Source organism: Carcharhinus amblyrhynchos, unplaced genomic scaffold (genome assembly GCF_965287045.1).
Source record: "Carcharhinus amblyrhynchos unplaced genomic scaffold, sCarAmb.v2.hapA chromosome_185, whole genome shotgun sequence".
In the NCBI taxonomy this organism is placed as follows: Eukaryota; Metazoa; Chordata; class Chondrichthyes; order Carcharhiniformes; family Carcharhinidae; genus Carcharhinus; species Carcharhinus amblyrhynchos.
Window position 1 is genome coordinate 30,939 of NW_027649925.1, and position 72,089 is coordinate 103,027.

Below are 72,089 nucleotides of genomic sequence, written 5' to 3' on the forward strand. Positions count from 1 at the left end.
GAGCTAGAAACAGACACACACAAAAAGAGAGAAACACAGATACACACACACACAGAAAAATACACACATACAAACAGATACACAAGAGAGAAACACACACACACACACAAACACACACACAAAAGAGAAGCACACACACAGAGAAACAAGCACTCAAAGAGAGAAATACACACACACACACAAACACACACAAATAGAGAAACACAGAGACACAAAGAGAAAAAAAAACACACACACAAACAAAGAGAGAAACACACACACACACACACACACAGAAACACACACACACAGAAACACAGACATACACAGAGAAACACACAGAAACACAGAGAGAAACACACACACAAACAATGCGAGAACACACACACAGTGAGAAACACACACGCACACACAGAGAAACACACACACACAAACAGAAACACACACACACAAAGAGAGAAGCACACACACATACACACAAAGAGAGAAACACACACGCACACACACAAAGAGAGAAACACACACACACACAAAGGGAGAAACACACACACACACGAGAAACACACACAAAGAGAGAAACAAACACACACAGAAACACAGATGCACATAGAGAAACACAGAGTGAAACAAACACCCACACAAAGAGAGAAACACTGTGTGTGTGTGTGAAGGGCTAGATGGCCTACTCCTGCTCCTATTTCCTATTTCTCAAAGATAGAAACACCACACACACACACACACACAAAGAGAGAAACACACGCACACACAGATAAACACACACACAGAGAAACACACAAGCACATAAAGAGAAAAAAAAACAGACACACACAAAGAGAGAAACACAAACACACAAACAGATAAACACACACACAGAAACACACAAGCACATAAAGAGAAAAACACACACACACACACACACACAGAAGCACAAACACACAAAGAGAGAAACACACACACACAGAGAAAAAAAACACACAAAGAGAAAAAAAACACACAAACACAGAAACACATACAGAGAAACACACACACACACACACATAAACACAACATAGATAAGGGTCATGGGTGGAGGGGGGATTGGTAATGTTAAAATGGTGGCGTGGGCTCGTTGGTCCGAAGGGACTGTTTCCCGGGCTGTTTTTGTTCTTTGAAACACACATACAAAGAGAGAAACACACACACAAAGAGAGAGAAACACACGCATAAAGAGAGAAACACAGATACACACACACAGAAAGAATTACACACACACATAAAGACGTACAGACTAACATACAGAGAGAGAGGGTGGTGGAGGGTGAGGAGAGAAGGCAGAGAGACCAGGGGGAGGGAGAGGGTAAGTCATAAAGTCACAGAGGTTTACAGCATGGAAACAGGCCCTTCGGCCCCACTTGCCCATGCTGCCCCTTTTTTAACTCCTAAGCTAATCCCAATGGCCCACATTTGGCCCATATCCCTCTGGACCCATCTTACCCATGGAACTGTCTCAATATTTTTTAGAAGACAAGATTGTATCCCTCTCTACTATTACCTCTGGCAGCTTGTTCCAGACACTCACCACCCTCTGTGTGAAAAAATTTGTCCCTCTGGACACTTTTGTATCTCTCCCCTCTCACCTTAAACCTATCCCCTCTAGTTTTAGACTCCCCTACCTTTGGGAAAAGACATTGAATTGTGTGTGTGTGTGTGTGTGTGTGTGCGCGCGTGTGTGTATTTCCCTCTGTGTGTGTGTGTGTTTCTCTCTTTGTGTGTGTGTGTTTCTCTCTTTGTGTGTGTGTGTGTTTCTCTCTTTGTGTGTGTGTGTGTTTCTCTCTTTGTGTGTGTGTGTGTGTGTTTCTGTGTGTGTGTGCGTGTTTCTCTCTTTGTATATGTGTGTGTTTCTCTGTATGTGTGTATGTGTTTCTCTCTTTCTGTGTGTTTTTCTCTCTGTGTGCATGTGTGTTTCTCTTTGTGTGCGTGTGTATTTGTGTGTGTGTGTTTCCCTGTGTGTGTGTTTCTCTGCTAGTGTGTTTCTGTGTATGTGCGTGTTCCTCTCTTTGTGTGTGTGTTTCTCTCTTTGTGTGTGTGTTTCTCTCTTTGTGTGTATGTGTTTGTCTCTTTGTGTGTGTGTGTGTTTCTCTCTTTGTGTGTGTTTCTCTCTTTGTGTGTGTATGTGTTTCTCTCTTTGTATATGTGTGTTTCAGTGTGTCTGTGTGTGTTTCTCTCTTTGTGTGTGTGTTTCTCTGTGTGTGTGTGCGTGTGTTTCTCTTTCTCTCGCTCTCTGTTTCTGTGTGCGTGTGTGTGTTTCTCTGTGTGTGCGTGTGTGTTTCTCTGTGTGTGCGTGTGTGTCTCTCTCTTTGTGTGTGTGTGTGTTTCTCTGTGTGTCTGTTTGTGTGTGTGTATTTCTCTATTTGTGTCTGTTTGTGTGTGTGTTTGTGCTTCTCTCTTTGTGTGCCTGTGTTTCAGTGTGTGCGTGTTTCAGTGTGTGTGTGTTTCTCTGCGTGCGTGTTTCTGTGTGTTTCTCGCTTTGTGTGTGTGTGTGTGTTGCTGTGTGTGTGTGTTTCTCTCTTTGTGTGTCTGTGTTTCTCTCTTTGTGTGTGTGTGTTTCTCTCTGTGTGTGTTTCTCTTTGTGTGTGTGTGTTTCTCTGTGCGTGTGTGTGTGTGTGTGTGTGAGTGTGCGAAGGGCTAGATGGCCTACTCCTGCTCCTATTTCTTATGTTCTTGTGTACACAGCTCCAGGGACCCGGGTTCGATTCCCAGCTTGGGTCACTGTCTGTGCGGAGTCTGTATGTTCTCCCCGTGTCTGGGTGGGTTTCCTCCGGGTGCTCCGGTTTCCTCCCACAATCTGAAAGACGTGTATTGACCCTGCTAAATTCTCCCTCAGTGTAACCCGAACAGGCGCCGGAGTGTGGGGACTAGGGGATTTTCACAGTAACTTTATTCCAGTGTTAATGTGAACCTACTTGTGACACTAATAAATAAAGTTTATAGAAAAGAAACTTTCTATCTTTGATAGAGAGGTTCCGGTGATTCCATTTCATATCTTCCTGCTTTGGGGAAATGGGAGTTCTCTTTACATTTACAAGGATATGGGGAGGGAGATGTTTGAATGGAGATTCAGCTTTTTGGGTGATTGAAGTGTTAATTTGTTTCCAGAAGCTGTGATTGTCCCGAGAGATTGAATTGTTTCAGTAATGTCTACGTCTCCAATACTTCAGACAGAGGAAGGAAGCAATATACAAAAGGAAAGATTGGGGGAATCACTACATTGAAGGTGTGAGGTCTCATCACTCTCTGTCTGCTTTGGTTTTGTAATCTTTACATTTTTAAACACTGAAAGCTCTTGCCCTTGTTGGGAATCTCACTGCGGTTTGAGAAAAGCAAACACTGATCCCACACTAAACCCACCCCAACACAGGACTGAGCAGAGAGTGTGAAATGGAACTGCTGTCAGAGTGGGTTATTTTTATAGATGGATAAGAAACATTCCTCCATTTTCAAACCTTTCTCCTGTTTCTGTAGTGTTTCGGGCTCCCCTGTGTCCCTGTCTCTCCATCTCTGGGGCAATTTAGCATGGCCAATCCCCCCAATCTTCACAACTTGGGACACTTAAGGGGCAATTTCGGAATACAGAGACACACAGATACAGAGAGAGAGACACAGAGAGACACAAAGGTACAGAGAGAGAGACACACAGATACAGAGTGACACACATATACAGACAGAAAGAGAGAAGCACAGGGAGAAATACAGTGACAGACACACAGACGTGGAAACAGAGAGACACAGAGAGAAATACAAAGAGAGACACACAGATACAGAGACACAGCGATACAGAGACAGAGACAAACAGATACAGAGAAAAATACAGTGAGGGACACACATATAAAGAAACACACAGATACAGAGAGACAGAGTGACAAAGAGAGAGAGACACACACACAGAGACAGAGAGAGACACACAACAGAGTGTGAGAGAGACACAGACACTGACAGAGAGACAGACAGACAGATACAGAGAGAGAGAGAGACAATACAGATACAGAGAAAGACAGACAGACAGAGACGGAGAGGGACACACACAGATACAGAGTGAGACACACACACAGATACAGAGGGAGAGAGACACACACAGATACAGAGAGAGACACGCACACAGATACAGGGAGAGAGAGATACACACAGAAAGAGACACACACAGACACAGAGAGAGTCAGACAGAGATGCTGAGTGAGACAGATACAGAGAGACACAGTTACAGACAGAGAGACACAGATAGAGAGAGAGACACAGATAGAGAGACGCAGATACAGAGAGAGAAACAGATAAACAGAGAGAGAGAGAGAGGCACACACACCCAGAGACAGAGAGATACCCACCCAGAGAGAGAGAAAGAGACAGAGTGAGACACAGAGAGTGAAAGAGAGAGATGCAGAGAGAGTGTCACACATAGAGAGACAGAGAGAGAGAGACAGGGAGAGAGAGAGAGAGAGAGAGAGAAAGAGAGAGACACACACAGATACAGAGAGAGACACACACAGATACAGAGAGACACACACACACAGAAAGAGACACACAGACACAGAGAGAGAGAGACAGAGATGCTGAGAGTGAGACAGATACAGAGAGAGAGACACACACACAGATACAGAGTGAAAGGGGGAGACACAGATACAGAGAGACACAGATAGAGAGAGAGGGACAGACAGATAGAGAGACGCAGATACAGAGAGAGAAACAGATAAACAGAGAGGGAGAGAGAGGCACACACACCCAGAGGCAGAGAGATACCCACTCAGAGAGAGAGAAAGAGACAGAGTGAGACACAGAGAGTGAAAGAGAGAGATGCAGAGAGAGAGTGTCACACATAGAGAGACAGAGAGAGGGTGACAGAGAGAGAGAGACAGACAGACAGACAGGGAGAGAGAGAGAGAGAGAGAAAGAGAGAGACAGAGAGAAAGAGAGAGACACACACAGATGCAGAGTGATGGAGACATACAGATAAGAGTGAGAGACACACACATACATAGAGAGAGACAGACACAGATACAGAGAGAGACACACACAGATACGGTGAGACACACACAGAGACGCAGAGAGAGAGACACACACACATAGATACAGAGAGAGAGATACGCACACAGATACAGAGACACAGAGAGAGAGAAGCAGAATGAGAGACAGAGAGAGACACACTCACATACACACACAGACACACACACACAAAGAGAGAATCACACATACACACAAAGAGAGCAACACACACACACACAAAGATAGAAACACACACACACACAGAGAAACACACACACACACACACACACACACACAGAGAAACACACACACACACGTAGACACACACAAACAAAAAAACACACACAAACAAAAACACACACACACACACACACGTAGACACACACACACAAACAAAAAAACACACACAAACAAAAACACACACACACACACACGTAGACACACACAAACAAAAAAACACACACACACAGAAACACACACACACACAAACAGAGAAACACACACACAGAGAAACACAGATGCACAAAGAGAGAAACACACACACACACACAAAGTGGGAAACGCACACACACATTGAGAAACACACGCACACACAGAGAAACATACACACAGAGAGAAACAAATGCACACACACACAGATGAGAAACACACCCACAGACCCACACAGAAACTCATACACACAAAGAGTGAAAAACACACACACACACAGAAACACTCACACACACAAACAGAGAAACACACACACACAGAAACACAGATGCACAAAGAGAGAAACACACACACACACAAAGTGGGAAACGCACACACACAGTGAGAAACACACGCACACACAGAGAAACATACACACACAGAGAAACAAATGCACACACACACAGAGGAGAAACACACCCACAGACCCACACAGAAACTCATACACACAAAGAGAGAAAAACACACACACACACAGAAACACTCACACACAGAAACACACACACACACCAACAGAGAAACACACACACAGAGAAACACAGATGCACAAAGATAGAAACACACACACACAGAGCGAGAAACATACACACGCACAGAGCGAGAAACACACGCACAGAGCGAGAAACACGCACAGAGCAACACACTCACACACAGAAACACACACACACAAAGCGAGAAACTCACACACGCACAGAGCGAGAAACACGCACAGAGCAACACACACACACACACAGAAACACACACACACAAAGAGAGAAACACACACAAACACAGAAACACACACTCACAAAGAGAAACACATGCACACACAAAGAGAGAAACACACACACACACACACAGCAACACACACGCACAGACAAACAGAAACACACGCAGTCACAAAGAGAGAAACACACACACACACACACACACACAAAGAGAAAAACAGACACACACACAAAGAGAAAAACACAAACACACACAAAGCGAGAAACACACACACGCACAGAGCGAGAAACACACACACGCACAGAGCGAGAAACACACACACGCACAGAGCGAGAAACACACACACGCACAGGGCAAGAAACACACACACGCATAGAGCGAGAAACACACACAGAGCGAGAAACACACACGTGCACAGAGCGAGAAACACGCACAGAGCAACACACACACGCACACACACACAGGAACACACAGTCACAAAGAGAGAAACACACACACACAGACAAAACAGAAACACACAAACACAAAAAGAGAAACACACACACACACACACACACACACAAAGCAGGAAACACACACACACACGCACACACAGAAACACACACACGCAGAGGAACACACACACACAAAGAGGGACACACACACACACAGAAAGAATTACATACACACATATAGACGTACAGACTAACATACAGAGAGAGAGGGTGGTGGAGGGTTAGTTATCCACGGCTTATTACCTCTCTTCCTACTATCCTTTTTTGACCATCGGACTAAATTTCCGCTGAGCACCAAGAAAGATCTCCTTAAAGATCCTCCACTGCTCCTCAGCAGACCCTCCCTTCAACCCGCTCCCCCAGTCCACATTCGCCAATTCTTCTCTCATCCTACCTAAGATACTGTAGAAAATACAGATACATGGGATAAGAACATAAGAACATAAGAAATAGGAGCAGGAGTAGGCCATCTAGCCCTTCGAGCCTGCCCTGCCATTCAATAAGATCATGGCTGATCTGTTGTGGCTCAGTTCCACTTTCCCGCCCTCTCCCCATAACCCTTAATCCCCTCTCTTATCAAGAACCCATCAACCCGCTTCTTAAAAATATTTAGCGAGGCAGCCTCCACCACTTCAACGGGCAGAGAATTCCAGAGATTCACCACCCTTTGAGTGAAGAAGTTCCTCCTCAACTCCGTTCTAAACCGCCTCCCCTTTATCTTGAGGCTGTGCCCCCTAGTCCTACTGTCTTTTTTGAGCGGGAAGAGTCTCTCCCAGAGTCTCACCCTGCCGCCATCTGCTGGTGATGCTGTCTCAATGCACCCAGAGCCCACCCTGCCTCCATCTGCTGGTGATGCCGTCTCAATGCACCCAGAGATCACCCTGCCGCCATCTGCTGGTGATGCCGTCTCAATGCACCCAGAGCCCACCCTGCCTCCATCTGCTGGTGATACTGTCTCAATACACCCAGAGATCACCCTGCCGCCATCTGCTGGTGATGCCGTGTCAATGCACCCAGAGCCCACCCTGCCTCCATCTGCTGGTGATGCCGTCTCAATGCACCCAGAGATCACCCTGCCTCCATCTGCTGGTGATGCTGTCTCAATGCACCCAGAGCCCACCCTGCCTCCATCTGCTGGTGATGCTGTCTCAATGCACCCAGAGATCACCCTGCCGCCATCTGCTGGTGATGCTGTCTCAATGCACCCAGAGCCCACCCTGCCGCCATCTGCTGGTGATGCTGTCTCAATGCACCCAGAGATCACCCTGCCTCCATCTGCTGGTGATACTGTCTCAATGCACCCAGAGCCCACCCTGCCGCCATCTGCTGGTGATGCTGTCTCAATGCACCCAGAGATCACCCTGCCGCCATCTGCTGGTGATGCCGTCTCAATGCACCCAGAGATCACCCTGCCGCCATCTGCTGGTGATGCTGTCTCAATGCACCCAGAGCCCACCCTGCCGCCATCTGCTGGTGATGCTGTCTCAATGCACCCAGAGCCCACCCTGCCGCCATCTGCTGGTGATGCTGTCTCAATGCACCCAGAGATCACCCTGCCTCCATCTGCTGGTGATACTGTCTCAATGCACCCAGAGGCCACCCTGCCGCCATCTGCTGGTGATGCTGTCTCAATGCACCCAGAGATCACCCTGCCGCCATCTGCTGGTGATGCTGTCTCAATGCACCCAGAGATCACCCTGCCTCCATCTGCTGGTGATGCTGTCTCAATGCACCCAGAGATCACCCTGCCTCCATCTGCTGGTGATGCTGTCTCAATGCACCCAGAGCCCACCCTGCCTCCATCTGCTGGTGATGCCGTCTCAATGCACCCAGAGATCATTGAAACATCAGATCCCTGTCTTGCAGCAGGAGGTCATTCATCGCAACGAGACTGAATTCCCTCTCCAACAGAACATTTTACTCGGGCTTTATCCCTGAAACTCCACATATTAATCTCGCTAAAACCGAATTCATAAATCGTGGGACGTTACGGAGCAATTAGTAATCGACCTAACATGCCCACCTTTCCATTGTTTTGGAATGGTTCAATTCCTTCGGACAAAGGATCATTCAATGCTTCTCTCTGCTCATTAAATTCTGACCGCGATGTGGAGGTGTCGGGGTTTGACTGGGGCCGGCTCAGCAAGAAACCTCACAATAACAGGTTAAAGTCCAACATGTTTATTTCGTACCTCAAGCATTCGGAGCTCAGCTCGTTCATCACTCATCTGATGAAGGAGCAGCGCTCAGGAAACTCGCGATACCAAATAAACCTGTTGGACTTTAACCTGGAGTTGTCAGACTTCTTGCGATATCCTGCCCATTACAGACCAGACAATTGTGCTACTTTGAACAATGCCAAATACTTAATGATCTCCTACCTGTCATTTCTTCTGTTTAACTAAAATGTGCAATGCTTCCTCTGGAAGTCCTGCAACACTTTTTTCTCTCTTGACGACATATCGAAATATTTTGCGATATCAATCTAACACCATCGAACCCGATGGGATTTCTTTTTTCTTGTCATCAGAAAATCACAGCCAGCGTTCCTTTGAAGGCCACACGATAATGATGTCAACATTTTCACTCAGGTTCAATGTCAAGCTCAATCACAAGACTGGATTTAAAGACCTGACAATGAATAGGTCAAATGAACGCCATACATTCCTAACCCTAACCCCTAACCCGAACACCAACACCAACACCAACCCTACCCTAACCCTAACCCCTAACCCTAACCACTAACCCTAACCCTAACCCTAATGCACCCTAACCCTAACCCTTACCCTAACCCTAACCCTAACTAACCCTAACCCTAACGCTAACCCTAACCCTAACCCTAATGCAGAGTAACCCTAACCCTAACCCTAACCCCTAACCCTAACCCTAATGCTGCCAACCTAACCCTAACCCTAACCCTAATGCACTAACCCTAATGCACTAACCCTAACCCTAACCCTAGCCCTAGCCCTAACCCTAACCCCAGCCCCAGCCCCAACCCCAACCCCAACCCTAACCCTAACCCTAACCCCAACCCCAACCCCTAACCCTAACCCTAATGGCTAACCCTAACCCTAACCCTAATGCAGAGTAACCCTAACCCTAACCCTAACCCTAACTAACTAACTAACCCTAACCCTAACTAACTAACCCTAACTAACTAACTAACTAACCCTAACCTTAACGCTCACCCTAACTAACTAACCCTAACCCTAACCCTAACTAACTAACTAACCCTAACCCTCACCCTCACCCTAACCCTAATGGCTAACCCTAACCCTAACCCCAACCCCAACCCTAACCCTAACCCCAACCCCTAACCCTAACCCTAATGGCTAACCCTAACCCTAACCCTAGCCCTAATACCCTAACCCTAACACTAACTAACCCTAACCCTAACTAACTAACCCTAACCCTAACCTTAACCCTAACTAACTAACCCTAACCCTAACTAACTAACCCTAACCCTCACCCTAACCCTAACCCCTAACCCCAACACTAATCCTAACCCTAACCCCTAACCCTAACCCCTCACCCTAACCCCTAACCCTAACCTTAATGGCTAACCCTAACCCTAACCCTAATGCCACCCTAACCCTAACCCTAATGCAGACCCTAACCCTAACCCTCACCCTCACCCTAACCCCTAACCCTAACCCAAACCCTAACCTAACCCTAACCTAACCCTAACCCCGAAACCCCGACCCTAACCCTAACCCCTAACCCTAACCCCAACCCCAACCCTAACCCTAATCCCTAACCCTAATACCCTAACCCTAACCCCTAACCCTAATGCACCCTAACCCTAACCCTAACCCCTAACCCTAATACCCTAACCCTAATGCAGAGTAACCCTAACCCTAACCCTAACCCCCTAACCCTAACCCTAACTCTAACCCTAATGCAGACCCTAACCCCTAACCCTAACCCTAAACCTAATGTAGCCCTAACCTTAACCCTAACCCCTAACCCTAACCCTAACCGTAAACCTGACCCTGACCCTGACCCTAACCCTAATGCAGAGTAACCCTATCCCTAACCCTAACCCCTTACCCTAACCCTGGCCCTGGCCCTGACCCTGACCCTCACCCTAACCCTCACCCTAACCCTAATGCAGAGTAACCCTAACCCTAATGCAGGGCCTAACCCTAACCCCTAACCCTCACCCTCATCCTAACCCTAGCCGTAACCATCACCCTAACCCTAACGCTAACCCTAACCCTCACCCTAACCCTACCACTAAAACCCTAATCCTTAATCACTAACCCAAGCCCTAAACCCTAAACCCGGACCCTGACCCTGACCCGAATGCAGACCCTAACCCTAACCCCAACCCCAACCCCTAACCCTAACCCTCACCCTAACCCCAACCCTCACCCTCATCCTAACCCTAACCCCTAACCCTAATGCAGAGTGGCTAACCCTAACCCTTAACCCCTAGCCCTAAACCTAACCCCTAACCCTAACCCCTAACCCTTAACCCCTAACCCTAACCCTAGCCCTAACCCTCACCCAAACCCTAATGCTAACCCTAACCCTAACCCCTAACCCTCACCCTAACCTCTAACCCTACCACTAAAACCCTAATCCTTAATCACTAACCCTAACTCCTAACCCTAACTCTCACCCTCACACACGCCCTAACCCTAACCCCCAACCCTACACCCCAACCCTAACCCCTAATCCTAACCCTAACCCCAATCCCTAACCTTAACCCTGACCCTAGCCATGCCTAAACCTCACCCCAAACCCCAAACTGAACCCTAACCCTTACCCTCACACTAATCTAACCACTAACACTAACACTAAAACGCACCCTAACTCTTACACTCACCGTCACCCTATCCCTAACCCTAGCCCTAACCCCCGTAACCCCTAACCCTAACTCTAACCCCTAACCCTAACCCACAGCCTAACCCTAACACCCTAACCCTAACTTAACCCCAGCGACTATACCCATAACCCTAAACCTATCCTTAACCCTAACATCCTCACCCTAATCCTAACTTCTAACCCTAACCCTAACCCCTAATGCCTTACCTCTGAGGCGATTACATCACTGCCCTGTACTCCCTCTTACCTTTGAGACTGTTACAGCACCATTCTGTACTCCCCCATAACCTTAAGGCTGTTACAGCACCATCTTCTACTCGCTTCTACCCCTGAGGCATTTACAGCACTGCCCCCTACTGCCCATTACCCGGAGAGTGTTGCAGCACTGTCCTCTACTGCCCCTTATCCCTGAGGCTATTACAGTCCTGGCCTGCACTGCCCCTTACCTGAGGCTGTTACAGCACCATCCTGTACTGCCCCTTACCCCTGAGGCTGGTACAGCACCGTCCTACACTGCCCCTTATCTCTGAGGCTGTTACACCACCGTCCTGTACTGCCCCTTACCCTTGACACTGTTACAGCACTGTCCTGTACTGCCCCTTACCTCTGAGGCTGTTGCAGCACCGTCCTGCACAGTCCCTTACCCCTGAGACTGTTACAGCACCGTCCTGTACTGCCCCTTACCTCTGAAGCTGTTACAGCACCGTCCTGCACTGCCCCTCACCCCTGAGGCTGTTACAGCACTGTCCTGTACTGCCCCATATCCCTGAGGCTGTTACAGCACCGTCCTGCACTGCCCCTTACCCCTGAAGCTGTTACAGCACCGTCCTGCGCTGCATCTTACCTCTGAAGCTGTTACAGCACCGTCCCGTACTGCCCCTTACCTGAGGCTGTTACAGCACTGTCCTGTACTGCCCCATACCCCTGAGGCTGTTACAGCACCGTCCTGCGCTGCCCCTTACCCCTGAGACTGTTACAGCACCGTCCTGCGCTGCCCCTTACCCCTGAAGCTGTTACAGCACCGTCCTGCACTGCCCCTTACCCCTGAGGCTGTTACAGCACCGTCCTGCGCTGTCCCTTACCTCTGAAGCTGTTACAGCATCGTCCTGCACTGCCCCTTACCCCTGAAGCTGTTACAGCACCGTCCTGCACTGCCCCTTACCCCTGAGGCTGTTACAGCACCGTCCTGCGCTGTCCCTTACCTCTGAGGCTGTTACAGCACCGTCCTGTGCTGCCCCTTACCTCTGAGGCTGTTACAGCACCGTCCTGCACTGCCCCTTACCTCTGAGGCTGTTACAGCACCGTCCTGCACTGCCCCTTACCTCTGAGGCTGTTACAGCACTGTCCTGCACTGCCCCTTACCCCCGTGGCTGTTACAGCACCGTCCCGTACTGCCCCTTACCTCTGAGGCTGTTACAGCACCGTCCTGCGCTGTCCCTTACCTCTGAGGCTGTTACAGCACCGTCCTGTACTGCCCCTTACTTCTGAAGTTGTTACAGCACCGTCCAGTACTGCCCCTTACCTCTGAGGCTGTTACAGCACCGTCCTGCACTGCCCCTTACCCCCGTGGCTGTTACAGCACCGTCCTGTACTGCCCCTTACCTCTGAGGCTGTTACAGCACTGTCCTGTACTGCCCCTTACCTCTGAGGCTGTTACAGCACCGTCCTGTGCTGCCCTTATCTCTGAGGCTGTTACAGCACCGTCCAGTACTGCCCCTTACCTCTGAGGCTGTTACAGCACCGTCCTGTACTGCCCCTTACTTCTGAAGTTGTTACAGCACCGTCCAGTACTGCCCCTTACCTCTGAGGCTGTTACAGCACCGTCCTGCACTGCCCCTTACCCCCGTGGCTGTTACAGCACCGTCCTGTACTGCCCCTTACCTCTGAGGCTGTTACAGCACTGTCCTGTACTGCCCCTTACCTCTGAGGCTGTTACAGCACCGTCCTGTGCTGCCCTTATCTCTGAGGCTGTTACAGCACCGTCCAGTACTGCCCCTTACCTCTGAGGCTGTTACAGCACCGTCCCGTACTGCCCCTTACCTCTGAGGCTGTTACAGCACCGTCCTGTACTGCCCCTTACCTCTGAGGCTGTTACAGCACTGTCCTGTACTGCCCCTTACCTCTGAGGCTGTTACAGCACCGTCCTGTACTGCCCCTTACTTCTGAAGTTGTTACAGCACCGTCCAGTACTGCCCCTTACCTCTGAGGCTGTTACAGCACCGTCCTGCACTGCCCCTTACCTCTGAGGCTGTTACAGCACCGTCCTGTACTGCCCCTTACTTCTGAAGTTGTTACAGCACCGTCCAGTACTGCCCCTTACCTCTGAGGCTGTTACAGCACCGTCCTGCACTGCCCCTTACCTCCGTGGCTGTTACAGCACCGTCCTGTGCTGCCCTTACCTCTGAGGCTGTTACAGCACTGTCCTGTACTGCCCCTTACCTCTGAGGCTGTTACAGCACCGTCCTGTGCTGCCCCTTACCTCTGAGGCTGTTACAGCACCGTCCAGTACTGCCCCTTACCTCTGAGGCTGTTACAGCACCGTCCTGTACTGCCCCTTACTTCTGAGGCTGGTACAGCACCGTCCAGTACTGCCCCTTACTTCTGAAGCTGGTACAGCGTTGTCCCTAACCCTTCTACGTTTTATATACCTCAGTCAGATCTTCCTCCCTCATTCTTCTGCCCAAACTATTCAACTGCTCCTCATACAACAACCCTTTCTTTCCTGGAATCACGGCAAACCTTGTTTGAGCTGCCTCAATGCCACTACATCCTTCCTCAAGTAAATAGACAAAAACTAGACAGTCACCAATGCCTTACATAATTGTAACTAAACTTTTTCACTTTTATACTCCACTCTTTTTGCAATAAGTGCCAAGATTCCATTTGTCTTTCTTATTAACATGCTGCACCTGCATAGCCACTTTCTGTGATTCATGCATAAGGACACCCAGATCTCTTTGTACTGATATCCTTCAGGAAAGAAAATCTGCCGTCCTTACCTAGTATGACTCCAGAGCCCCAGCAACGTGGTTGACTCTGAAATACTCTCTGGTTTGAAATGATCTGACAAGCCACTCAGTTTGCGGGGTATTTAGAGTCATAAAGGTTGACAGCACAGGAACAGGCCCGTCAGCCCTACTTCTCCATGCTGCCCATTTTTACCAATAAACTAATTCCAATTGCCTGCATTTGGCCCATATCCCTCTATACCCATCATACCCATGTAACTGTCTAAACACTTTTCAAAAGACAAAATTGTACCCGCCTCTACTAGTACCTCTGGCAGCTTGTTCCAGACACTCACCACCCTCTGAGTGAAAGAATTGCCCTTTTGGACCCTCTCACCTTAAACCTATGCCCTCTAATCTTAGGCTCCCCTATCTTTGGGAAAAATATTGACTATCTAGCTGATTTGTGCCCCTCATTATTTTATAGACCTCTATAAGATCACCCCTCAGCCAGAGAAATAAGTCCCAGTCTATCCAGCCTCTCCTTATAACTCAAACCATCAAGTCCTGGTAGCATCTTTTCTGCACTCTTTTTAGTTTAATAATATCCTTTCTATAATACGGCGACCAGAACTGTACACAGTATTCCAAGTGTGGCCTTACCAATGTCTTGTACAACTTCAACAAGATGTCCCAACTCCTGTATTCAATGTTCTGACCAATGAAACCAAGCATGCCGAATGCCTTCTTCACCACTCTGTCCACCTGTGACTCCACTTTCAAGGAGCTATGAACCTGAAACCCCAGATCTCTTTGTTCTGTAACTCTCCCCAAAACCCTCCCATTAGCTGAGTAAGTCCTGCCCTGGTTCAATCGACCAAAATGCATCACCTCGCATCTATCTAAATTAAACTGTACACTACTTAAAAATGGGAAAGAAAATCTACAATCCACTCATTAAAAAGTCAGCAGCAACCCAGGATATCCCCAGCTTGCTTCTGCTTCCCAATTTCTATTCTGCTGAGATATCCACACATCAGTTTCACTTTGTGAATCAGTTAGGAAGGTGAAATTTGAAATAAACATGCTGCCTGGAGCAAAGGGCAGCTCATTTCCATAAGAAGTCGCTGTCAAAAATCATTACAGAAAGATGCCATTCGGCCCACCGAGTCTGCACCAAATCTCTGACAGAGCATCCCACCGAGGCCCTCACCTTACCCTATCCCCAAAGCCCTGCACATTTACAACGTGCATGGCCAATCCACCTAACTTACACATCTTTGAACACTAAGAGGCAATTTAGCATGGCCAATCCACCTAACCTGAGCACCTTTGGACACGAAGAGGCAATTTAATGTAGAACATAGAACAATCCAGCACAGTACAGGCCCTTCGGCCCTCGATGTTGTGCCGAGCTATGTCTGAACCCAAGATCAAGCTATCCCACTTCCTATCATTCTGGTATGCTCCAATTACCTATCCAATAATCGCTTGAAAGTTCCTAAAGTGTCCAACTCCACTATCACAGCAGGCAGTGTATTCCACACCCCAACCAATCCCTGAGTAAAGAACCCACCTCAGACATCCCTCCTATATCTCCCACCATGAACCTTACAGTTATACCCCCTAGTAACAGCTACATCCACTCAAGGAAATAGTCATTTAGCATGGCCAATCCACCCAACCTGCACACCTTTGAGAAATTTACCATAAAATTCCTTAATTTGTAGGTTAGATGGATTGGCCATGTTAAACTCCCCCTTAGTGTCCAAAGATGAGCAGGTTAGGTGGATTGGCAATGCTAAATTGTCCCTTAGTGTCCAAAGATGAGCGGGTTAGGTGGATTGGCATTGCTAAATTGTCCCTTAGTGTCCAAAGATGTGCAGGTTAGGGGGATTAGCCATACTAAATTGCCCCTTAGTGTCCAAACATGCGCAGGTTAGGTGGATTGGCATTGCTAAATTGCTCCTTAGTGTCCAAAGATGTTCAGGTTAGGGAGGTTGGCCATGGTAAACTCCCCATTTAGTGTCCAAAGATGAGCAGGTTAGGTGGATTGGCCATGCTAAATTGCCTCTTAGTGTCCAAAGTTGTGCATTTTAGGGGGATTGGCCATGCTAAATTGTCCCTTAGTGTCCAAAGATGTGCAGGTTAGGGGGATTGGCCATGTTATCTGTGTGAGTTTATAGAGATTGGGCGGGTAGTGGGCCTGAGTAAGGTGCTCTTTCAGAGAGTCAGTGCAGACTCAATGGGCCGAACGTCATCCTTCCGCACTGTAGGTTTCTATGAGAGGGAGGGCGAGAGAGAGAGAGAGACAGAGAGAATGAGGGAGAGAAAGAAGGAGAGAATGAGCGAAAAATAGAGAGAGACAGAGAGAACATAAGAACATAAGAAATAGGAGCAGGAGTAGGCCATCTAGCCCCTCGAGCCTGCCCCGCTACTCAATAAGATCATGGCTGATCTGTCGTGTCTCAGTTCCACCTCCCGCCCTCTCCCCATAACCCTTAATCCCCTCGCCGATCAAAAACCTATCAACCCGCGTCTTAAATATATTTAGCGAGGCAGCCTCCACCACTTCAACGGGCAGAGAATTCTAGACATTCACCACCCTTTGAGTGAAGAAGTTCCTCCTCAACTCCGTTCTAAACCGCCCCCCCTTCATCTTGAGGCTGTGCCCGCTAGTCCTACTGTCCTTTCTGAGTGGGAAGAGTCTCTCCACCTCTACCCTATCCATCCCATTCATCATCTTATATGTCTCAATGAGATCTCCCCTCATTCTTCTGAACTCCAACGAGTACAAGCCTAGTTTATTCAGCCTCTCCTCATAGCTCAACCCCCTCAACTCCGGTATCAGCTTAGTAAACCTCCTCTGCACTCCCTCCAAGGCCAAAATATCCTTGCATAAGTACGGCGACCAAAACTGCACACAGTACTCCAGCTGCGGCCTCACCAGTGCCCTGTACAGCTGCAGCAAGACCTCCCTACTTTTATATTCTATCCCCCTCGCTATGAAGGCCAGCATCCCATTCGCCTTCCTGACCGCCTGCTGCACCTGTAGGCTGGGTTTTTGCGACTCATGCACAAGGACCCCGAGGTCCCTCTACACCGTCGCATGCTGCAGTTTTTCGCCATGTAAGTAATAGTCCTTCCTACCATTATTCTTACCAAAGTGGACAAGAGTAAGAGAGAATGAGAATCAGATGTACAAGGCAAGTTTTTTACACAGAGAGTAGTGGAACTCTCTGCCAGGGGAGATAGTGGAAGCAGATATGACAGTGACTTTTAAGGGTGTCTTGACAAATACATGAATAGGATGGGAATAAAGGAATATGGTCCCGGAAAGGTAGGAGGTTTTCGTTCAGTCGGGCAGCATGGTCAATGCAGGCTTGGAGGGCCGAAGGGCCTGTTCCTGTACTGTCATTTTCTTTGTTCTTTGAGAGAGTGAGAGAGAAATAGAGGGAATGAGAGAGAGAATGAGTAAGAGAATGAGTGAGCGAGAGAGAAAATGAGAGAGAGAAATAGAATGAGAGAGAGAGAATGAGAAAGGGTGAGGAGTGAGGGGAGGTGAGGGAGGCAGTGGAGAAGTCATTGACAGAGGGATAAAGGTTAGTTCACTGAGTAATCTCACACATTGACCCTCCCACATAAACAAACGCCTTGCCATCAACTTCCTGTGTAATTTACACAAGACAGACTTCCCTCAGCAGATCACTCCGTGCTGCATCGAGAAGCTGACGGGACGCCATGGCTCTGTGGTTGTCTGTTATCATGCTGCAGAGTTTACAGACGTTAACAGGTAATTCCTGCTCCACCTATTCTAGATTTCTAACCATTTACAGGACTGGCTCACAAACTTCTGAAGCCCTGTGTCCAGTTGTGGTTGCCACAGGATGAGGGGGGATTTACTGGGAGCGATTCTGATCTAGAGCTTTGTAGTTAAAAGGTTGAGATGGAAAAACTGTGAGCAGATTAAATTGAACTGTAAAGTTGACATGAACTAAAGAATTAAAAATTGTCCAATTACTGATGGCACAAGGAATCTAGGGGCGGGATGGGGGGCAGAGAATTAAAGTTCAGGATCAGAGATGGAGGGATTTTGGGAAAACAAACATAAGAAACTAGAAGCAGGAGGAGACCATTTGGCCCTTCGAGCCTGCTCCCGCATTCATTATGATCATGGCTGATCATCAAACTCAATATCCTGTTTCCCCATCCCCCAATATCCCTCGATGCCTTTAGCCCCAAGAGCTAAATCTAATTTCTTCTTGAAATCAAACAATGTTTTGGCTTCAATTACTTTCTGTGGGAGTGAATTCTATACATTCACTACCCTCTGGGTGAAGAAGTTTTTCCTCACCTCAGTTCTAAAAGGTTTACCTTTTAGACCTTGAGGAGGTCCATAGTTTGAGGAAACTCAAACTATGACCCTAGTTCTGGACACCCCCGATCATCAGGAACATTCTTTCTGAATCTATCCTAACTCTGTTAGAATTTTATAAGTTTCTATGAGATCCCCTCTCGCCCTTTTAAAGTACAGTGAATATAGAACATAGAACATTACAGCGCAGCACAGGCCCTTCAGCCCTCGGTGTTGCACCGACCAGTGGAACCAATCTAATGACCCTCTAACCTAAACTATTCCAATGTTATCCGTATGCCTATCCACTGACCATTTGAACGCCCTTAAAGTTGGTGAGTCCACAACTGCTGCGGGCAGGGCATTCCACACCCTTACTACCCTCTGAGTAAAGAACCTAACTCTGACATCTGTCCTATAATTACCACCCCTTAATTTAAAGCTATGTCCCCTTGTGTTAGCCATCACCATCTGAGGAAAAAGGCTCCACTGTCCACCCTATCTAACCCTCTGATCATCTTGTATGCCTCAATTAGGTCACCTCTCAATCTTCTTCTAACGAAAACAACCTCAAGTCCCTCAGCCTTTCCTCGTAAGACCTTCCCACCATACCAGGCAACATCCTGGTAAACCTCCTCTGCACCCTTTCCAATGCTTCCACATCTTTCTTATAATGCAGCGACCAGAACTGTACACAATACTCCAAGTGCGGCCGCACCAGAGTTTTGTACAGTTGCAACATGACCTCACGGCTCCGAAATTCAATCCCTCTACCAATAAAAGCTAACACACCGTACGCCTTCTTAACAACCTTATCAATCTGGGTGCCAACTTTCAGGGACCTATGCACATGTACAGACCTGCCATACCAGGAAACAGCCTGGTAAACCTTTGCTGCGCTCCCTCTGAAGCAAGAATATCCTTCTTCAGATAAGGACACCAAAACGGTACACAATACTCCAGGTGTGGCCTCACTAACACCCTAACAATTGCAGCAAAACATCCCTATGCCTAGAGAGAGGGGAGGCTGGGAGGAAAGCTAGATTTAAACAGCAAGTAGTAATGATCGGGTACGTGCTGACCACCAGTGAAGTACATGCAGAGCTTTTAAAAGGATGAGGAGAGGTTTAGATTACCGTGTTTGAGCAGGACTGGTGGGAATAACTAGAGAGAGAAAGGGTTGATTGGATGGGTTGAATGGCCTCTCCCTGTGCTGTGAATGACTAGATGGTTGATGGGAAAACAGAAGCTGTTTTAGACTGGGGTTCAAGTGCAGCTTCTAATCGCTTTCCCCTTTCTGAGCAGGTAAATGGGCAGAGGCAGTTTGTTTGTGGCTGGGATTGAGGTTAGACAGATTTCATTCTGTCCATATTCAGGAAACAGACTGAAATCCTCACCATTAGAAAATATTCATCACATTGTGGACTGTATTGTATTCATCAGATCTTCCCTCTCCATTTTCTGACCCCTCTCTCGCTCTCTCTATCTCTTTTTCTCTATCCTCTTCCTCCCTTTCTCTCACTCATCTTTTTTCTTTCTCCTTTCTCTCTTTCTCTCCCTCTCTTTTTTTCTCTCTTTCTCTCTGTCTCTCACTTTCTCTCTCTTCTCTTTCTCTCCTCTCTTTCCTCTCCTTCCCTCTCTCTCTCTCCTCTTCCTCTCTTTCTCTCCTCTCTTTCTCTCTCTCACCTCTCTTTTTCTCTCTCTTCTCTCTCTCTCCTCTCTCTTTTTCTCTCATCTCTCTCTCTCTCCTCTCTTTCTCTCTCTCTCTCTCTATCCTCTGTCTCACATTGAAATGATGCTGGTTCTGTCTCTTTCCTGTTTCCTTCTTTTACTTTTTTCTCTCTTTCTTGTTCTTTCCTCTTTCATTCCCAGTGACTTTTTTCAAATTAATTTTCACCTTTTCTTTCATGAAATGCTGATATTTTAAAACAGATCAGCTCAGACTGAAGGAAGGAATTAGCCAATAATATTCATATCAATGCTCATATCTCTACTTTCAGCAGAGTTGGACTTAGGGGGTTTGGGGGACTGGATAGTCAGAGGGATTGGGGGATTGGAGAGGGTGGGGGAGATGCGGAAGGGGTCAGTGAGACAGGAGGGGGGGCAGGGGGATGGGAGGGGATGGGGGAGATGGGAAGGAGTTGGGAAGACAGGAGGGGCTAGGGAGAACGGGATGGGGTCAGAGTAATGGGGGGGGGTTGGGGTCGGGGAGAAAGAAGGGGTTTAAGTAGTTAATCCTAGGCTGAGGAGTCTGGATAAACACTAGCAGGTCGAATGGGTACAATATCCAGTTATTCTACAAGACATGTCTGATCTCTCGGCTGGTAAATATCTTAACCATAGCCTCTCCACAATCTGTACACTTTCACTTGCATTATTTGTCCATGCTGGATGTGGAATTACTAGATGTGCATTTCCTTTCCATACTGGGAGATGTGGCTTGAATAATTTCCCACGGCCAGTTTTTTATTTAAGTTTATTTATTAGTGTCACAAGTAGGTTTACATTAGCACTGCAATGAAGTTACTGTGAAAATCCCCCAGTCGCCACATTCTGGCGCCTGTTCAGGTAATACTGAGACATCAGGTAGATCAGGCTTACTAATTACATTGAAAATTGGGAACCCGCATGCCAGCAACAGAATCACTTTCTGCTTCTTGACCCTTCAATATTGTTGGCTCAATTAAAGTGGTGCAAGCACTCTGCATATTGGGCTTGCATCGTAGGCTTCAGGTTTCCCAGAAAGAGGCTTTTTCTTACTGGAGGGTTACTTATCTCAACAGTAACGAACAAAGAAAATTACAGCACAGGAACAAGCCCTTCGACCCTCCAAGCCTGTATCAACCATGCTTCCCGACTTAACTAAAACCCCTTAGCCTTCCATGTATCACACCTCTCTATTCCCATCCTATTCAGATACTTGTCAAGATGTCCCTCAAAAGTTAGAAAGTAAAAGTAAAGATGGTTTGGAGGGAAGAAGGAAACCCGCGTGAGTCCTTGTCATCAGAGTAATAATCTTCCGAGGTTTCCATAACCCTTTGTTTACAGTGTGCTCATTGGGCCCTCTGACCTGAGTTTTAAACCCTCCACCTCCGGCTGCACCTTCCCTATTGGATCATCCTCCAGTCACCTCATAGGGGAGCTGGTATCCTCCAAGATCCATGGGCAGACCGTCCTGTGACCATCACAACAATTACAGCATTTTCATTTCATTCTTACTCAGAAGTGATCAAGTTTTTCCAATTAAAACCACAACCCAACATCTGACACCAACACCACTGATTTCACAGAAGCTGCAGGATATTTTCTTCTAACCACAATAGCTTAGACATTTGTAGCGTTAGTATATAGACTTAACACTTATTCACTTGGTACTGATATTGACCAAACAAAGCAATCTTTTCCTTCCATTCCAAAGAAACAAATGTCTTAGTCATCTTTTTTTTATGTTTCACAATGTCAAGAACCTTGAGTGAATCAGTTCTCATTCTGAGATGCAGTTCCTTTTCACAAACTCTCCTATATCTCTGTCTATCTTTCCAATACCAGAATCAGCTTCTTGCTGCCCCTGTATCCTTTCTAAACCACAGTGGAATACTCATTCTAAAACCCCCAGGAGGCGGCTTTGATCTACATTCAGCTCATTTCTGAGTGAAATACTCATAGGATCATAAAATCATATTGTGCAGAAGAGGCCTTTCAGCCCATTAAATCTGCACAGACATGCAAGAAACACCTGAACTCAAATCCCATTTGCCAGCACTTGGCCAATAGCCTTGAATGTGTCTCACCCAGGTACTTTTTAAAGAACAAAGAACAAAACAAAGTACAGCACAGGAACAGGCCCTTTGGCCCTCCAAGCCTGTGCCGATCGTGATGCCCTAACAAAATTTTAAAAAACTTTCTGTCCTTACTCGATGCGTATCCCTCTATTCCTTCCCTATTCATGTACCCATCCAAATGCCTCTGAAATGTTGCTAATGTGCCTGCTTCCACCACCTCCTCTGACATCATGTTCCAGGCACCCACCACTCTCTGCATGAAAAACTTCCTCCACACATCTCCCTCAAACTGTCCCCTCTCATTTTTAACCTGTGCCCCCTTGTAATTCACACTTGCACCCTTGGAAAAAGCCTCTGACTATCCACCTGCCTGCACCTCTCATCAGACCTTTATCAGGTCTCCTCTCAGCCTCCATCTTCCCAGTGAAAACAATCCTAGTTTATGAGAGCGGTGGGAGTGTGGAATGAGCTGCTGGATAAAGTGGTAAATGCTTTTAACTTTTAACATTTAAGAAAAACTTGGACGGGTTCATGGATGAGAGGGGTGTGGAGGGATATGGTCCAAGCGCAGGTCAGTGGGACTCGGCAAAAAATGGTTCGGCACAGACAAGAAGGGCCAAAAGGCCTCTTTCTGAGCTGTAATTTTCTATGGTTCTATGGTTCAGAGAGAGACTGTTGGCTCCAAATGTCACCAATGGAGAGTAATAGAATGTTATTTATTTTTCATTCAAAGTTGGCTTTGCACTAGAACACTGTGGTTAGAATAATTAGTCCAATCCTCACAAATTATATAATGGAATGTGATTTAGGGATTCTTATCTTCTCTTTCTGATACAACAGAGAGTAAGTTAAAATTCCCAACTTTCATTTCCACCATGAACCTTGAAATGATATCACCAACTAGTATATTCTCATCTTGCATCCTGCTGCTTTCCTTGCACTCTGCCTGAAGATGACTTTTGTCTAATTTGCACTCGAGAGGATCCAGAGGAGATTCACCAGGATGCTGCCTGGGATGGGACATTTAAGTTATGAAGAGAGGATTGGATAGATTTGAGTTGTTTTCTCTGGAGCAGAGAAGACTGAGGGGTGACTGATCAAGGTGTTCAAGATTATGAGAGGCATGGACTGGATGGATATAAGGATCAACTGTTCCACTTAGTTGAAGGGTCAGCTATGAGGAGACACAGGTTCAAGGTGAGGGGGAGGTGGTTTAGGAGGGATGCGAGGAAAACCTTCTTTATCCAGAGGGTGGTGAGAGTCTGGAATGCACTGCCTGGGAGGATGATGGAGGCGGGACGCCTCACATCCTTTAGAAAGTATCTGGATGAGAACTTGGCACTTCATAACACTCAGGGCTGTGGGCCAGGTGCTGTCAGATGGGATGAGGTAGGAGTTCAGGTGTTTCTCACATGTTTTCCATTTCTATTTTCTGCACATTGAAGAGTTTCTAGACTCATGAACTAAATTAAAATTTACCTCAAGTTCAACTTAGAGATGTAAGTAACTGGAACAATGGACTTTCCCACAGAGCTAGCCTTGATCCAAATGGGAGCCTTTGGGAAGTTGGCTTACACTGGAATGATAACATCAGGGGAATTTCACAGTAACTTCATTGCAGTGTTAATGTAAGCAAGGAACCAAAGAAAATTACAGCACAGGACCAGGCCCTTTCAGTTTATCATCTGAAGCCCTGAACCCGGGACTTTGAACTTGGACATTGTGGTCTAGGTCTCATTGGAATCTGATGGACCTCCCGAGGCAAAGGAAAAATCATCAGAGGAGAACTCCCTTGCAATCTACAACTATATCTTTCCAAGTTTCTTCAGCCCCGTTCTCAGTACAGGTGAATAATGTTGTAAAGAAGACATATTCAATGCCCTCCTTCTTGGCAGAGGTACAGGCCGGAATTTTACCATCCCACCCACCATGGGAATTGGAGCAGGTGAGGGGTGGAACGTGTAAAGGCTGCTGGCTTCGAGTGGGATTTTACACTTTTGGGATAAGTAAGGCCGTAAAATCCCACCCATAGAAATCAAAAGTAGGACACAATGATGGAACTGTGTAATAGAGGTCATAGAGTCATAGGGGTTTACAGCACTGAGACAGGCCCTTCGGCCCAACTTGTCCATGTCACTCTTTTTTTAAAACCCGTAAGCTCGTCCCAATTGCCCATGTTTGGCCCATATCTTCTATACCCTTTGCACCCATGTAACTGTCTAAACACTTCTTAAAAGACACAATTGTACCCGCCTCTACTACTACCTCTGGGAGCTTGTTCCAGACACTCACCACCCTCTGTGTGAAAAAATTGCCCCTTCTAGGCTCTTTTGTATCTCTCCTCTCTCACCTTAAACCTATGCCCTCTAGTTTTCAACTCCCCTCCCTTTGGGAAAAGATATTGACTATCTAGCTGATCTGTGCCCCTCATCATTTTATAGAGATCTATAAGATCACCCCTCAGCCTTCTACGCTCCAGAGAAAAAAGTCCCAGTCTATCCAGCCTCTCCTTATAACTCAAACCATCAAGTAGCATCCTAGTAAATCTCTTCAGCACCCTTTTGCTAGTTTAGTTATATTCTTTCTATAATAATGTGACCAAAACTGTACACACTATTCCAAGTGTGGCCTTATCACTGTCTTGTACAGCTTCAACAAAATATCCCAACTCCTAATTCAATGTTGTGACCAATGAAACCAAGCATGCCAAATGCCTTCTTCACCACTCTACCTGTGACTCCATTTTCAAGGAACTATGAACATGTACCCCTAAATCTCTTTGTTCTGTAACTCTCCTCAACGCCCTACCATTAACTGAGTAAGTCCTGTCCTGGTTCAATCTACCGAAATACATCACCTTGCATTTGTCTAAACGAAATGGATCAATATTAGTAGAGAAATGGTGCTGGGAAAATTGATGCGGTTGAAGGTGGATAAGTCTCCGGGGCCTGATAATCTATATCGCAGAGTACTTAAGGAAGTGGCTCTCGAAATAGTGGATGCATTGGTGGTCATCTTCCAGGATCCTATAGACTCTGGAACAGTCCCTGCAGATTGGAGGGTAGTGAATGTCACTCCAATATTCAAAAAGGGAGTTAGAGAGAAAACACGGAATTATAGACCAGTAAGCTTACCAGTGGAATGCCCCAGGGATCTGTTCTAGGACCCTTGTTGTTTGTAATTTTCATAAATGACCTGGATGAGGAAGTGGAGGGATGGGTTAGTAAGTTCGCCGACGATACGGAGGTTGATGGTGTTGTGGATAGTATGGAGGGATGTCAGAAGTTGCAGCGTGACATAGATAGGATGCAAGACTGGGCGGAGAAGTGGCAGATGGACTTCAACGCGGATAAATGTGTAGTGGTCCATTCTGGCAGGTCCAATGGGATGAAGGAGTACAATATCAAGGATAGGACTCTTAGCAGTGTTGAAGAGCAGAAGGACCTTGGGGTCCGGGTCTATAGGACTTTTAAATCGGCCTCGCAGGTGGAGGATCTGGTCAAGAAGACATATGATGTACTGGCCTTCATTAATCGAGGGATTGAGTTAGGAATTGGGAGATAATGCTGCAGCTTTATAAAACCCTAGTCAGACCCCACTTGGAGTACTGTGCGCAGTTCTGGTCGCCTCAGTACAAGAAGGATGTGGAAGCTACTGAGAGGGTGCAGAGGAGATTTACAAGGATGTTGCCTGGATTGGGAGGCATGCCTTATGAAGATAGGTTGAGGGAACTCGGCCTTTTCTCCCTGGAGAGATGAAGGATGAGTGGTGACCTGATAGAGGTTTATAAAATGTTGAGAGGTATTTATCGGGTGGTTTCTCAGAGACTATTTCCCATGGCTGAAATGGTCGCTATGAGATAGGCTGGGCGAATGGGCCAGGAAATGGCAAATGGAATTTAATGTTGGCAAGTGTGAGGTGGTCCACTTTGGTAGGAAGAATGGTAGGAAGGACTATTACTTACGGGGCGAAAAACTGCAGCAGGCGACGGTGCAGAGGGACCTCGGGGTCCTTGTGCATGAGTCGCAAAAACCCAGCTTGCAGGTGCAGCAGGTGGTCAGGAAGGCGAATGGGATGCTGGCCTTCATAGCGAGGGGGATTGAATATAAAAGTAGGGAGGTCTTGCTGCAGCTGTATAGGGCATTGGTGAGGCCGCAGCTGGAGTACTGTGTGCACTTTTGGGCGCCGCACCTGCGCAAAGATATTTTGGCCTTGGAGGGAGTGCAGAGGAGGTTTACTTGGCTGATACCGGAGTTGAAGGGGTTGAACTATGAGGAGAGGCTGAATAAACTAGGCTTGTACTCATTGGAGTTTAGAAGAATGAGGGGAGATCTCATTGAGACGTATAAGATGATGAATGGGATGGATAGGATAGAGGTGGAGAGACTCTTCCCACTGAAAAAAGACAGTAGGACTAGGGGGCACAGCCTCAAGATAAAGGGGGGGCGTTTTAGAACGGAGTTGAGGAGGAACTTCTTCACTCAAAGGGTGGTGAATCTCTGGAATTCTCTACCCGTTGAAGTGGTGGAGGCTGCCTCGCTAAATATTTTCAAGAAGCGGGTTGATGGGTTTTTGATAAGAGAGGGGATTAAGGGTTATGGGGAGAGGGCCGGAAAGTGGAACTGAGCCACGACAGATCAGCCATGATCTTATTGAATGGCGGGGCAGGCTCGAAGGGCCAGATGGCCTACTCCTGCTCCTATTTCTTATGTTCTTATGTTCTTATGTTTATAAGATGTTGAGAGGAAAAGATAGGGTGGATTCTCAGAGGCTATTTCCCAGGGCTGAAATGGTCGCTACGAGAGGACACAAGGTTAAGGTGCTGGGGCGTAGGTACAGAAGAGGTGTCAGGGATAAGTTTTTCACTCAGAGGGTAGTGAGTGAGTGGAATCGGCTGCCGTCGGTGGTGGTGGAGGCGAACTCGCTGGGGTCTTTTAAGAGACTTCTGGATGAGTATATGGGATTTAATAGGATTGAGAGTTATAGATAGGCCGAGGAGGTAAGGATATGATCAGCGCAACTTGTGGGCCGAAGGGCCTGTTTGTGCTGTAGTTTTGCTACGTTCTATGTTCTTAAACTCCATCTGCCATTCGTCAGCCCACTGGCCCAGTGTAAAGCACTGCTGAGGCCACAACTGGAGTATTAAAAACATAGAAACCAGAAACAGGAGGAGACCATTCCGTCCTTCCATCTTGATCATGGCTGATCATCAAATTCAATATCCTGATTCCACCCCTTCCCCCAATGTCCTTTGATCCCTTTAGCCCCCTTCCTCAGATAAGGAGACCAAATAATTTACTGGCCGGGCAGGGCTGACTCAGTTTTGGGCTGAGGCCCATTTGGGTTGAAAGCTGAACCGTGAGGGTGAGGGTGAGGTGAGGGAGAGGGTGCGAGAGTGAGGGTGAGGTGAGGGGATGAGGGTGAGAGGGAGGGCGGGGGTGAGTGGCTGAGGGGGTTAGGAGGAGGGGGAGATGGTGAGGGGACGAGGAGGTTTGGGTCGGGGTTTGCCACACCAGGAACGAGACGGCAAGCTGGTTGTGAGGGAGTGTTAAAGATGAAGTGTTGCGATTGGTTGTTTTAACCCAGAAACAGCAGGAAATGGTTGTGCCGTTTACTCTCAGAATGAGGCAGAAGTAGCTCAGAGTTCCCATTTCATTTCCACTTTCCCAGGTTCTGACCTCTAAACTCCTCGAGCTTTGGGTTTCATTCTGATGGAGTTGTTTCTGATTAGAGACAATTTACCACTCCTCATGACATCACTACTACTCTGACACATAGAAACAGAGAAATATAGAGCATAGAGCAAATGAGGCCATCCAGCCCTTCCAGCCTGCTCTGCCGTTCATTACAATCGTGGCTGATCATCCAACTCAATAGCCTAATCCTGCTTTCTCCCCATAACCTTTGACCCCATTCACCCCAAGTGCTATATCCAGCTGCCTCTTCAATACATTCAATGTTTTAGCATCAACTGCTTCCTGTGATAATGAATTCCACAGGCTCACCACTCTCTGGGTGAAGAAATGTCTCTCCACCTCCATCCTAAATGATCTACCCTGAATCCTGAGACTGTGACAAGACATTGAAGCTTTACGAGATATTGCTGAGGCCACACTTGGAATACTGTGTGCAGTTCTGGTCACCCTATTATAGAAAGGATATTAATAAACTAGAAGGAGTGCAGAAAAGATTTACTAGGATGCTACCGGGACTTGATGGGTTGAGTTATAAGGAGAAGTTGGATAGACTGGGACTTTTTCCTCTGGAGCGTAGGAGGCTGAGGGGTGATCTTATAGAGGTCTATAAAAGAACGAGGGGCACAGATCAGCTAGATAGTCAATATCTTTTCCCAAAGGTAGGGGAGTCTAAAACTAGAGGGCATAGGTTTAAGGTGAGAGGGGAGAGATACAAAAAGGTTTAGAGAAGTAATATTTTTTCACACAGTGGGTGGTGAGTGTCTGGAACGAGCTTCCAGAGGTAGTAGTAAAGATGGGTACAATTTTGTCTTTTAAAAAGCATTTTGACAGTTAAATGGATAAGATGGGTATAGAGGGATATGGGCCAAATGCGGGCAATTGGGACTAGCTTAAGGGTTTTAAGGAAAAGGGCGGCATGGACAAATTGGGCCGAAGGACCTGTTTCCGTGCTGTAAACCTCTATGACTCTATGACCCCTGGTTCTGGACTCCCTCCACCATCAGGAACATCCTCCCTGCACCTACCCTGTCTAGTTCTGTTAGAATTTTATAAGTCTCTATGAGATTCCCCCTCATTCGTCTGAACTCCAGTGAAAACAATCCTAACCTAGTCAATGTCCCCTCATACATCAGTCCCGCCATCCCTGGGATCAGCCTGGTAAACCTTCGCTGCACTCCCTCGAGAGCAAGAACATTTTTCCTCAGAAAAGGAGACCAAAACTGCACACAATACTCTAGGTGTGGTCTCACCGAGGCCCTGTATAATTGTAACAACACATCTCTGCTCCTGTACTCGAAACCTCTCGCAATGAATGTCAACATGCCATTTGCCTTCTTTACCGCCTGCTGCACCTGCATGCTTACCTTCAGCGACTGGTGCATAAGGACACCCAGGTCCTTCTGCACACTCCCCTCTCCCAATTTACACCCATTCAGGTAGTAATCTACCTTCTTGCTTTTTGCTTCCGAAGTGAATAATCTCATATTTTTCCAAATTATGCTGTATCTGCCATTGATTAGTCCACTCACCCAACCTGTCCAAGACATTCTGAAGGATCTCTGCGTCCTCATCACAGTTCACCCTTCCACCCAACTTGATATCACCTGCAAACTTTGAGATGTAACATTTTGTTCCCTCATCCAAATCATGAATATATATTGTGAATAGCTGGGGCCCCAGCACCGATCCCTGTGACACCCCATTAGTTACAGCCTGCCAATTTGAAAAGCACCCATTAATTCCTACTCTGTTTCCTCTCTGCCAACCAGTTTTCTATCCACCTCAATACACTTCCTCCAATCCCACTTGCTTTAATCTTGCACGATAATCTCTTGCGCAGGACTTTGTCAAATGCTTTCTGAAAGTTCAAATATACCACATTCCCCCTTGTCAACTCGACTACTTACACCTTCAAGGAATTCAACAGATTTGTCAAGCATCATTTCCTCTTCATAAATCCACGCTGACTCTGTCTGATCCTGCCACTGCTTTCTAAATGCTCTGCTATAAAGTCCTCGATAATGGATTTGAGAATTTTCCCCACTGCCGATGTTAAGCTTACTGGTCTATAATTCCCTGTTTTCTTTCTAACTCCCTTTTTGAATATTGGAGTGACATTCACTACCTTCCAATCTGCAGGGACTGTTCCAGAGTCTATAGGATCCTGGAAGATGACCACCAATGCATCCACTATTTCTAGAGCCACTTCCTTAAGTACTCTGGGATGTAGATTATCCGGCCCTGGAGATTTATCTGCCTTCAACCCCATCAATTTTCCCAGAACCATTTCTCTACTAATATTGATCTCCCTCAGTTCTTCCCTCTCACTAACTCTTGCATTCTCCAACATTTCTGGTATCTGATTTGTGTCCTTTGCTGTGAAGACAGAACCAAAGTATGTACTCAGTTGCTCGGCCATTTCTTTGTCTCCTTGTATATATTCCCCCGTTTCTATCTGTAGGGGACCTTCATTTGTCTTCACCAACCCTTTTCTCTTCACGTTTCTATAGAAACCCAATGTTGGTCTTTATGTTCCTTGCAAGCTTACTCTCATACTGTATTTTCCACTTCTTAATCAATCTCCTGATCCTTCTTTGCTGAATTCTAAACTGTTTCCAATACTCAGACCTATTATTTTTCTTGGCCAAACTATGTGTTTCCTTCTTATATGGGATACTCTCTCTAATTGTCTTTGTAAGCCACGGATTGGCCCTCTTACCCATTTTGCTTTTGTGCCAGACAGGAATAAACAGTTGCTGCAGTTCCCCCACGCCTTCCTTGATTGTTTGTCATTCTCTTTCCACTGTCATCCCTTTAAGTAACTCTCCCCAATCTATCAAGGTCAACTCATCCCTCATATCTTCATAGTTTCCTTTATTAAGATTCAGCACCCTAAACTCCAAATCAACTACTTCATTCTCCATCTTGATAAAAAAATCCTAAAATTATCCCTAAATTAGTCTCCCCTCAAGCTGGTTTCCAATGTGGAGTGCCATAAGCATGGGTCATGGGTGGCGAGGGGACTCACAATGTTAAAATGGCGGCGCGGGCTCGTTGGGCCGAAGGGCCTGTTTCCCGCGCTGTGTTGTTCTTTGTTCTTTCTTCATGTAGTGGTCGCTCATCCCCAAGGCATCTCGTACAGCTGGATTGGCAATGATTCCCTTCTCATTACACGATACCCAGTCTAAAGTGACCTGCTCTCTAGTGGTTCCTCCACATGTTAGTCAAGGAAACCATCCCATCTACACTCCAGGAATTCCTCCTCTACGACATTGTGGCTGATTTGATTTGTCCAATCTCTGTGCTGATTAAAATCACCCATGATCACCGATATTCCCTTATCATTTGCATCACTAATTTCATGTTCAATGCCATTCCCAACATCACCACTGCAGTTTGGGGTCTATATGTGACACACACAAATGTTTTTTGCTCCTTGGTATTTCTCAGCTCTATCCATACAGACTCCACATAGTCAGAGCCAATATCCTTTCTCACTATTAATTTTCTCGTTAACCAGCAGTGTCACTCCACCACCTTTTCCTTTATGCCTGTCCTTCCTCAATAATGGATACCCTGGGATATTCAATTCCCACTCCTGGTCACCCTGCAGCCATGGCTCTGTAATCCCAATTACATCATACCTGTCTATATCTATCTGCACGATTAGTTCATTCACGTTATTGTAAATGTTCTGCACGTTAAGGTACAGGGTCCTTAAGCTTGTCTTTTTAACATTTTTTGTCTTGCTGCCAATATTTTTCTCTGTAGCCCTGTTTGAATCTTGTCCTTGTTTTCTCTGCCTGTCCCTTTTCTTATTTGCTTCTCTACCTTTTGCTTTTGTCCTTGCTCCCTCCTTCTCAGGCTCCTTACATAGGTTCCCATCCCCCAGCATATTAGTTTAAACCCTCCACAACCAGTCTAGCAAACAGTCTCCCCAGGACATCAGTCCCAGTCCTGCCCAGGTGGTACCCATCCAATTTGTACAGGTCCCACCTCCCCCAGAACAGGTCCCAATGCCCCAGGAATCTGAAACCCTTCCCCAGCACCATCTCTTCACCCACGTTTTTATCCGATATATCCTCTCATTTCTACTCAGTTGTAATCCTGAGATCACTACCTTTGAGGTCTGATTTCTTAACTTTCTTCCTACCTCCCTGTATTCTGCTTTTAAGACCGCATCTCTTTTTTATTTGTACCAATGTGTACTATGACCACTGGCTGTTCACCCCCTGCCACCTCCCCCACCCCCCGGAATGTCCTGCAGCTGCTCCGAGACACCCTTGACCCGAGCACCAGGGAGGCAGTACACCATCCTGGAGTCGCGTTTGCGGCCACAGAAACACCTGTCTATTCCCCTTATAATTGAATCCCCTGTAACTATTGCACTGGCACACTTTTTACCCCTCCCCTCTGCAACAGAACCACCATGGTGCAACGAGTTTGGTTCCTGCTGCTTTCCCTTGAGAGGTCATTCCCCTCAACAGTATCCAAAGCCGTATACCTGTTCTGCAGGGGAATGGCCACAGGAGATTCCTACACTACCTGCCTAGCTCTCTTACTCTGACTGGTGATCACCCATTCCTTTCCTGCCTGCGGAGTCTGAGCCTGCGGTGTGACCACCTCTCTAAATGTGCTATCCATGATAATCTCTGATTCACAGATGATCCACAGTGTCTCCAGCTGCTGCTCCAACTCTGAAACTCGGGCTTCCAGAAGCTGTAGCTTTCAGAGACATTTCCTGCACACATGCTGACCCGGGGGACTGGAACTGTCCCCAGCCTCCCACATGGAGCAAGAGGAGCAAACCACATCTTGGAGCTCTCCTGTCATGTCTTACGCCTTTAAATTAAATTTTTGAAAGATATTAGTCAGATTATATCCAATTTTCTAGGGCCCTTTGTTCCTGTTCCTTGTTACTACCAAATATAACCATTAAAAACTATAAACCACAGAAATTACACAGAAAGACTATTGTCCTTTACAACAACAACTACAATGCTCAGAGATAAAGACAAGGAAAAACTACTTCTCAGTCACCAGCCAGTCATTTACTTGGGGGCTGTGACATCCCGGTTCGATTTCCTTCTACCCCTCACTTGCCCTTAGGTCTCCCTCACAGGTCCACCTCTCCACTCCTCCCAAAGGTGAGCAGCCTTTCCCCTTGGCACTGAATTCCCCTCAGCTCCAAATTCCCGATACCCTCACTGTGGCTGAAACTCACTCTGACTGCAGTCTCTCTCATACTGACGTACAAAGACTCACTGGCCAGGTCTGTAACACACTCCTGATCATCAGGATTCCCCCCACACCCCTCCTCCCACCCCACCAACCTGCTCCCCCACCCCAATCTCCCTCCTCCTCCACCCCACTCTGGGCCGGCGCCAGCCCCTCACCCACTGCTCCCCTCCCACACCATCCCCACACTCTCCCACTCTCCTGCCATCCCCCCCTCCCCCACCATGCTCACTCCCTGCAGGCCCTGGACTGTAATCTGAACTCCCAAAACAAGCTCATGTTTTGCTGCAGAAACTCATGTATGTGAGAGAGAAGGATCGCGGAGTCACATGTTTAAGAGGGTGAGACAGTGAGTGATCATCACAGAGTCACAGTCGTACAGGGCAGAGAAGGCTCTTCAGCCCATCGGGTCTGCACCCACAATAATTCCCACTAAAGTCGTGCTAATCCCATTTTCCTGCACTTTTCCTATATCCCTGAAAGTTATGATATTTCTTGTGTTCGTCCAAAGGTTGTAAGGTTTCTGGCTTCCATTATCTTCCCAGGCACAGCGAAAAAAAATCTCAAATCCCCTCTGAATCTCCTGCACCTCACCCTAACACTGTGCCCCCTCGTGACTGACCCCTCAACAAGGGGAACAGCTGTTTTCTACTCACCGTGCCCGTACTCCTCATAATCTTATTCACCTTAATCACATCCCCCCTCAGTGCTCTCTGCTCTAGAGAAAACAATCCAAGCTTATCTAGTCAAACGCTCTATCCCAGGCAGCATCCCGGTGAACTTCCTCTGTATCCCCTCTAGTGCAATCACATCCTTCCTATAGTGAGGTGGCCAGAACGGCAGACAGTACTCCAGCTGTGGCCTAATCAATGCTCTGTACAGCTCCAACATTACCTCCTTGATCTTATACTCTATGCCATGACTGATAAAAGCAAACGTCCCAATGGCCTTCTTAGCTATCCTATTCACCTGCTCTGCTGCCTTCAGGGATCTGTGAGCAAGATCAATCGGTTCCTTTGAGCTTCCTAGTGTCCTGCCATTCATTAAATACACCCTCATTTTGTTGCTTCTTCCAAAGTGCATCACCTCACATTTATTAGGATTAAATAGCATCTGCCCATATGACCAACCATTTATATCTTCCTGTAAGTTACAACCATCTTCTTCACTATTAACCACTCTACCAATACTGGTGTCACCTGCAAACGTGCTTATCATTCACCTCATATTATCATCGATATCGTTTAGATATATAACAAACAATAATGGACTAATTCTGCTGCCTTACCTTGTAGTCTTATTCTGTGGAATTCATTGCCACAGAAGACTGTGGACCCCAGGTTACGAATGTATTTAAGACAGAGATAGATAGGTTCGTGATTGGTAAGGGGACCAAAGGTTACAGGGTAAAGGTGAGAGAATGGAGTTGAAAACACACCAGCCACGACTGAATGGTGGAATGACTCAATGGGCCGAATGGCCAAATTCTGCTCCTATATCTTATGATCTTATGGTCTAATAAGGATCCTGATCCTTTTGATACGTTTCTAGACACCGGTCTCCAGTTACTCAAACAGCCTCCTACTTTCATATTACTGAGCCAGTTTCAGGGCCTTCTTGCCAAGTTTCCCTGAATCCTACTCTTCTCAATCAGTCTCCCATGTGGAACCTTGTCAAAGACTTTCCTAAATTCCATATAAACTACATCAACTGAACTTCCCTCATCCATCCACTTGATCACATCTTTGAAGGATTCTATCAAATTTGTTAGGCAGGGTCTCCCTCTGACCAAGCCATACTGACTATCCCTAAATGACCCATGCCTTTCCTAGTGGACATTAATTCCCTCCTTCAGAGTTTTCTCCAATAGTTTCCCTACCGCTGACAGGAGATTCACAGTTTGTAATTTCCTGCAATTTCCACCCTTCTTGAAAAATGGAACCACGTTAGCCATCCTCCAATACTCTACCATGGCCAGACAGGAATTTAAAATTTGTGTCAAGAACATAGAACATTACAGCGCAGAACAGGCCCTTCGGCCCACGATGTTGCGCCGACCAGTTAAAAAACAATGACCCACTAACCTAAACCAATCCCTTTTCGTCCATTTCCCCATAGACCTGCAAGTTAGTCTTCATCAAATGCAATTGTTTTCTGAAAGTTCGTTCGGAATCCACTTTCACTATCCTTTCAACTGATTTCAGTATCCCTCTGTGTGAAGAAATCACACTATTCCCTCCAACAACGTGTTACGATCCCAGGTAATGTTATAACTGGACAAGAAGATCCCAGAATGGAATCATAGAACATAGAACACTACAGCACAAACAGGCCCTTCAGCCCACAAGTTGCGCCAATCATATCTATACCTACCAGGCCTATCTATAACTCTCAATCCCATTAAATCCCATATACTCATCCAGAAGTCTCTTAAAAGACCCCAGCAAGTTCGCCTCTGCCACCACCAACGGCAGCTGATTCCACTCACTCACCACCCTCTAAGTGAAAAACTTACCCCTGACATCTCCTCTGTACCTGCTCCCCAGCACCTTAAACCTGTGTCCTCTCACAGTGACCATTTCAGCCCTGGGAAATAGCCTCCAAGAATCCACCCTATCTATACCTCTCAACATTTTATAAACCTCTATCAGGTCACCTCTCAATCTTCGTCTCTCCAGGGAGAAGAGACCTAGCTCCCTCAACCTATCTTCATAAGGCATGCCACCCAATCCAGGCAACATCCTTGTAAATCTCCTTTGCACCCTCTCAATAGCTTCCACATCCTTCTTGTAGTGAGGCGACCAGAACTGCGCACAGTACTCCAAGTGGGGTCTGACAAGGGTCTTATAAAGTTGCAGCATTACCTCCCGACTCCTAAACTCAATCCCTCGATTAATGAAGGCTAGCACACCATACGCCTTCTTGACCACATCCTCCACCTGCGAGGCCGATTTAAGTGTCCTATGGACCCGGGCCCCAAGGTCCTTCTGCTCCTCAACACTGCTAACAGTCCTACCCTTGATATTATACTCCTTCATCCCTGGCTCAGAAGACTGTAACTCTTAGTTTTTTTCAGAAAATGTGAAGGAACAGAGTCACAGGGCTGCAAATTAATTTTAGCTACAGTGATCTCAGCAACATAAAGTCCCTTTAAGCACACAGATTCGCTGTGGTCAAATACACGCATTCCATTTTGAATTCAACTGAATAGCTGTGGATTTCTCCTCAGAATCCACATCCCCCCGCCACCAAGATGACTGTCATGAGTGTATTCAAACTCCACTCCCAAAATCACACTTTAAAATCTTCTTTAAAAATACTGCTTTCCATAGTATTTAAACAAAGCTTCACTGTGAACAAAGAATCCAATATCCAAGTTTCACAATTTGCTCTTCACGATTCCTTTATCTTGACTGCTCTACCAACTGAAATTTATTTACCTCTCAATTCTCAGACTCTATTAAGATGGCATCCAACCTTTGACATACCTGTGAAGTCTGATTTCCTATTTTAATTCTAGTTATTGCATCATCTCTTCATGTCACAACACTTTGCTTCTCCCCTTGAATTCTCCTGAACAATACCTTGGTATATGCTCCCTTAACTTCAGTCTTCTTAAGAGATTCTTTATGTACCAATTCCCTGGTTATCTGGGCTGCATCTGATTCTTTGGTAGCGTGCCTCTTCGCTGTTCCCTGGTTCTGTCCAGCCTTTCTACTGGCAGAGTTGAGAGATGCTCACTACCTGGTGTCCGATCTTCAACTGTAAACAAATTCAACGAACTAAAAACAAAAAGACTTCCTACGTGAAAGGGTCCCAAGTTGCTAAGCAATGCTCACATGCTTCCGCCTTATATTTTGTCTTTATGCCATAACCATCTCTAAGCACAATAGAATCATGTTGGAATTGAAACCAACACCCACACATATGAACATCTTTGTCCAGCATAAATCTAACTACAGATTTTACTCCCTCCTTCCAGAGAAATGTTAAATTAAACTCACTTAAAACAATACCTTATGTGACGACTCAGGAAGTCCAACTGGAAAGGAACAGTTTATTACAGAATGCAATGTAAGACCACTACTATGGTGTACACACACTAGACCCTTCCTGGGACTACAGTTTAGCAGACCCAGTCCTGGGCCTGCCATACAAAAGGGCCACTGCCTGTTACCAAAGAAACTCATACGAGCAAGTCCCATAAGGCTATCATGGACTTGTAAGGGTTATTACACCTTATTTCTAATGTTTACAAATACAAATTCCTTAAAACTACTTTTGTTTTTCTAACAAGTATAGCTATACAAAATTACCGTACCTATTTGTTTCACGTGAGGTAATTGGGTCAGCACCATTGTAACTGGGGAACCCACTTGCACTCTGCTTGCTACGAGACCCTGCAATTTCCTACCTCACCTCACAAACAGCCTGGGATGTAATTCATCTGGGACAAATCCGAGATTTGTCCATTTTTAAACCCATCAGAGCCTTCACTACCTCCCATTTCCTGTGTCAAACTGTGCAAGCTCCTCACAGGCCCTTTTCCTGAATTCTGTAATTACGTTCTCCTTTTCCTGAGTAAAAACTGACAAAAAATATAAATTTAACACCCTTACAATATCCTGTAGCTTCACACACACACAGATTACCCCCTAATGGGCCCTATTCTTTCCCTCGTTAACCTCTTCCCCTTAATGTATTTTTTAAAAAGCTTACCTTTTGGTGACACAAGTAGGTTTACATTAACACTGCAATGAAGTTACTGTGAAAATCCATTAGTCATATAGAATCCCTACAGTACAGAAAGAGGCCATTCAGCCCATCGAGTCCGTACCAACCACAATCTCACCCAAGACCTCTTTCTGCAACCCCACACATTTATCGTGTTAATCCCCCAACACTAAAGGGCAATTTAGTATAACCAATCAGCCCAACCTACACATCTTTGAAATGTGGCAGGAAACCAAAGCACCCGGAGGAAACCCACGCTGGCACGGGGAGAATGTGTAAACTCCACACAGACAATGAGTGACCTGAGGCCAGAATTGAACCTGAGATCCTGGTGCTGTGAGGCAGCAGTGTTAACCAGTGTGCCACTGTACCACCAAAATTCCCCAACAATTAACAGATTACTGTACTAACAATTGATAGAGCAGAAAATGGATAGGGTACATTGGCATTGTTCTCAATATCTGAATAAAGGTTTAAACTCAACTGATCTAGTATTGTTTACACACTCCCTGCTCATCTTTAAGTGGGGAGTTCCAACAAAAATATTTGGGGTGGGTGAATCACACAATAGTCACCACACAATTTTTGGGTACATTGAAGAGAATTTAGCATAGCTAATCCACCATAACCTGAGCATCTATCAGACTGTGGGAGGAAACCAGAGCACCCAGGGGAAACCCACGCAGACACGGGGAGAATGTGCAGACTCCACACAGCGACCCAAGCCAGGAATTGAACCCGGGCCCCTGGCGCTGTGAGGCAGCAGTGCTAACCCACTGTGCCACCGGGAATGGAACCCGGGTCCCTGGCGCCGTGAGGCAGCAGTGCTAACCCACTGTGCCACCGGGAATGGAACCCGGGTCCCTGGCGTCATAAGGCAGCAGTGCTAACCCACTGTGTCACCGGGAATAGAACCCGGGTCCCTGGCGCCATGAGGCAGCAGTGCTAACCCACTGTGTCACCAGGAATGGAACCCGGGTCCCTGGCGCTGTGAGGCAGCAGTGCTAACCCACTGTGTCACCGGGAATGGAACCCGGGTCCCTGGCGCTGTGAGGCAGCAGTGCTAACCCACTGTGCCACCGGAAATGGAACCCGGGTCCCTGGCGCTGTGAGACAGCAGTGCTAACCCACTGTGCCACCGGGAATGGAACCCGGGTCCCTGGCGCTGTGAGGCAGCAGTGCTAACCCACTGTGTCACCGGGAATGGAACCTGGGTCCCTGGCGCTGTGAGGCAGCAGTGCTAACCCACTGTGCCACCCTGTATTTCTGGAATATCAGGATTCCCCCTAACTTTATTCGCAAGTCCTTTTTCATCCCCCTTTTTGCTCTTTTAATTGCTTTCTTAATTTCCCTCTTGCATGTTCTATATTCCTCTAGGTCCACAGCTGAATTGCTCCCTTTGGTCTTACTAAAAGCCTTTCTCTTCAATGTCACCCAATCCTGAATTGCCCTGGAGATAAATAGAAACATAGAAAATGAATGCAGGTGTCAGCCATCTGGCCCTTCGAGCCTGCACCACCATTCAATATGATCATGGCTGATCTTGCACTTTCAGTATCCCACTCCCACGTTCTCTCCATACCCCTTGACCCCTTTAGCCACAAGGGCTATGTCCAGCTTCCTCTTGAACATATCTAACAAACTGACCCCAACAGCTTTCCATAGTAAAGAATTCCACAGGTTCACAACTCTCTGAGTCAAGGAGTTCTTCCTCATCTCAGTCCTGAATGCCCTCAGTCCCCTTATTCTTAAACTGTGACCCCTAGTTCTGGACTTCCCCAACATCAGGAACACTCTTCCCACAGCTAACCTGGCCAGCCCCATCAGGATTTTATATGTTTGTGTGAGATCATAGAGGTCATAGAGGTTTACAGCGTGGAAACAGGCCTTTCGGCCCAACTCATCCATGCCACCCTTTTTTTATTAACCACTAAGCTAATCCCAATTGCCCATGGCCCTCCATACCTATCTTACCCATGTAACTGTCTAAATGCTTTTTAAAAGACAAAACTGTACTCACTTCTACTACTACCTCTGGCAGCTTGTTCCAGACACTCATCACCCTCTGTGTGAAAGACTTGCCCCTCTGGACACTTTTGTATCTCTCCCCTCTCACCTTAAATCTAGTTTTAGACTAATAGATGTTGACTATTTACCTTAATCTATGCCCCTCATTATTTTACAGAGCTCTATAAAATCACCCCTAACTCTCTTATGCTCCAGAGAAAAAAGACCCAGTCTATCCAGCCTCTCCTTATAACTCAATCCATCAAGTCCCAGTAACATCCTAGTAAATCTTTTCTGTGTTCTTTCTAGTTTAATAATATCTTTTCTATAATAGGGTGACCAGAATTACACACAGTATTCCAAGTGTGGCCTTACCAATGTCTTGTACAACTTCAACAAGATGTTCTAACTCCTGTATTCAATTTTCTGACCAACGAAACCAAGCATGTTGAATGCCTTCTTCATCACTCTCTTCACCTGTGAGTCCACTTTCAAGGAGCTATGAACGTGTACCCCTAGATCTCTTTGTTCTATAACTCTCCCCATTATCCTACCATTAACTGAGTAAGTCCTGCCCTGGTTCAACCTACCAAAATACATCACTTTGCATTTATCTAAATTAAACTCCATCTGCTATCAGCCAACTGGTTAATCAAGATCTTGTTGCAAACTTAGATAAGCTTCTTCACTGTCCACTTTGCTGCCAATCATGGTGTCATCGCCAAACTTACTAACATGCCTCCTAAATTCTCATTCCCCCTCATTCTTCTAAATTCCAGTGAGTACAAGCCCAGTCGATCCAGTCTCTCTTCATATGTCAGTCCTGCCATTCCAGGAATCAGTCTGGTGAAGTTTTGCTGGACTCCCTCAATAGCAAAAATGTCCTTCCTCAGACTAGGAGACCAAACTACACACAATACTCAAGATGTGGCCTCGCCAATGCCCTGTGTAACTGCAGCAAGACATCCTTACTCTTGTATTCAAACCCTTTTGCTATGAAGGCCAGCATACCATTAGCTTTCCTCGCTGCCTGCTGTACCTGTATGCAACGTTCAGTGATTTTGGAAGGGCTAATACAAGTAAGAAATATACAGTAAATGCAGAACCCTTAACAGTATTGATAGGCAAAGGGATCTGGGTGTACGGGTTCAGTATTACTTTCCTGTTTTGCTACCCCCCCACTGACTGTAACCATCGCCTACACTCCCACTCTCCCCTCCCCTCCCATGCTTCCTGCAATCATTTACATCAGTGCCATCAAGGCATGTTTGCCTTCATTGGCCGGGGCATTAAGTTTAAAAATTGGCAAGTCATGTTGCATCTTTATAGAACGTTAGTTAGGCTGCATTTGGAATATAGTGTTCAATTCTGGTCGCCACACTATCAGAAGGATGTGGAGGCTTTGGAGAGAGTACAGAAAGGATTTACCAGGATGTTGCCTGGTATGGAGGGCATTAGCTATGAGGAGAGGTTGGAGAAACTTGGTTTGTTCTCACTGGAGTGACAGAGGTTGAGGGGAGACCTGATAGAAGTCTACAAGATTATGAGGGCTATGGACAGAGTCAGTAATCAGAAGCCTTTTCACAAGGTGAAAGAGTCAATTACTAGGAGGCATAGGTTTAAAGGCAAGTTTTTTACACAGAGAGTGGTGGGTGCTTGGAACTCACTGCCAGGGGAGGTAGTGGAAGCGGATATGATAGTGACTTTTAAGGGGGTCTTGACAAATACGTGAATAGGATGGGAATAGAGGGATATGGTACCCAGAAGGGTAGGGGGTTTTAGTTCAGACAGGCAGAATGGTCAGTGCAGGCTTGGAGGGCTGAAGGGCCTGTTCCTGTGCTGTAATTTTCTTTGTTCTTTGTTTTGTTCCACCATGACACCCAGATCATGTCACACTTCCTCTTTTCCTAAACTGTCACCATTCAGATAATACTGAATTTGTCTGATACTTTTCTGGTGTTAACACCTTTTCCTTTGTTGGTTTAGTGCTAACAGACATTCAGCTACCAACAGTGGATGGAACCATTCACCAAACTGTGCGTCTCCCCTTGAAGCATAACATCAGTCAGCCAGCTGAAGTCTTTAGTTTGGAGTGGAGAGTCATTCAGAACAAGACAGCAAGACCGATCCTCATATCTTCCCCCAATTCCCCCTCCCCATTCATCCCAGCGACATTTCTAAACCGAGTCGAGTTCTCCAAGTCTACTGCTGAACTGTCACTCCAAAACTTACAGCTGACCGATGAGGGAATGTATGAACTGGAAGTCACAACGTCAGATGGGGTGCCTCACAAATCCTCCGTATTTTTAACTGTAAATGGTAAATTGAGTGGAGTGTTTGTTTTGGGTTTATTTCCTGCATTTTGTTTGGTGATGGCACTGATGTAAATGACTGCAGGAAGCATGGGAGGGGAGGGGAGAGTGGCAGCATAGGTGATGGTCACAGTCAGTGTGGGGGTAGCAAAACAGGAAAGTAATACTAAAGCCACAATGCAATGATTGCAGCACAGTACACATCCACACCTTCCCCAACAATCTCTTCATCTCCTGATAATTCAATTCTCTTGTGAATGCTTCAATAGAACCTGCGTCCAGCGCACTCTCAGGCAGTGTACAAAACAGAAAAGGCAGGTGCAGAAAGCAATCCAGAAAGTTAATGGAATTTTATTGTTGTTTGTGGGGGAAATCGATTACAAAGGTAGTGGGGTTATGCTTCAGTTCTACAGGACAATAGAGTGACCACATCTGAAGCGTGGTGTACAATATTGGTCTCCTTATAAAATCTCTACAATGCAGAAGAGCCCATTCAGCCCATCGAGCCTGCACTGAATACAATCCCACACAGGCCCTACCCTGTAATCTCAAAATTCCCTCTACCCTCTCCGAAACATCCTGTACCCCTGCTCCAGGGAGGCAGACTACCATCCTGGAGTCTTGCATGAAATGGCTTTGGCAGACAGGATTAAGGAAAATCCAAAGGCATTTTATTCCTATGTTAGGGACAAAAGGGTGATTAGAGGAAAAATCGGTCCTCTTAGGGACAGAGGAGGGGAATTGTGCTTAGAGTCCGAGGGAATGGGGGAGATCCTGAGTGAATACTTTGCGTCAGTATTCACTAAGGAGAGGGGTTTGATGTCCGGTACTGTCTTGGAGGGAGCTGTAGACCAGTTGAAGGAAATATCCATTACGAGGGAGGGAGTGTTCGGGTTTTTAGGTAGCAGTAAAACTGATAAATCTCCAGAGCCTGATAGCATTTATCCTAGGCTGTTTAGGGAGGCGTGAGATGAAATTGCTGGGCCTCTGACGCAAATCTTTGTCTCTTCTTTGGACACAGGTGAGGTCCCAGTGGACTGGAGGATAGCAAACGTGGTACCGTTGTTTAAAAAGGGCAGTAGGGATAACCCTGGTAATTATAGGCCAGTGAGTTTGACGTCAGTGGTAGGGAAGTTGTTGGAGAGGATTCTTAGAGATAGGATGTATACGCATTTAGAGCGTTGCGATCTGATTAGGGATACGCAGCATGATTTTGTTAAGGGGAGGTCTTGCCTTACGAATCTGGTCGAATTTTTTGAGGAGGTGACAAAAACGGTCGATGAAGGACGAGCTGTTGATGTCATCTATATGGATTTCAGTAAGGCATTTGACAAAGTCCCTCATGGTAGGTTGGTTGAAAAGGTTAAGGCTCATGGAATACAAGGACAGGCATCTAGATGGATTGAGAACTGGCTTGGTAATAGGAGACAGAGAATAGTAGTGGAAGGGTCTTTTTCTAGCTGGAGGTCTGTCACTAGTGGTGTGCCGCAGGGCTCAGTACTGGGACCTCTTCTATTTGTAATGTATATAAATGACTTGGAAGAGGGAGTACGTGGTGTGATCAGCAAATTTGCAGATGACACGAAGATGGCTGGACTTGCGGACAGTGAGGAGCAGTATCAGGCAACACAGCAGGATATAGATAGGCTGGTATATTGGGCAGATAAATGGAGTTTATTGGGCAAATGGAGTTTAATCTGGATAAATGTGAGGTGATGCATTTTGGAAGAAATAATGTAGGGGGGAGTTATATGATAAACAGTAGGCCTATTAAGAGTATAGAAACGCAGAGGGTGCAAGTGCACAAGTCTTTGAAGGTGGCAGTACAGGTGGAGAAGGTTGCGAAGAAAGCTTATGGTATGTTAGCCTTTATAGGAAGGGGTATAGAGTGCAAGAGCTGGCGTCTAATGTTGCAGTTCTATAGAACATTGGTTAGACCACATTTGGAGTACTGCGTCCAGTTCTGGTCGCCTTAGTACCGGAAGGACATGGAGACCCTGGAGAGAGTGCAGAGGAGGTTTACCAGGATGCTGCCTGGTATGGAAGGACTGGGTTATGAGGAAAGATTGGGTAAACTGGGGCTGTTTTCCTTAGAAAGACGGAGAATGAGGGGAGATCTAATAGAGGTGTACAAGATTATGAAGGGTATAGATAGAGTGAACAGTGGTAAGCTTTTCCTAGATTGGAAACAAATATTATGAGGGGCCACGGGCTTAGGGTGGGGGGGGGGGGGGGGGGGGGGGGGAACGAGGTATAATTCGGATGTTAGAGGGAGGTTTTTCACACAGAGGGTTGTGGGGGTATGGAATGCACTGCCAAGCAAGGTGGTGGAGGCAGGCACGCTGGAGTTGATTAACGGATACTTAGATAGGCACATGAGCGGAATAGAGATGGAGGGATATAGGAGACTGTTTTAAATAAGGATCAAGAGCCTTGGGATGTTCCTGGGAATCAACTGATTCCTGTGGACCTTCCAACATATTTTCTGGCTCACTTGTTTTACTTTGAGCTTCTGGGGATTCCCTTGAATGTGTGTATAAGGATGTGGATGTTATTGATGTTTTTCTCTTTTAATCCACAGGTGATTTGGTTCACCTTGTTGTCCAACAAGGGGCATACACATGGTGGGTCGTGCGAGGGCTGCTCTTGGATGTTGCTTCGAGAGCTGCCTAGTGCTTCACATCGTTAGTGTACGCTTAAACTGGACCAGCTGATGGGCAACATGACAGCTCAGTGACTATCACTGTTTGCTGTGCAGATACATGGATTTGGGCCGGTGTCTGTGGGAGTTTGCGCATTCTCCCCGTGCTTGCGTGGGTTTTCTCCGGGTGCTCTGGTTTCCTCCCACACCCCAAAGATGTGCTCTTAGGCTGATTGGTGTAACAAATTGTCCCTAAATTAGTCTCCCCTCAATCTGGTTTCCAATGTGGAGTGCCATAGGTGTAGACAAAGGTCATGGGTGGAAGAGGGGACTCACAATGTTAAAATGGCAGCGTGGACTCGTTGGGCCGAAGGGCCTGTTTCCCATGCTATGTTGTTCTTTGTTCTTTATTTTACCCTTGCTAGTCCCTCAACACTAAGGGGCAATTTAACATGGCTAATCCACCTAATCCACACATCTTTGACATTAAGAGGCAATTTAGCATGGTCAATCCCTCTAACCTGCACATCTTTGGACACTAAGGGGCAATTTAGCATGGCCAATCTACTTAACCTGCACATCTTTGGAGTGTGAGAGGAAACTGCAGCACTTGGAGGAAACCCAAACAGATACGGGAGAACGTGCAATCTCCACACAGACAGTGATCCAAGGTTAGAATCTAATTTGGATCTGCACTGTGAGGCAGCAGTGCAGGTTAATGCCAAATTGCCCCCTAGTGTTCAAAGATTAGGGGTAGTAGTGGGGTAAATAGTTGGGGTTATAGGGCCAGTGTCTGGATGAGATATTCTATTGGAGAGTGAGTATAGACTTGATGGGCTGAATAGCCTCCTTCTCTACTATAGAGAGTCTATGATTCGAGTGTGAGAATCTAGAATTTGGGGTCACTGTTTAAATAAATGGGTTCTCATTTACAACAGCAGGATAATTCTTTCTCTGAAGGTGGTAAGACTCTAGAAATTCCTGAAAAAATGGTGACAGCATAGTCTTGGAGTATTTAGCTAACACAGAGGTGGATAGATTCTTGCTAAGCAGATTATTGGGGTAGGTGGGATGTGGTTTGAGAATTCACTGAGATCAGCCAGGATTTATTCAATACAGGAACAGGCTTGAGGGGCTGAATGGCCTTTGCCGCTATGTCTGTATGAGAATGCAGGGAGGCAGGAACCTGGAGATGCCCCAATCTCTGAAAGTAGCAGCGAGCATGAAGAGAATAGTTCATAAAACAAATGGGATATCTCTGGAGAGATGGTGTTTGGAGTCATCATTGGTGAAACTGGAAAACTCTGGAATGACTGGGGAAATAAATGGGGATTAACTGGGTTTGGAAGGAATCAGTAAGATTTGCTGAATCGGAGGCTGACCCAAAGGAAATAATTATACATCAGGAAACATTATCAGCCTTTTTCTCATTAATAAGTTCTCCAACGCTCCTCAACATTTGCACTGTCCCTCTGTGACCCCTTGACCAGTCCCCTTCATTGAGAGACAAAGCAGAAAAAGCTCTTGATCCAGCGGGTCTGCACTGCTGAGGCATAGCTCAGTGGTTAACACTGTGGCCTCAGAGCGCCAGGGACCTGGGTTTGATTCCAGCCTCAGGTCACTGTCTGTGTGGAGTCTGCACATTCTCCCCGTGTCTGCGTGGGTTTCCTCCGAGTGCTCCAGTTTTTGCCCAAAGTTCAAAGGTGTGCAGATTATGTTGGATAGCCATGTTAAATTGCCCCTTAGTGTCAGGAGCATTGGGCTGGGTAAATATGTGGGGTTATGGGGATACAGCCTGGGTAGGATTGTTGTGGATGTGGACTCGATGGGCCAAATGGTTTCTTTCTGCTCTATGATTCTATGATAATAACTACCACAAAAGTCTCGCTAATTCCATTTCCCAGCACTTGTCCTGTGCCCTTGAATGTTCTGAAAAGGAATTATTGCGGATGCTGGAATCTGAAACAAAATCTCAGCAGGTCTGCCAGCGACTGCAGAGAGAGAATATTTTGGTTTTGTTCCTGTTTCTACTCCTGAATATTCTGATATTCCAACGGCTCATCCAATTTTTTTTATAAAGGTTGATGGGTTTCCGGCCTCCGTTACATTCCCAGGCAGCGCATTCCAGATTCCCACCACCCTCTGAGTGAAAACAAAATCTCAAATCCCCTGCCCCTCAGTCTAAAACTCTGTCCCTTTGTGACTGATCCCTCAATCAATCCTTTTCACTCTATCCAAACCCCAGTTGGACAATTACTGATCACTCCTGGTAGATACACTATCCCTCAAGCACCCATGCATTATTGATAAGACATTTTGAGATCTGTTGCGGTAAACTTTTGACAGTTGCTTTTCTCAGTCCCAATTTTTCTTGCATTCTTTTGATCTGATCTATTGAGATGCCGAGATTCATTATTCTCTCCATTTCACTCACTGTTCTCACTTGGGCTAATTTGCTCAACATTTAATGAGATCCTCCTGAAGATTGGGACCAATTGACCAGAGAATTTATTGACTCGTAAGGTGCAATTTAAACCCCACCTCCCAGTCAGAGATCTTGGAGGATCAGATTGAAGATCTGGTAGAATTGGATATGAGAATGACTGAGATTAACAAGCCAAAGCCTCTGGGTTCTCGTACTAGTTCTTCAGTTAGACCTCCTCCCCCCCGGAACCCAAGCTCTGAGCTGAAGGTAGTTTAGAAGATTTGGGACTCTGGATTAAATCTTGTGTCTTTGTTTTCACAGTCGCTGTGGCCAAACCACACATTGAAATTGTTCCAGAGGTTCCTCAGGTAGAACGGAATGTGACACTGAAATGTTCTGTCCTGGAGGGGAACCTGGTCCAATACAGCTGGTACAGATGTGAACAACCTCTGTCGAATGGAGCAGACTATTATCTGTCGCACAACAACAGCTGGTTGACTCTGTTAAAGACACAGGGAACCGATGCCGGCACTTACAGATGCAAGGTGACAAATCGTATCAGCAGCAAATATACAGACTTTGTTTTACAATTCTGCCGTAAGTGTCTCTCCCAACTTTATCATCAAATATCAAAGTTATCAAATCTGTTCAGTCCAGGTTTAAATTCAGCATCACACTCTCCCAGTATTCTCAAAGTGTTTCAGGTTATTTGCTGCTATTGCCAACATCTCTCCTGAGATCTTTTCAAACACAAAGTCCCAGCTGCTTATAAATTACCACTTTTCAAACTGTGGGTATCCCATTAAACCTTGCGCCGATCTTTCCATTTCAATGTAATAAAGTCACTTCACCAGATACTCAGCACCTCCCAGACAACATAACCCTTTGACCCTTGACACCACACTGACAGTGTTACCCTATGACCCTTGACACCACACTGACACTGTAACCTGTGACACTTGACACCACACTGACCCCTGACTGCTTAACTGAATAATGGGGCATTGAACAAATATGAATAAATGAACTTTTCCATCGCGTTATCAATGACTTGGATAAGATCAGAGACAGCCAAATGTCAAAGTTCGCCGACAGCACCAAGGATATCGAGTAGGTGGAAGCAGAATTTGCAAGGAGGCACCAAGAGATGAAGAGTGTCGGATAGAGGTCAATGTGCAGAAATGTGAACTCAGCTGCTACATTCTTCTGTTATAATTGGTCTTTTTGGAAAGCAGCCAGGAGCTTGTGTTCATTATGTTAAGGCCCAAATATCCAGGCAGAGGGCATTGTATAGAACATTACTCCAGTAATGTATAAAAAGAAACTTACTCACTGAGAGTAGAGTTAGAAGTTAGAGAAATGTCCACAGAATAAAGATAGATAGAATTGAGAAATGCCCTGATCTAACTGAATGGAAGCAGAGCTTTGAGGGGTAGGATGGCTCCTCCTGTTCCTGGGGAAAAAGCCTCTGACTATCCACCCTGTCTGTGCCTCTCATCATTTTGTAGACCTTTATCAGGTCTCCCCTCAGCCTCCGTCTTTCCAGTGAAAATAATCCTACTTTATTCAACCTCTCCTCACAGCCAACACCCTCCAGACCAGGCAACATCCTGGTGAACCTTCTTTGCACTCTCTCCAAAGCTTCCACCTCCTCCTGGTAGTGTGGTGACCAAAACTGCACGCAATACTCCAAATGCAGCCTAATCAAGGTTTCATAAAGCTGCAACATGATTTCCCAACTCCTGTACTCAATGCCTCGGCTGATGAAGCAAGCGTTCCACATGCTTTCTTAATCACCTTGACCACCTGTGTTGCTGCTTTTAAGGAACTGGGAACCTGCACGCCCAGATCCCTCTGTATGTGAATGTTCTGAAGGGTTCTGCTATTTACAGTATAATTCATACCTAAACTGAATCCTCCAAAATGCATCACCTCACGTTTGTCCAGATTAAACTCCACCTGCCATTTCTATGCCCAAGTCTCCAATCTACCTCTATCCTGTTGTATCCTCTGACACTCCCCGGCACTATCAGCAACTCCATCAATCTTCATGTCATCTGCAAACTGACTAATCAGATCACCCACATTTTCCTCCGGATCATTGATATATACTACAAACAACAGAGGTCCCAGCGCTGATCCCTGTGGAACACCATTAGCTACAGATCTCCATTCTGAAAAACACCTTACTGCTGCTACTCTCTGTTTCCTATAACTAAGCCAGATCTGCATCCATCTAGCCCACCCCGAATCCCATGTGACTGTAGTTTTTGTACCAGTCTCCTACGCGGGCTCTTGCCAACACCTTACTAATGTCCACAGCGCTTCCCTCATCAATTATCTTTGTCACGTCTTCAAAAAACTCAATCAAGTTGGTGAGACATGACCTTCCCCATACAAAACCACGTTGCCTGTCACTAACTAGTCCATTTTCTTCCAAATGTGCATATATCCTGTCCCTCAGTATCTTCTCCAAAAGCTTCTTCAGCGCTGACGTCAGGCTCACCAGTTTATATTTTCTGGGTTATCCCTGCTTCCTTTCTTAAATGGAGGAACAACATTGGCTATTCTCCAGTCCCCAGGAACATCATCTGTGGTCAAAGAGGGTGTGAAGATATCTGTTAAAGCCTGAGCTATTCCTTCCCTTACCTCCCGCAGTAACCTGGGATAGATCCCATCATCAGATAGATCCCATCCCAGCCCTGGGAACTTGTCTATCTTAGTGCAATTTAGGGTACTCAACGGAGGATGCTTTCTCCTTCGATATACTGACATTTCTAGAGAGTTCACACACCAATCCCTGACCTCAACATCCATTATGTCCTTCTCCTTGGTGCATACCGGTATAAAGTACTCATTCAGGATCTCACCCACTTTCTGTGGCTCCACAGAGAACTGCGCTTCATTGTTCTTGAATGGGCCTCCTCTTTCTCCTGCTTGCTCTCAGTCTGAATGAAAATGTTAGATTAAACTGTGTGAAATCCTATGCATGAGGTTTTCATTCCGCACAGATTGTGTGGTGATGAATATTGGCCAGAATTCTCCAGTCCCGCCTGTAACCCTTGCAACCGAATTCCCACCGGTGTGGACTGAGCTCAGTGAGTTTTCCCACAAAACACACCACCTCGCGCTGGCGGGAATCACGTGGTTGGGTTACGCGCCACTTCCCACCAGCAGAAAGCACGTGGCTGGATAACACAGCACTTCCGGCTGGCGGGAAACATACGGCGGGATAATACGTCACCTCGCGCTAACGGAAAGCACGCGATGGATAACACAGCACTTCCGGCTGGCGGGAAACATGTGATGGACAACACACAACCTTGCACCAGCAGGAAAGACACAGCCGGAAGGATGGCCAGCCTCACGCTGACGGGAATCACGCGGTCCGAAGGACGGATAATCTCGCGCTGACGGGAATCACGCGGTCCGAAGGACGGATAATCTCGCGCCTGTGTGTTTCTCTGACAGTGCCAAGTATTCACAAAAATATTTCATCCCACAGCAACAGTTTCAGAATCAATCGGTGCAGGCTATGGATACATCGGTTATGGAGGATATCCAGGATACATTGGATATATAATCCTCATTGTCCTTTGTTACTGCTGGAACAAAAAAAAATTGAAACCATCTAAGGAGTGTGGTATGTACAAAGAAACCAGCCACTAACACATTGCACACTATCACACCTACACGTTGCATATTCACACACTAACACACCAATAAATTGCATATTCACACACTAACACACTGATAAGTTGCATATTCACACACTAACACACCTATACGTTGCATATTCACACACTAACACACCTATACGTTGCATATTCACACACTAACACACCGATAAGTTGCATATTCACACACTAACACACCTATACGTTGCATATTCACACACTAACACACCTATACGTTGCATATTCACACACTAACACACCGATAAGTTGCATATTCACACACTAACACACCAATAAGTTGCATATTCACACACTAACACACCTATACGTTGCATATTCACACACTAACACACCTATACGTTGCATATTCACACACTAACACACCCATATGTTGCATATTCACACACTAACACACCAATAAGTTGCATATTCACACACTAACACACCTATACGTTGCATATTCACACACTAACACACCAATAAGTTGCATATTCACACACTATCACACCTATACGTTGCATATTCACACACTAACACACCAATAAATTGCATATTCACACACTAACACACTGATAAGTTGCATATTCACACACTAACACACCTATACGTTGCATATTCACACACTAACACACCTATACGTTGCATATTCACACACTAACACACCGATAAGTTGCATATTCACACACTAACACACCTATACGTTGCATATTCACACACTAACACACCTATACGTTGCATATTCACACACTAACACACCGATAAGTTGCATATTCACACACTAACACACCGATAAGTTGCATATTCACACACTAACACACCTATACGTTGCATATTCACACACTAACACACCAATACGTTGCATATTCACACACTAACACACCTATACGTTGCATATTCACACACTAACACACCTATATGTTGCATATTCACACACTAACACACCGATAAGTTGCATATTCACACACTAACACACCTATACGTTGCATATTCACACACTAACACACCTATACGTTGCATATTCACACACTAACACACCGATAAGTTGCATATTCACACACTAACACACCGATAAGTTGCATATTCACACACTAACACACCTATACGTTGCATATTCACACACTAACACACCAATAAGTTGCATATTCACACACTAACACACCGATAAGTTGCATATTCACACACTAACACACCTATACGTTGCATATTCACACACTAACACACCTATACGTTGCATATTCACACACTAACACACCTATACGTTGCATATTCACACACTAACACACCTATACGTTGCATATTCACACACTAACACACCGATAAGTTGCATATTCACACACTAACACACCGATAAGTTGCATCTTCACACACTAACACACCTATACGTTGCATATTCACACACTAACACACCTATACGTTGCATATTCACACACTAACACACCTATACATTGCATATTCACACACTAACACACCGATAAGTTGCATATTCACACACTAACACACCGATAAGTTGCATATTCACACACTAACACACCTATACGTTGCATATTCACACACTAACACACCTATACATTGCATATTCACACACTAACACACCTATACGTTGTATATTCACACACTAACACACCTATACATTGCATATTCACACTAACACACCTATAAGTTGCATATTCACACACTAACACACCTATACGTTGCATATTCACACACTAACACACCTATACGTTGCATATTCACACACTAACACTAACACACAAACACATTGCTCACTAACATTAACACACTAACACTAACATACTAACACTAACACACTAACATACTAACACTAACACATTAACACACTAACATACTAACACTAACATTCTAACACTAACACATTAAGACACTAACACATTAATGCACAAACATACTAACATTAACAGACTAACACTAACACATTAACACACTAACATACTTTGGGTGGCAATGGATGAGATTGTGGAGCCTTTAGCTTTGATCTTTGGGTCCTCACTGTCCACGGGGATTGTGATGTAGAGATGCCAGTGTTGGACTAGGGTAAACACAGTAAGAAGTCTGACAACACCAGGTTTAATTCCAACCAATTTATTTGATAGTAAACTCACAAGCTTTCGGGGCTTGCCCCTTCGTCGGGTGAATGGAGAGTTCTGGCCTCAGACAGAGCATATAACAGCACAGTTTACAGATTACTGATTAGAATGTGAATCTTTACACCTAACCTGCTGTTCAAGTCTAAAAGATGCTGACAATGTGAATAGAACGAGCGTTATGCACAGGTGAAAAGAGATGTCTATTGTCTCCTGACAATACAGTAAGTAAGGTTTTGCAAACCCAGGCAAGTCCTGGGGGTTACAGATAGTGCGACATGAACCCAAGATCCCTGTTGAGGCCGTCCTCATGTGTGCGGAATTTGGCTATCAGTGTCTGCTCAGCGACTCTGCGATGTCGTGTGTCGTGAAGGCCGCCTTGGAGAACGCTTATCTGAAAGATCAGAGGCTGAATGCCTGTGACCACTGAAGTGTTCACCAATAGGAAAGGAATAGTCTTGCCTGGTGATTGTCGAGCGATGTTCATTCATCCGTTGTCGTAGCGTCTGCACGGTCTCCCCAATGTACCATGCTTCGGGACATCCTTTCCTGCAGCGTATTAGGTAGACAATGTACCTAATACTCCTCATGCCCCCTCCTAACTCTCCTAAGCCCTTTACTTAACTCATTCCTAGCTACCTTGTAACCCTCAAGCGACCCATTTGAACCTTGTTTTTTCGTCCTCACATACCTTCTTTTTTCCTCTTAACAAGACATTTAACCTCCTTTGTGAACCATGGTTCCCTCACTCGGCCATTTCCTCCCTGCCTGACAGGGACATACCTATCAAGGACATGCAGTATTTGTTCCTTGAAAAAGCTCTACTTTTCATTTGTGCCCATTCCTGACAGTTTCTGCTTCCATCTTATGACTCCCTAATTCTTGCCTAATCGCATCATAATTACCCCTGCCCCAATTATAAACCTTGCCCTGATCTGTGACCCTATCCCTCTCCATTGCAATAATGAAGGACACCGAATTGTGGTCACTGTCTCCAAAGTGCTCTCCCACATCCACCAGGTACACAGCACATACTCTTGCAACTCAGCCAACATTGTCTACCTAATGCGCTGCAAGAAAGGATGTCCCGAAGCATGGTACACTGGGGAGACCATCTCCACCCACATTGTCCGCATCTTTAAAACTTGAATAGCAGATTAGCTGTGAAGACTCGCATTCTAATCAGTATTCTGTAAACTGTGTGTGTCTTTATATATCCTTAGAACATAGAACATTACAGCGCAGTCCAGGCCCTTCGGCCCTCGATGTTGCGCCGACCAGTGGAACCAATCTAGTGACCCTCTAACCTAAACTATTCCAATGTTACCCATATGCCTATCCACTGACCATTTGAATGCCCTTAAAGTGGGCAAGTCCACAACTGCTGCAGGCAGGGCATTCCACGACCTTACTACTCTCTGAGTAAAGAACCTGCCTCTGACATCGTCCTATAATTATCACCCCTTAATTTAAAGCTTTGTCCCCTTGTGTTAGCCATTCACCATCCGAGGTAAAAGGCTCTCACTCAGCCTTTCCTCATAAGACCTTCCCACCATACAAGGCAACATCCTGGTAAACCATCTCTGCACCCTTTCCAATGCCTCCACATCCTTCTTATAAAGCAGCGACCAGAACTGTACGTAATACTCCAAGTGCGGCCACACCAGAGTTTTGTACAGTTGTAACATGACCTCACGGCTCCGAAATTCAATCCCTCTACCAATAAAAGCCAACACACCATACACCTTCTTAACAACCTTATCAACCTGGGTGCCAACTTTCAGGGGGCTATGCACATGTACACCGAGATCTCTCTGCTTGTCGACACTACTAAGAGTCCTTCCATTAGCCCTATATTCTGTACTCCTGTTACTTTTACCAAAGTGAATCACCTCACACTTTTCTGTATTAAACTCCATCTGCCACCTCTCGGCCCAGCTCTGCAGCTTATCTATGTCCCTCTGCAAACTGTAACATCCATCCTCACTGTCTACAACTCCTCCAACTTTGGTGTCGTCAGCAAATTTACTAATCCATCCTTCTACACCCTCATCTAGGTCATTTATAAAAATGACAAACAGCAGTGGCCCCAAAACAGATCCCTGAGGTACACCACTTGTAACTGAATTCCAGGTTGAATATTTCCCATCAACCACCACCCTCTGTCTTCTATCAGCTAGCCAATTCCTGATCCAAACTGCTAAATCACCCTCAATCCCATGCATCTGCATTTTCTGCAGTAGTTTACCATGGCAAACCTTATCAAACACTTTGCTAAAATCTATATACACCACGTCAACTGCCTTACCCTTATCCACCTCTTTGGTCACCTTCTCAAAAACTCGATAAGGTTTGTGAGGCACGACCTACCCTTCACAAAACCGTGTTGACTATCCCTAATCAATTTATTTCCCTCTAGATGATTATAAATCCTATCCCTTATAATTCTTTCCAAAACTTTGCCCACAACAGAAGTAAGGCTCACTGGTCTATAATTCCCAGGATGGTCTCTACTCCCCTTCTTGAACAAGGGGACAACATCTGCTATCCTCCAGTCTTCCGGCACTATACCTGTAGCCAATGACGACATGAAGATCAAAGCCAAAGGCTCTGCAATCTCCTCCCTAGCCTCCCAGAGAATCCTAGGGTAAATCCCATCCGGCCCAGGGGACTTATCTATTTTCATACTCTCAAGAATTGCTAACACCTCCTCCTTATGTACCTCAATCCCGTCTAGTCTACAACCCTGTATCGCAGTATTCTCCTCGACTACACTGACTTTTTCCTGTGTGAATACTGACGAAAAATACTCATTCAGTGCCTCTCCTATCTCTTCAGGCTCCATGCACAACTTCCCACTGCTGTCTCTGACTGGCCTAGCTCTTCTTAACTCTCTCTTTAGCTCCTTCCTGGCTAATTTATAACTCTCTAGTGCCCTAACTGTCTCATCTTTACATAAGCCTCCTTCTTCCTCTTCACCAGAGATTCAACTTCCTTAGTACACCACGGTTCCCTCACTCAACCACTTCCTCCCTGCCTGACAGGTACATATTTATCAAGGACTCGCAGTAGCTGCTCCTTGAATAAGCTCCACATTTCAGATGTTCCCAGCCCCTGCAATTTCCTACTCCACCCTATGTATCCTAAATCTCGCCTAATAGCCTCATAATTACCTTTCCCCCAGCTATAACTTCTGTCCTTCGGTATATGCGTATCCCTTTCCATCACTAAGGTAAACGTAACCGAATTGTGGTCACTATCACCAAAGTGTTCACCTACCTCCAAGCCTAACACCTGGTCTGGTTCATTACCCAGTACCAAATCCAATGTAGCCTCACCTCTTGTTGGCCTATCTACATGCTGTGTCATGAAACCTTCCTGCACACATTGGACAAAAACTGACCCCTCTAACGTGCTTGAACTATAGCTTTTCCAAACGATATTTGTAAAGTTAAAGTCTCCCATAACAACTACCCTGTTACTTTCGCACCTATCCAGGATCATCTTTGCAATCCTTTCCTCTACATCTCTGGAACTTTTTGGAGGCCTATGAAAAACTCCCAACAGTATAACCTCTCCTTTCCTGTTTCTAATCTCAGTCCAAACTACCTCAATAGACAGGTCCACATCAAACGTCCTTTCTGCCACCGTAATACTGTCCTTGACTAACAATGCCACGCCTCCCCCTCTTCTACCACTTTCTCTACTCTGATTGAAACATCTGAACCCCGGAACCTGCAACAACCATTCCTGTCCCTGAAATGGCCACAACATCGAAGTCCCAGGCACCAATCCAGGCTGCAAGTTCGTCCACCTTATTGCGTATGCTCCTCGCATTGAAGTATACACACTTCAAACCTTCTCTGATCAGAATTTTCCACACACCTGACGAAGGAACAGCATTTCCGAAAGCTTGTGGGTTAACTATCAAATAAACTGGTTGCATTTAACCTGGTGTTGTGAGACTTCTTACTGTGTTTACACCAGTCCAATGCCGGCATCTCCACATCATGATCTTACTAACATCATCACTTATCCATAATCTGCTTTGCCATTTCCTCCTCCACATCTCTATTACTATCTGGGGGCCTATAGAAAACTCCTAACAATGTGACCGCTGCTTTCCTATTTCTAACTTTAGCCTATATTACCTCCGTAGGCAGATCACCCTCAAAATGCCTTTCAGCAGCTGTTAAACTATCCTTGATTAACAATGCTACTCCTCCACCTCTTTACCGCCTTCCCTACTTTTACTGAAACATCTATACCCTGGAACTGCCAATAACCATTCCTGTCCCTGTTCTAACCATGTCTCCATAATGGCCACAACATCATAGTCCCAAGTACCAATCCATGCTCCAAGTTCACTTACCTTATTCCTGATGCTCCCTGCATTGAAGTAGATACACTTCAATCTACCATCCTGTCTGCCTGTACACTCCTGCAACCTTGATACCTTCCTCAGTACCTCGTGACCCTCAACACTGGCTTTTGGACTACATCTCATTTTCTCAACCCCCCTGACAAATTAGTTTAAACACCCCCCCCCACCCAGAAAAGCTGATGCAAATTTCCTTCCCAGGATATTACTGCCCCTGTGGTTCAGGTGCAAACCGTCCTGTTTGTACAGGTCCCACCTTCCCCAGAATGTGCTCCAATTATCCATGTAAATGAAACCCTCTCTCCTACACCATCCCAGCAGCCACATGTTAATCTGCACTCTCTCCCTGTTCCTCAACTCACTAGCACATGGCACTGGCAACAAACCAGAGATGACAACATGCTTTGTCCTGGCTCTCAGCTTCCACCCTAGCTCCCTAAATTCCTGTTTTAAATCCCCATCCCTTCTTCTACCTACGTCGTTGGTACCGATGTGCACCACGACCTGCGACTGATCCTCCTCCCCCTTAAGGATCTTCAAAACACAATCCGAGACATCATGGACTCTTGCAACTGGGACGCAACATACCATCCATGAGTCACTTTTGCTGCCACAGAACCTCCTATCAAAGGTTGTGTGGTGCGGGCAGATTCACACAGTGAGTGGTTTTGGCCTAGAATGTATTGACTGACTGAGAGACATAAGAACATAAGAAATAGGAGCAGGAGTAGGCCATCTAGCCCCTCGAGCCTGCCCCGCCATTCAATAAGATCATGGCTGATCTGTCGTGTCTCAGTTCCTCAGGGTTAGGATCTGGAATGTACTGTCTGAGCGTGTGATGGAGACAGATTCACACAGCGAGTGGTTAGGATCTGGAACGTACTGTCTGAGAGTGTGGTGGAGATAGATTCACACAGCGAGTGGTTAGGATCTGGAATGTACTGTCTGAGAGTGTGGTGGAGACAGATTCACACAGTGAGTGATTAGGATCTGGAATGTACTGACTGAGAGTGTGATGGAGACAGATTCACACAGTGAGTGGTTAGGATCTGGAATGTACTGACCGAGAGTGTGGTGGAGACAGATTCACACAGTGAGTGGTTAGGATCTGGAATATACTGTCTGAGCGTGTGGTGGAGACAGATTCAATTGAGGCAGGTGAACATTGGATGATTATTTAAATAGAGACAATGTGCAGGAGTACAGGGAAAAAAGCAGGGGAATGGCGCTAAATCATGATGCTCATTTGAAGAGCTGATGCAGAACATGATGGGCGGAATGGCCTCCTTATGCACTATAACATTTCTGTGATTCTGTGCTGTTTATTTTGTTAGTCCTGTGGTCACTAAGTCTGTATTATGAGTGTGTGTCCCTCTAGTTCCGCTTGAATGATGTTCACTGACACTTTCCTCCATCTAACATTTGATTAATTATTGTTTCAGATGTAATCTATGAAAACAGCCATGTCAAGGAAAAGCTTTCTCAGACTGCTTCTGGGACCAGGAGTGTGAGCAACAGACGGGGAAGATGATGTCTGCTCCATCTGCCCATTGTCATCTTTTTGGATAGTCTTGTGTGATTAATAATCCATCATATTTGCCGTTTGAGTCAGTGTGTCAGTGAAACATTGATTGCCAGTGATCTCCCGCTCTGAGTAATGTCCAGATAATTATTGGTTTGTTTGTAAACTGTGAAGAGAGAAACTTTTGTATATTATCCAAACTGTCACAATGGACACATTGCAACTTCTAATTTACAAAATTGGAAGTGTAAGAATGATGGAATAGTTAATAAACCTCTCCTGCTCTCAGCTATCGCAATGTTCCATTACGTCTGACAGGATTGTATTGCTTCTACAAATGTACAACACCTTTGACACTAGTTTTCTAAACTGCAGCATGGTTCCTTCCTCAATCTTACTATGTCGCTTTGATATAAAGACCAACCTTCTTGATTATTTACTGTGCCTGACTTTTATTCCCTCCACTTGGGTGGGAGTCCAGTGTTTCCAGGTGATTCTAAATCAGAGCATCATTGAATGGTTCAAGCAGAGAAGGAGGATTTTCAATCCCACCATGTCTAACACTAACTCCCAGAAGAAGCAACTGTACATCCAAACAGATGAATCAGGAGCAGGAATAGGCCATTCAAACCCTCCAACCTTCTCTGCCATTCATTATAACCATGGCTGATTTTCCAACTCTGTAACCTGATTGCACCTTTCAAAACTGCACACAACATTCTGGTGTGACCTCACCAAGGTCCTGTAAAATTTCAGTAAGGAAAGGATGGCACGGTATCACAGTGGTTAGAACTGCTGCTTCACAGCTCCAGGAACTGGCGTTCGAATCCCGGCTTGGGTCACTGTCTGTGTGAAGGCTGCACGTTCTTCCTGTATCTGGGTGGGTTTCCTCCGGGTGCTCTAGTTTCCTTCCACAGTCTAAAGATGCACGGGCTTGGTTGATTGGCCATTCTAAATTGCCTCTTAGTGTCTCGGAATGCATAGGCTGGAAGGATTAGTGAGTAAATATGTAGGGATATGGGGATAGAATCTGGGTGGGATTGTGGTTGGTGCAGACTTGATGGGCCGAATGGCCTCTTTCTGTGCTGTAGGATTTTATGATAAGAAGTTTTACAACTCCAGGTTAAAAGCCATCAGGTTAATTGGTAGCATGAGCTTTCAGAGCACTGCTCCTTGATAAGGTGAGTGGGTATGTAGGTTCACAAATATGCAATATATAGGCACAGACTTAATTGCAAGATAATTACAGATTGGAATGTGAAGAATGGTTGGAATATGAGTCTTTACAGGTAATCAAGACTTTACAGGTACATAGAAACATGGACGATAGGGGCAGGAGAGGCCATTCGGCCTTCAAGCCTGCTCCGCCTTTCACTATGATCATGGCTGATCATCCAACTCAAGAGCCTAATCCTGCTTTTTCCCCATCACGAGGTTTTGGAGCACTGCTCCGTCATCAGATGAGTGGAAAGTTGGATTCACAAATACGGCATATAGAGGCAAAGGCACAATTACAAGATAATTACAGATCGAAACGTGAAGAATAATTGGAATGCAAGTCTTTCCAGGTAAAAACAGTATGTATGTAGAGAGGGATAATCACAGGTTAAAGAGGTGTGAATTGTCTCTACACAGGACAGTAAGTAGGATTTTACAATACCAGGCCAAATGGTGAGGGTTACAGATAGTGTGACATGAACCCAAGATCCCAGTTGAGGCCGTCCTCGTGTGCGGAACTTGGCTATCAGTCTCTGCTCAGCGACTCTGCGACTCGGGTGTCGTGAAGGCCGCCTTGGAGAACGCTTCCCGAAGATCAGAGGCTAAACGCCTGTGACCGCTAAAGTGTTCCCCAACAGGAAGAGAACAGTCCTGCCTGGTGACTGTCGAGCGGTGTTCATTCAGCCATTGTTGTAGTGTCTGCACGGTCTCCCCAATAGATCAAAGAACAAAGAAAATTACAGCACAGGAACAGGCCTTTCGGCCCTCCAAACCTGCACCGACCATGCTGTCTGACTGAATTAAAACCCCCTACCCTTCCAGTAACCATATCCCTCTATTCCCATCCTATTCATGGATTTGTCAAGACGCCCCTTAAAAGTCACTATCGTATCTGCTTCCCCGGCAGCGAGTTCCAGACACCCACCACCCTCTCTGTAAAAAACTTACCTCTAAATTTCCTTAAAACCTTGCCCCCCGCACCTTAAAACTGTGCCCCCTAGTAATTGACTCTTCAAACTCTGGGAAAAAAGCTTCTGACTATCCCTTCTGTCCACGTCCCTCATAATCTCATTGGCTTCTATCAGGTCACCCATCAACTGCCGTTGTTCCAGTGAGAACAAACAAAGTTTTTCCAGCCTCTCCTCATAGCTAATGCCCTCCATACCAGGCAACATCCTGGTAAATCTTTTCTGTACTCTCTCCAAAGCCTCCACATCCTTCTGGTAGTGTGGCGACCAGAATTGAACACGATATTCCAAGTGCAGCCTAACTAAGGTTCTAGAAAGCTGCAACACGACTTGCCAATTTTTAAACTCAGTGCCCCGGCTGTATGCCTTCTTGACTACCTTCTCCATCTGCATTGCCACTTCCAGTGATCAGTGTACCTATACACCCAGATCTCTCTGCCTATCAATACACTGAAGGGTTCTGCCATTTTCTGTATATTTCCTATCTTCCAAAATGCATTACCTCACATTTGTCCAGATTAAACTCCATCTGCCAACTCTCTGCCCAAGTTTCCAATTGATCTATAACCTGTGTGTTCTCTGATGTTCCTCATCATTATCCACAAATCCACCAACTTTTGTGTCTCTACAAACTTACTAATTAAACCAGTTACATTTTCTTCCAAATCATTTATATATATTAAAAAAAAGCAAGGTCCCAGCACTAAACCACTTGTCACAGCCCTCCATTCAGAAACACACTCTTTTACTGCTACCCTCTTCTATCAGTAAGCCAGTTCTGTATCCATCTTGCCAGCTCACCTCTGATCCCATGCGACTTCACCTTCTGCACTAGTCTTCCTAGAGGGACCTTGTCAAAGGCCTTACAGAAGTCCATGTAGACAACATCCGCAGCCCTACTCTCATCAGTCATCTTTGTCACTTGCTTGCAAAACTCAATCAAGTTCATGAGACACGACCTCCCCTTCACAAAACCATGTTGCCTCTCACTATTACATCCAGTTATTTCCAAGTGGCAATAAATCCTGTCTCAAAGAATCCTCACCAATAATTTCCCTACCACTGATGTAAGGCTCACCAGCCTGTAATTACCTGTGTAATGGGAAAAAAGCCATGAAGATGGATACCTGGCATAAAAATAGCTGCAAGGCATAGTTAAAAGACATTAAGCAGGCACTGACTTTCAACGTAAAATGTCCCACAACACCAGATTTAAGCCCAACCAGTTTATTTGATAGTAATCCCACAAGCTTTCGGAAACGGTGTTTGGGATTACTATCAAATAAACCTGTTGGACTTTAACCTGGTGTCGTGAGACTTCTTACTGTGTTTACCCCAGTCCAACACCAGCATCTCTACGTCATGACTAACTTTCAACGCAGACAACTACTTGAAATTTAAACCACAGGATAGACAGTTATTTGAATTAAAAATACAGGAATCAAATACTGCAGGAAGCCACGCACCTTAAAAGATAAAGACAGCCCTGGGACAATGGGGTCTGATAGAGAGATTAGCCACAAATAGGAACAGGAATGCATAAATGCAGGAAAACCAATTACTGTATGAATAGACCGAAACTAAGTCATTGATAAAGAGGAAATGTATCCATTCATGGAACAATGTGATATTGAAATGCTCATGTCTGTACCTGTCCATAATGATCTGTTAAACCATGTTCACCTATTTGATTACAACAATGTGTTAATAGTGTGCACTCCATCTATTGTGTAAAGGGTATAATGATGGACTGCTCCTATTGTATCATTGAGAAGGTAGCTGCCCAGTACTGCGGAGTGCCAATGCCTTTTCTCTATCAAGCTTCGTTAAAATAAAACCGTATTGTTGGACCCCCAGTCTGACTCCAAAGTGATAATTTTCCCACAACACCTGGATTATTCTTGCTACCCTTCTTAAACAAAAGAACAACATTAGCTAAACTCCAATCTTCTGGGACCTCCCCTGGAGCCAGTGAGGATACAAAGTTTACTCTCAAGGCCCCAGCAATTTCCTCCCTTGCCTTTCTCAGTATTCTGGGCTACTTGGGATTGAGAGTTATAGATAGGCCTGGTAGGTATGGATATGATCGGCGCAACTTGTGGGCCGAAGGGCCTGTTTGTGCTGTAGTGTTCTATGTTCTATTTTCTAAATCCCATCAGGCCCTGGAGACTTGTCTACTTTAAAAGGGTGGGTTACACTTGAATCCCAGGGGGACCAATATCTGGTGGGGAGGTTTGCTAAGGCTAATGAGGGAGAGTTTAAACTAGAATGGTTGGGGGGTGGGAATCAAATTGAAGTGATTGGGAGAGAGGAGGTTAGCTCACAGAGAAAGCTTGTCAACAGCATGAGGAGGAGGATAGGCAGGTGATAAAGAAGGGGAGCGCTCAGGCCGAAGGTTTCAGATGTGTCTATTTTAACGCTTGGAGTGTTGTGAACCAAGTGGATGAGCTTAGAGCGTAGATCACTACTTGGAAATGTGATGTGGTGGCCATTACAGAGACTTGGATGACTCAGGGACAGGACTGGGTACTTCAAGTGCCGGGTTTCAGATGTTTCAGGAAGGACAGGGAGGGAGGCAAAAGAGGTGGCGGAGTGGCTCTGTTGATCAGAGATAGTGTCACGGCTGTAGAGAAGGTGGATGCTGTGGAGGGATTGTCTACGGAGTCTCTGTGGGTGGAGTTTAGGAACAGCAAAGGGTCAATAACTTCACTGGGTGTTTTCTACAGGCCGCCCAATAGTGACAGGGATGTTGAGGAGCAGATTGGGAAGCAGATCCTGGAAAGGTGTAATAATAACAGAGTTGTCGTGATGGGAGATTTTAATTTCCCAAATATTGATTGGAATCTCCCTACGGTAAGAGGTTTAGATGGGGAGGAGTTTGTTAGGTGTGTTCAGGAGGGTTTCTTGACACAGTATGTGGATAAGCCTACTTGATTTGATATTGAGAAATGAACTTGGTCACCTGTCGGATCTCTCAGTGGTAGAGCGTTTTGGAGATAGTGATCATAATTCTATCTCCTTTACTTCCTCATCCAGGTCATTTATAAAAATCACAAAGAGTAAGGGTCCCAGAACAGATCCCTGGGGCACTCCAATGGTGACTGACCTCCATGCAGAATATGACCCAACTATAACCACTCTTTGCCTTCTGTGGGCAAGTCAGTTCTGGATCCACAAGGCAATGTCCCCTTGGATCCCACGTCCCCTCACTTTCTGAATAAGCCTTGCATGGGGCATGTCTTGCAGAGGTTGCTGTGGCAGGGTTGTGTGGTATTGTGGTCACTGTTCTCCTGAAGGCTGGGTAGTTTGTTGTGAACAATGGTCTGTTTGAGGTTGTGTGGTTGTCTGAAGGCAAGAAGTGGGGGTGTGGGGATGGCCCTGGCGAGATGTTCCTCTTCATCAATGATATGTTGAAGACTCTGGAGAAGACGTCGTAGCTTCTCCGCTCCGGGGAAGTACTGGACGACGAAGGGTACTCTGTCCACCGTGTCCTGTGTTTGTCTTCTGAGGAGGTCGGTGCGGTTTTTTGCTGTGGCTCAAACAGACCATTGTTGCAATTCAGCCAACGTTGTCTACCTGATATGCTGCAGGAAAGGATGTCCCGAAGCATGGTACATTGAGGAGACCATGCAGACGCTACAACAACGGATGAATGAACATCGCTCAACAATCACCAGGCAAGACTGTTCCCTTTCTGTGGGTGAACACTTCAGTGGTCACGGGCATTCAGCCTCTGACCTTCGGGTAAGCATTCTCCAAGGCGGCCTTCACAACACACGACAGCGCAGAGTCGGTGAACAGAGACTGATAGCCAAGTTCCGCACACATGAGGACGGTCTCAACAGGGATCTTGGGTTCATGTCGCACTATCTGTAACCCCCGTGACTTGCCTGGGTTTGCAAAACCTCACTTACTGTACTGTCTGGAGACAACACACATCTCTGTAACCTGTGATCAGTGCTCCTTCCACTCACATTGTTGGCCACTTTAGGACTTGAACAGCAGGTTAGGTGTAAGGATTCGCATTCTAATCAGTAATCTGTAAACTGTCTGTGCTTTATATGCTCTGTCTGAGGCCAGAACTCTCCATTCACCTGACGAAGGGACAAACCCCGAAAGCTTGTGAGTTTACTATCAAATAAATCGGTTGGACTTAAACCTGGTGTTGTCAGACTTTTTACTGTGTTTACCCCAGTCCAACACCGGCATCTCCACATCATGACTATGTAGCTGCGACAGACATAGAATGAGGAAGGAGGTTCTCTGTAGTCAGTAGGAGGATCGTGGCAACAAAGTAAGCAGCAGAGCATAAAAGTGGATTTTCACCTGAGCTATGACATTGGACCAATCAGATTACAGAACTGAATGTGTACCTCAAAGCCCGGTGTGAGAGAAATGGGTTCCAATCTGAGGAAAGTGACAGCAGGACTGTGGAAAGTGGTATCCGTACCTTTGGGATGGTCCACACTTGAACTGTGCTAGGGTAGAGAGAGTGAAGTAGAGAGAGTTTTAAACTGAATAGTGGGTGCAAGGGGAAGTGCAGTAAATCAAAGAATAGAGACAATACAAGAGAAGACGGTACCAATATAGGAAACGATAAACTGACCGTGACGGGAAAGGAGTACAATCTATTCAGTAGGTAAGGCTGGATGTTACAAAAATAATACAATAATAAAACTAAAAGCTCTGCATCTGAATGCACAAAGCACTCAAAACAAAACACATGAACTGAGAGCATACAGAGAAATTAGCAAGTGTAATCTGATGGGCATTCCAGAGACATGGCTACAGGATAACCCTGATTGCAACCTGAATATTAAAACGTACATGACAAGGAAAGACAGGCAGTGAGGAAAAAGTAGAGGAGTGGCTTTATAAATTAATGATGGTTTTGGAACAACACAGAGAGATGACCAACGTTCAGGAAACCAGGATGTGGAAATGGATTGGGTAGAGGTGAGGAATGGTAAAGGCAAGAAGTCATTTGTGGGAGTGGTGTACAAACCCCCAGGAATTAACCACGTGGCAGGGTGGAGCATAAAGGAAGAAATAGTTGGAGCTCATCAGCAGGGTATAGCGATAAGCATGGGAGATGTTAATCCACATGTAGAGTGGAAATTCAAATGGGCAAAGGTAACCTAGAGGAGGAGCTCATAAATTGTTTCTGGGGTAGCATCTTAATATGTTCTACAGTCAACCAGAAAGCCGAGTACCCCTGACATAGTATTGTATGATGAAATGGGATTAATTCATGATATCATAGGGAAGATACCCCAAGATAGCACTGACCTTAATATGATTATGAGGGAAAGAAAATTGGGTCCAAGACTATGCTTTTTAAACTAAAATTAGGGCAATTATGAGAGATGAACTGAGTAACATAAATTGACACATTAGGTTAAGGGATATTTCAACAGAGATGCAATGGAAAAGACATGTGTGGGAGCAGTCTCCAACCCCCCAGGCATTGACCATGTGGCAGGTAAGGATACACAGAATAGATTACTAGGAATCAAAGGTAGGTTTAAACAATCTATATTTGTGTTGTTGGATATTAAAGATGTAGATTTAAATGAATTTAATTTTGTCTCAAATGCATCAAAACTTTAGTTAAATTCATTGTAAACAAAAGCACCTGCATGTCTGTTGGTGTAGTTCCATTTTAACTGTGTCTACATTGTGCTTACAGAATTTACAATATGAAAAGCCCAGGAAGCAGTAGTATTTAAGCGATGGGGGAGGTGGGGGGGGTGGTCAGAGTTTAGCAATCGAGGGGTGGGGGGCGGGGTTCGCATGGCCAGCTTTGTGGCTGTTGTAGGGTTGGCCAGAAATCGAGTTGACAACAACTGGGAGGGCAGTAGTTCTGGGCTATTGCGCATGCGCTGATCTCAGTACCGACAGATTAGCACATGCGCAGTGGTTCTTAACACAGACTGGATATGGAGAAAATGTTCCCTCTTGTGAGAGGATATGGAATTCGGAGTCAGTGTTTAAAAATAAGGGATAAATGGGGATGGGGAGAAATGAATTCTCTCTGAAGTTGGTGAGTATCTGGAACTCTTTCCCTGAGAGAACGGTCGAAGCACAGTCCTTCAGTATTTTAGTGGCTAAGGTGCATAGATTCCGATCAATCATGGTCATCTTAAGTGACGGAGCAAGCTCGAGGTGGGGTGGCGGGGGGGGGGGGGGGGGGGGGGGGGTGTGGGGCGCTAAGTAGCCTCCTTCTCATCTGTGTGGTCATATATAAGATAAAAAATACATTCAGTTTCCACCCAGTCAACTCCCCGAGGAATCTTGTATGTTTCCATAAGATTATCTTTCCTTCTCCTCATCTCCAATGACCCACTTGGCCGATGTCCCCTCACAGAATAACCCCGACATCTCAGCATCTATTTCTCCATTTTGTTCCCAATGCAATTAAATCAATTTTTAAACACAACCACCTGCTACTCCAAACGTAATTCTCCCATCTCGCCCACGCTGGGATTCTCCGATCCAGCTGCAGTGAACTGAATGCCAAATTCCCCGTTCTTGCCGGCAAGGATCATGGGGCAAGTGAGATCAGAGAATCTTGGCCGTGGTCTCATCGAGGGTCTGCACAAGTGCAGCAAAACCTCTCTATCTTTATATTCCATTCCCACTCAAGTAAACAACATTACATTTGCCTTCCTGGTCACTTGCTGTGCACCTGCAGATGAACTTTGTATGCTCCATGTCCCAGGGCAGCCAGATCCCTCTGTAATGCTGAGTTCAGCAGTGTTTCTCCATTCTAATAATGGGTCATTTCTCTATTCTCCCTGTCAAAGTGGACAACTCCATATTTTCCCGCATTATCCTCAATCTGCTAACTTTTTGCCTGCTCACTTAACCTATCTATTTCTGTTTGCCCTCTTTACAACTGACTCTCCTATAACCTTTGTGTCATTAGAACATTTAGCCACTATACCTTCAGTCTTTTCATCCGAGTCATTGATATAGAGTGTAAATAGTTGATGCCCAGACAATTTAACTGTTATAGCTTACCAACTCAAAAATGGCCCATTTATGCCTACTCTCTATTTCCTGTTCGCTAACCAACTCTCCACCCATGCCAATATATTGCCACTATACCACAAACTCTTATTTTTGTGTAGTCATCTTGAATATCCTCTGGAAATCCATGTACTTCACATCCACAGGTTCCCTTTAGCAAGTGAGAATGGAGAATTTGGCACTCTGTTCACTGCAGCGGGATCGGAGAATCCCAGCACAGGCGAGGTGGGAGAATCCCAGCTCACATCTGGAGTACCAGGTGGTTGTGTTCGGATTATTCGAGAATGGATAATAGTTACCTGTGTTACTTCCTCAGATACATAGTGAAACACAATTTGCCTTGGAAAAAGAGAATATGTTGAAACTGCCTGATTTCATAAAGATTTTCTCAGTGCTTTAGCCTATGTTATGGTTTTCCTGTTATAATTAAAACTATCATTCCCCTCAGTCGCAGAGATGAATTTATTCAAGGTTCCAGCTGCTGTCTTTGGCCTTTCCAGGTCATGGTGAAGATTTGTGAGGAGCTGGAGGGAGCTGGAAGGAGCTGGAGGGAGAAGGGAGCAGCTGGAGAGAGACAGAGATGGAGGGAGATGGAGGGAAATGGAGGGAGATATGGGGAGCTGGACAAACCTTCCACCCCCAGCCCAGTGGCGTGGACCCCGGGAGCAACATGAAGGTCCAGATCAGCCGCTCCAGCCATTCCGGCCAGCAAGCCTTCGGTGAAATGAGCTTCAGCCGCTCAGCCCATTAAACCCAGCCTGTCTCATCAATGAGTTTTCAGAATCGGTTCCTCCCCCTCCCTGACCCCCTAATCTCCAATCGCCGCACTGTCAAACTCTTATGTGAGAAATAAAAGAATGAGCAGGGTGAGGTTAGGGCCAGTCAAGGGTCGTAGTGGGAACTTGTGCATGGAGTCAGAAGAGATAGGTGAGACGTTGAATGAATACTTTTCTTCAGTGTTCACTAAGGAGCGGGGCCATGTTTTTGAGGAGGAGTGCAAGATACAGGCAGATAGGATGGAAAACATAGATGTTCTGAGGAAAAATGTATTAGCAATTTTGAAACACCTGAGGGTGAATAAGTCCCCTGGGCCTGATAGGATACATCCTAGGATACTTTGGGAGGCAAGGGATGAGATTGCAGAGCCTTTAGCTTTGATCTCTGGGTCCTTACTGTCCACGGGGATTGTGCCTGAGGACTGGAGAGTGGCGAATGTTGTTCCTCTCTTCAAGAAAGGAAATCGGAATGACCCTGGTAATTATAGGCCAGTTAGTCTTACTTTGGTGGTCGGTAAGTTACTGGAAAGGGTCCTGAGAGATAGGATTTATGACCATTTGGAAAGATGCAGCCTAATCCGGGATAGTCAGCACAGTTTCGTGAGGGGTAAGTCCTGCCTCACAAATTTGATTGAATTCTTTGAGGAGGTAACTTAGTGTGTAGACGAAGGTAGAGCAGTTGATGTCATATACATTGATTTTAGTAAGGCGTTTGATAAGGTTCCCCATGGTAGGCTCATAAAGAAGATAAGGAGGTGTGGGATAGAAGGAAATTTGGCCGATTGGATAACTAACTGTCCGTCTCATAGAATAACCTTACCTGGTGACTGTCGAGCGATGTTCATTCATCCATTGTCGTAGAGTCTGCATGGTCTCCCCAATGTACCATGCTTCAGGACATCTTTCCTGCAGCGTATTAGGTAGACAATGTTGACCGAGTTGCAAGAGTATTTACCGTGTACTTGGTGGATGGTATTCTCACGTGTGATGATGGTATCCATGTCGGTGATCCGGCATGTCTTGCAGAGGTTGCTGTGGCAGGGTTGTGTGGTATTGTGGTCACTGTTCTCCTGAAGGCTGGGTAGTTTGCTGCGAACAATGGTCTGTTTGAGGTTGTGCGGTTGTTTGAAGGCAACAAGTGGGGGTGTGGGGATGGCCCTGGCGAGATGTTCCTCTTCATCAATGACAAGTTGAAGACTCTGGAGAAGACGTCGTAGCTTCTCTGCTCTGGGGAAGAACTGGATGACGAAGGGTACTCTGTCCACCGTGTCCCGTGTTTGTCTTCTGAGGAGGTCGGTGTGGTTTTTCGCTGTGGTGCGTCAGAACTGTCGATCGGTGAGTCGAGCACCATATCCTGTTCTTATGAGGGCATTTTTCAGCGTCTGGAGGTGTCTGTCATGAACCTCCTCATCTGAGCAGATCCTGTGTATATGGAGGGCTTGTCCGTAGGGGATGGCTTCTTTAACATGTTTAGGGTGGAAGCTGGAAAAGTGGAGCATCGTGAGGTAATCTGTCGACTTGCGGTACAGTGAAGTGCTGAGGTGACTGTCCTTGATGGAGATGCGTGTCACGGGCATTCAGCCTCTGATCTTCGGGTAAGCATTCTCCAAGGCGGCCTTCACGACACACGACAGCCCAGAGTCGCTGAGCAGAGACTGATAGCCAACTTCCGAACACATGAGGACGGCCTCAACAGGGATCTTGGGTTCATGTCACACTATCTATAACCCCCACGACTTGCCTGAACTTGCAACATCTCACTTACTGTCCTGTCTGGAGACAATACACATCTCTTTAACCTGTGCTCCACTCACATTGTCTGCACCTTTAAGACTTGAATAGCAGATTAGCTGTAAAGACTCGCATTCTAATCAGAATTCTGTCAACTGTGTGTGCCTTTATATGTCCTGCCTCTGATCAGAACTTTCCACTCACCTGACGAAGGAACAGCGTTCTGAAAGGTTGTGGCTTTTACAACCAAATAAACCTGTTGGACTTTAACCTGGTGTTGTGAGGCTTCTTACTGTGTTTACCCCAGACCAATGTGGCATCTCCACATCATGTCTCATAGAAGACAGAGGGTGGTGGTAGAGGGAAAATTTTCAGACTGGAGGCCAGAGGGTGGTGGTAGAGGGAAAATTTTCAGACTGGAGGCCAGTTACCAGTGGTGTACCACAGGGATCAGTGCTGGATCCTCCTCTATTTGTGATTTTTATCAATGACTTGGAAGAGGGGGCTGAAGGGTGGGTTAGTAAATTTGCTGATGACACCAAGATTGGTGGAGTAGTGGATGAGGTGCAGGGCTCTTGCAGGCTACAAAGAGACATTGATAGGATGCAGAGCTGGGCCGAAAAGTGGCAGATAGAGTTTAACCCTGTTAAGTGCGAGGTCATTCATTTTGACAGGACAAACTTGAATTACGTGCAGAGACGATTTCCTCCGATTACAGGGTCAATAGCAGGGTCCTGAGGAATGTGGAGGAACAGAGAGATCTTGGGGTTCATATCCACAGATTTACTGGATTTAGTGTTGGGAAACGAGCCAGGGCAGGTGGGTGAGGTAGAGGTAGGCGAACATGTGGCGAACAGTGACCACAAGTCCGTCTACTTTAGGATAAAAATGGAAAGGGACGAGTGCCGTCCAAGCGGGAGTGTGCTGAACTGGGGAAAGGCGAGCTATGGCAGGATTAGGAGGGAGCTGCAGCAAACTGACTGGGAGGGACTGTTAGCTGGCAAGTCCACGGTTGGCAAGTGGGAGGCTTTTAGGGACAAAATGAAATGG

The 72,089-nt window shown here is 45.9% G+C and overlaps 1 protein-coding gene across 1 annotated transcript; it reads left to right on the forward strand.

Moving 5' to 3' along the window:
* Positions 1 to 18,164: 18,164 nt before the first annotated feature.
* LOC145338808 (HEPACAM family member 2-like) lies at positions 18,165 to 59,686 on the forward strand. The gene is made up of 5 exons (XM_080183210.1): positions 18,165 to 18,236; positions 42,241 to 42,573; positions 47,954 to 48,229; positions 51,138 to 51,275; positions 59,235 to 59,686. The coding sequence occupies exons 1-5, from the start codon at positions 18,185 to 18,187 to the stop codon at positions 59,321 to 59,323; spliced, it is 888 nt and encodes a 295-aa protein (XP_080039336.1). The 5' UTR covers positions 18,165 to 18,184; the 3' UTR covers positions 59,324 to 59,686.
* The last annotated feature ends 12,403 nt before the right edge of the window (positions 59,687 to 72,089 follow it).

What these genes read in the sequence shown, in the direction of transcription:
- LOC145338808 (XM_080183210.1), top strand. Translation starts at nt 18,185, where the DNA reads ATGGCTCTGTGGTTGTCTGTTATCATGCTGCAGAGTTTACAGACGTTA. An exon ending in CGTATTTTTAACTGTAAATG is followed by an intron (nt 42,574 to 47,953) that starts GTAAATTGAGTG and finishes TTGTTTTCACAG; the next exon opens with TCGCTGTGGCCAAACCACAC. An exon ending in CTTTGTTTTACAATTCTGCC is followed by an intron (nt 48,230 to 51,137) that starts GTAAGTGTCTCT and finishes TTCATCCCACAG; the next exon opens with CAACAGTTTCAGAATCAATC.